Consider the following 72,089-nt stretch of genomic DNA (forward strand, 5'->3'; position numbering starts at 1 on the left):
TATCTCTTAAACAAAGCAAAGTTAGGACATGAGGCTTGTGCCAATATATCTTCAGACACTGCTGACACTCACACTGGAAGCAGTTTTCACAATTATCTTACCGTTGAGCAATGAATTACGTTTGTTTGAGGGGTGGAAATCTGTCCTCCTCTCAGTTTTCAAACTCCGAAAATGAAGTCGTTTCTTCTCTCGTCATATCTCCGCGACGGAGGTACAAAGAGCAATGAAAACCGCAGTCAAAGTACAGCAAAGTCCGCTGATTCACCCAGTACAAGAATTATGCTGCTAGCCCTCCTAGTTTTTGAGTTACACGACGTTTTGTAACTCCAAAAAACGGCGTTTTTCGCCTCTCACCGCGATCTATTTTTTGACTGCTCATGTCTCTGTTTTTCAGACCCCCGCCCCCTTTCCAGGTGGCGCAATCAGTAATGACACAGCTCTGCAGCTCAAAGGTCGCGGGTTCAATCCCACCTTGTTCCACATGTTTTTTTTCACTACAAATTTATACACTATCACAGACCTGTAATTTATATTGCTAATTTATTACAATTCTGCAAAGTTTTATGATTTTAGCAGCTTTTCTAATATGGACCTCAGATTCTTGTTAACGCTCCATGGCAGAAATACATACAAGTACACAGCCTGATGAAGCAGACAGAGGCAGTACCTCTGATTGGTGAATTTGAGCAGAACCAGGTTGTTCTGCCTCTTTTCAGCAGAAATTCTGCTCATTCACCTCTTTTCAGCGCAACGTTCTGCTTCTTTCCATCTTTTCTGCAGAAATTCTGCTGATTCACCTCCTTTCTGCAAAATTTTCAGCCTTTTCACCTCTTATCAGCACAATTCTCAGCAGCTTCTGCTGATTTCAGCAGAATTGTCAATCTGTCCACCTCTTCTTTGTGAGAATGAGTTTGGGTTAGTGAGATGAATAGCTGCCTTGAGCCAGGCCAGGTTCGAATCCAGCTCAGGGCGACATTTTTTTTTCACCACCATACAACTTTTTGCAACTTTTCATCTTTTTCAGCTTTTCAGCAGACAGCTTCAGCGTTAAGGCATCCACACAGCATTTTCGCAGGAAATGCAAATTTTTTCTAGTTTATAATTGCTTTCTTGCTTTTCTTAATATTCTGCTTTGGGTTAGGGTTACCTTACATCCTGCAGCAACCAGTAAAGTTAGTTTTCTTTTTCTTGTGTCTCAATTGTGCTATATGAATAACAGTTATTACAACAGAGATAAATACATCAAATTCAAATGACGATTGAGAAAAATTCAGTTGAACAAATGTATAAATTCACCAAGCAGTAATACATTTAAACTCAAAAATACCATAGTGCCTGGGATGATCTAAATTGAAACAAGACAATGAAACTTTGTGACATGCATTGTAGAAAATAATTTCAAAATTTTAAAAAAAGCAATCTGACAATAAAACTGAATCTGATCATTTTTCTTGTTAATTACTGGCAGCCTTTGAAATCCCTTTATGTGATCCTCAAGGGCCTGTCATATTTAGCCCATATTACATAGGGGCCTGATATTTATACTTCTTAAGTATAAGTTATTAATCCTCATTATGTTGTACTGAAGCTCTAACCAACTGCTCTGAGATCTTTAACCTGGGGAGGCATGACTTTTGTTTTCAAAGTTGTGAAACTTGGCCCAATTTTGTCCTGGGAAAGAATTCACCCAGAAGAGATTGGAAACACACTAATTCCAGTAGGGATGTCTCATCCATATAGCTGTAAAGTTCAGTTCACTCTACTGACATTCAGGTCATTCTGTTGCATCTTCAGCATCACTCAGCAATTTTGTGGATGGGCACTCATTTTTTCAGTGAAGAGCAAACAACTAAAACAAAAAATAAAAAAAATTAATAAAATTACAGTTGTGGGTACCTGAGTATTTGGAAAGTGAAACAAATTTTTACGTGGTCTCTATACACCACCACAGTTTATTTTTAAAAACTCCAAATCTAGTTATTTATTGTCATATATTGACTATAAGACTGTAGTGAAGAATAAATAAAGAAAAGAACATATATAGAGAAATGCTTGTCATTTATTATTTATTATGTTAATATAGGTTACATTGACGTCTGTCCTTAAACTTCTTTCAAGAGCTTGTGTGTTTCTCAACGTAAATTTTTACTACTTACAGGTAAAATATTTTAAACTGTCATTACATGATTTATTAGCAGAGATGGGCAGTAATGCATTACAAGTAACGCCTTACTATTACTTACTACTATTGCAAAAAAGTAATTAGATTACTGTTACTTTCCCGTAAGCACGCTGCGTTTCTGCGTTACTAAGACATTGTGATTTTGTTTGTGAGAGTGTCTCATGGCAATGACGTACAAGCGTGTGATGTCTGTGGCAGCAACAGATGTGTGTAGATTAACAGTGGATAATATGGAGTGCGGGAGAAAGTACTACCATGCAGCAGATTGGAAGTAATGACATTACTTTAAGTTTTATTCCGTAAAAAGTGACAAAAACATTAGCGTCCGCTTTACACTCTGCGTGGGAAGAGAAAAATTAAACTTTGAATCTGAGCAAGCACCTAGCATGCTGCCACGGAAATGTGAAATTCACAGAGAAACCCCCAAATCCCCCCACTGACATGACCACTGCGGTACTGAACAAATCACCACCGACCCCACTCCTGCTAAATAGGTGACAATAGATTTAAAAGCAACAAGACTTGGTGTAGTTAAATCTTTGATTTTATTTATTTTTTGGTGTGTTTTACTTGCATCTATTTGAAAGAGTGAGTGTAAACACAAAACATTATTTTATATGCTGGAATACGCAGAAAATAGGTTTAAATGTTAAACAATTTCTTCAAGTCAAAGACAGTTGCATATAATTTAATTTTTGTTTAATGCAAAGTGCATAATGTTAAAAGATTAAAACTAATAAAACAATTTTTGATTTGATTCAACTTTATATGATGGATTATGCATAAAAAAATAGAATTGGGCTGAAAGGTCTATTGCTTTATTACATATTCAGGTTGTGTATCATGTTTTTAAAAGTAACGAAGTAATAAGTAGCTAATTACTTATGGAAATAAGTCATCAGTAATGTAACAGGATTACTTTCTTGGAGAAGTAATCAGTATTTAGTAACTAATTACTTTTTTCAAGTAACTTGACCAACACTGTTTATTAGTTTATGTCATATTCTTGAGAATTTACCCTCATACATTTCTACCGATAAAATGTCTACTGAACAGATCTGCAGTTCCTTTTCAAAATGTTATACTGGTAACCATGCCCTTGTATGGCCCTTGTGTGACTGCACTCACACGTGTATGTGTGTGTGTGTATACTACTTTACTGTTAAATACCGAATTCAAACTTTTTTTTTTTTTTTTGTCAACTTGAAAGTTTATGCATATGGACTCAAATCCTTCCAAAACATGTATGTTTTTATTCTGTGTAATAACTAGAGTACAAGTGTGCAAAGACAGCAAGGCATGGAGGGAGGTTAGGATGCTTCTGCCCCTGTGATCTCCATGATCAGGCCAATGCAGTAATTGAGAAAATGGAAACATCTAAGGCTACGTCCACACGTACCCGGGTATTTTTGAAAACAGATTTTTTCTATGCGTTTGCACCTTTCGTCCACACGTAAACGGCGTTTTCGGTCACTGAAAACGGAGATTTTTAAAATGCCTGCCAGGGTGGATATTTTCGAAAACTCCGTTTTTGCATTTACGTGTGGACGAGAAAAACAGAGAAAAAGTAGCGTCAAAGGTGTGCGCCTTTTTTGACGTCACACTGTGCGCCACGTTATTGTTTCGGTGAAATGAATTTCTACAATACTGTTACTGTTAATTGTACTCTCTGCAGTGTTTAAATGCTTACATATGCACACACAGTTACTGTCCCTCCACACATACCACTCGGTTCTGCTTCTATGCCCCAGCTTTGTTTACTATTTCCCACCGAGGCTTCTAGACTTCTGATTGGCCAACATTTCTACACGGTTAGGAATATATCGCCACCTGTTGCTTTGGCATGTTCCTAGCAGCGTTTTCCTTCATTTCTGTGTTTACGTGTGGACGGGATTATTTTTTAAAACGAAAACGGAAAATCTCCATTTTCAAAAATAAACCGTGTACGTGTGGATGTAGCCTAAGTTTTTATTATTGTTAATTCTTATTATTATTATTATAATTTGCTGGTTGCCTGCATGCCATATCTTCATGTGACTGTGAACATTTGCTCATTTTATATTCACATCAGTATGATGACATTGACAGCAGCTTAACAGAAACCAGAGGATGAGGCTGCAGTTCCAAAGAGGAGGATGCTGCAGATAAAACTGCCCAAATAATTACTATAATATCATGGTTTGTGAACTAGCTTTCCAAAAACCCTTTTCATTCTTGCTTAGTGTAAAACTGCTGGCTTGCACAATTTATTAAAGTGACATTGATATGTCGTTTAGCGATAGGTTGCTTTTACATTAATGATACTGATGTAATTATCCCTAACATGCACATATTTCTATGTACAATATTAGTCTGCAGTGGTTTATAATGCCTCAGGTTTGATTTCCTTAATTTGGCAGCTGTATTTTGATAGTTACCTTGGTAATTGCATACTGTAGGAAATGGATTAGACAGTTTTTTAACTGTTGCTTATAAATGCCTTATCACTTGTCACTGCCATTTGCTGTTACATCCTGCTTGCTTTTGTCTCTGTTTGAGGGATAATTTATTAGAAATTATCTAGTAGCTATTGAATAGTTGCATTTGATTTGATTCTCAAGAAAAGTAATTACATGTTTATCGATTGTGCACAGGGGGTGACACGGGTTCCTTGCTGAGGGAATTTGTCATTGCTATTGCCGTTTGAATGCAGTTTGAGTGAACACACTGGGTGTATTCCTCTGTCAGCTGAAGCAGAAGTCACCCAAATGACTGTGTCTGTGGTAAATGGCTGTGGATAATTAATGGATCTTGACCACTCTCTGCACCACTTACTGGACATGCAATTTCTTTAACATCTGTTTCAGCTCACATGGGGACTTATACAGAAAATTTTTACTACATCATACCATAATACCTACTACATTCATTTTATAATTGAGCTCCTTATTTTATTATAGTAGGTTTTCCTTTATCAAGCTCCTCACTGGTTTGTATAGTTTCTATTTAGTTGACTACTGTGCCACAGTGTTTTCCCAACTGTTGAGATAAACAAGGTATTTCTTGTCCTTTGAACATCTTGTCATGTATGATAAGCATATGCAGCCATATCACTTAAAATCCAAATTGGAGTCTTATATTGATTCTAATTTGTTATTTATTGTATGGGAAATAAAATTGCCTGATGTAAAATGACTCTGTCCTTCACTGATTCGAATATAATGTTCCAGTGAAAAGACCTGAGCTTTTAGGTTGGACCCAACTAAAAATTCACAAATATGACTACATAGGCACAAATAAACACTCACAAAAGATTTTTTTAAATGGTATTACCTTAATTACCTTAATTAATTATATTAAAATAATTATCAATGTCTTCTGACAAAAACTAATTTTGTGACAAAGGCTCAAAGAGTGCCTGCATATTAGTGATGGGATTTCCGGCTCTTTTTAGAGAGCCGGCTCTTTCGGCTCGGCTCACTAAAAAGAGCCGGCTCTTTCGGCTCTGAACCGGCTCTTCAGGTTGTTTTGTTGCTTTAATCAATTTATTATTACAATAATATAAAATTATGCACAAAAGGAATTACTAATGTAAAAAAAAGTGGTTTTATTTATATATGTTTATATATAAATATATACAGTGGCCCCTAGAGACACGTACAAACTCTAAAACGCATTTCTAGCGTTAACTGAACTTCCAAAACAGAGCTACCTAGAGCACTTAAATTACACAATTGAAAGCATATGTATATTGTTTGTGTATTTATACACAAGCACTCATATATATTCAAATAATAAAAAAAAAAAGCTCATTTACCTCTTACTACCACACACCGGTCGTTGGTACTTGCTGGCTTGTGTAGCCTCTAGGTAACAAAAGCTCAACACTAGCATTCTGGAGCACTTCTGTTGTCTTTTGTACGTGTTTTGGAGTTTTTACGTGCTTCTGAGGCTACGTCCACACGTACACGGGTATTTTTGAAACAGAGATTTTCTGTTTTCCTTTTAAAAAATAATCCCGTCCACATGTAAATGCAGAAATGAAGGAAAACGCTGCTAGGAGCATGCCAAAGCAACAGGTGCCGATATATTCCTAAACGTGTAGAAATGTTGCCAACCAGAAGTCTAGAAGCCTCGGTGGGAAATAGAAAACAAAGATGGGGCATAGAAGCAGAACCGAGTGGTATGTGTGGAGGGACAGTAACTGTGTGTGTATATGTAAGCATTTAAACACTGCAGAGAGTACAATTAACAGTAACAGTATTGTAGAAATTCATTTCACCGAAACAAAATGTGGCGCACAGTGTGACTTCAAAAAAGGCGCACATGTTTGACGCTGCGTTTTCTCCGTTTTCCTCATCCACGCGTAAATGCAAAAACGGAGTTTTAGAAAATATCCATCCTGACAGGCATTTTTTTAGAAATCTCCGTTTTCAAAAATACCCGGGTACGTGTGGATGTAGCCTGAGTTTTTATGTGTTTTGGAGTTTTTACGTGATTCTGAGTTTTTACATGTTTTGGAGTATGTACGTGCTTCAGGGTTTGTACGTGTTTTGAAGTTTGTACGTGCTGCTTTGTCTCTAGGGGCCACCGTAAATATACTTTTATTTAGTCACTCCACATAAAATGTAATAAATAAATCATATAATACAAAAACCAACTAGTCACTGTTCAACATTTAACTATTTAAATTTTCAGCTTTTCCTTTTAAACAAATTTAAAATGAAACAACACAAGCCACTGCAAACCACAACACAATTAAATATAAATTAAAATATGAAAAAGAAGATGCATATTCTCTGTCATATGGGCCTGCATGAATAAACTTTCTGAATCCTTTATCATCTGCAACTGAAAATAGTTGTGGATGATTACTATACCTTTTTAATGTGACGTTGTTGTCCCTGGCTCTCTTTCTCTGTCTCTCCCTCCCGCTCTGTTCCTCTGCTACTGCGACTGTAACTACCGCCCCTCCCCCCTCTGCCCAGCGCAAAGCACAAGGCTCGCGTGCGGAGTGAAGCGGAAAAAAAGTGCAAGAGAGAGAGAGAGAGAGAGAGAGAGAGAAAAAAAAAACCCACGGCTCGCGATAAGGAGACGGCTCGCGTCGTTCACTTCAAAGAACCGGCTCTAAGAGCCATTTCGTTCGCGAACGACCCATCACTACTGCATATAACTGATCACCACTGATGGCTCCAAAAACAACCTTAAGGAGAACAATGAGAAACTGTAGTTGGTCCTCACCAACTGCACAACTAATACGTTAATCTGTTTAAATGTGATTGGCTATTGGATATAAAAGTAATGGTTTACTTAAAATTTTAAAAAAGAAAAAAATTAAAAGGTGCATGTGGCATGTAATTCATGTAGCATTTATGTGGCATACCAGCATAATAAGACTTATTAGACATGTACCTATATTAACTGAGCAGAATTTCTTTAATATATTAAACTTGAATTTGTTAGCGTTGGTCAAAAATCAAAGCCAATCAAGTTTAAGAGTGTTAATTTTAAAAGGAATTATGTAGCATGTAAGCTCACAAAGTCAGTAATGACAATCATCCTCATTATAGCAGGGCACATATGTACCTATAATAATTGAACATAATTCAGTTTTTCTTCGTTAATTATAAACTTGACTGTATTGTCAGAGATCACAGTTGATAGGTGCCACCACAAATAATGACATTAAGAGTCTTTATTACAGTTACAGTACTGTACATAGGTTTGCATTATGACTAAAAAAGAAAAAAAAATCTCCACAGTTTCAGCCATACAAGTTTAATGTCACAGTGAATTTACAGTATTGTACTTCACACTGAATGGTAGTAATGATATGTAAACATACGAAAGGTAACTTTTTTCAGATTCATGATTTATTTCAATCATCGGCATGTTTGAATATTTTAAGTATAATGGTCACAACCAAAAAATAAAATAAATAAATGCAGCCTAGAAACACCACCAAGAGGTAGCAAGCATGTTTACCCACAGCACAATGAATTAGAAGGTGACATCAAATCTAAATATTAATAAGATCTCAAATAGTTGCCAACAATTATATAGTGTGACTTTAAAGAATAATCTCTGCTATTCTTGTGAAAGGTTATTAATCTCTGAGATCCATAGCCAGTGAAGGTGTACTCCTCCACCTAAATGAGTGCAACCATATTTATTTACAGTTACAGTTCAGGAATGTTCCATGGTTTGTACTCATTGTACCCATGTTCCAGAACAAGAGGACTGTGAGGAATGAGTTCCACATTTGACAAAAATGGGAGTGGATTTGATTTGTGGGCTCTGATTTAACAAAGAAGCACAACATTAAGGAAAGACAGCACAACAGTCAGTTTTGCCGAATGGTACAGAAGGGAAAAGACAAATGACAGGGTTGCAGCAAACGTTTTTGAGTGAGAGAATAGTTATGCTGATGGGCATCCTCTAGGCCTGCTAATTAAAGTTACTATCACATTAAATATGGGCCAAATTTTCGAATATTTTTAGAGAGCCACCCCTCTTCATTTCCCAATTCATACAGTTACAGATTCTTATCATTAAGTGCTAGCATCATCTTCAGATCCTGAGGCATCCCTCTCTGACACCCTTCAGCTATATCTGCAGTTTAGCCTTTACATTACACACAATGCAGTACTGCAGATCAGCCAAGAATCTTTCTTTAATTCATTTGAACAACATATAAGTGCCACCGAAAGCAGCTAGAGAAAAACAATGATTTATCACCTGAAGAATAGCTAAAAATGGACATTTTCCATACCAGTAACATTGAAAGAAAAAAGTTCCTTCATTTCAGACCAAAGTATACCACAATGGCACACACAACCATCACCTTATGAAATGTCGTCTTTTTAAAGAGAATGCCAACACCGCCTTCGATTTAAAAAAGAAAAATACACACACACATACACAAGACACTTATTACTTGCTATGAAATTATCTTCACTGACAGCACACTTAACTAAACAAAAGGAAAACTGCCACAGGAAACCATAACTATTGTCTGTTGCTTCTACCATGACATAATATCCATTTAGGAGAGAAAACAATGTTGTTTTTGACTCACTAATTCATTGCCATAATGTCTTCTGCCATTTGCTGGTGTTCAAGGAAAAATATGCAAACAAACAAACACACACGCACACACACACAGAAGGAGAAAGAGAGAGAGCAAAAAATAAAATACAATGAAATACAAGTAACACAGTACTACAACAAATCATTACACCCTTTGATTTGATATCTTCATGTAATTATGTAGTGCAAATGTATGTATACCTGTTTTCCCATGAAGGCTCTAGGCTGGTGCTTGATACAAAAATAAAGGTCTTTGTCTAGAACGTCTGAACATCATGAACCCAACAGTGTGTCTGCATGTCAAATGACAATTCTGACTTTAAGGCTCTCCTTAACTTTTTCCAGATTCTCAAAAGACTGAACATGTGAAAATTACACATTTAGATAACCAAGACTGTTTTTTCCCTTCATGTAGTGCAAAGATTAACTTTATCTGGTGGAATCTTGTACAAAGCATGCTGCGCAGTTTGTGCTCTTTCATTTTGATCCATGCCATTCACTGTAATGTCAGCTTTTGAGTATGTGCAAGGAAACCAAAAGATGGAAGCTGCTCTGTTTCCATGTTTCCACTTGATCTAAAAACATGTGAATATAATGCAGTAAAAGACATTGTTAATATAAGAATGTAATTTGAAACATGAGGAACTTATCCCAGCCTTCATGTTGGTCACTGGTTAAGGGTCTTCCTCCACTGTTTTTGTTCCAGTCGTGCCAACAAGGCTGAGACGTACTTTCAGTGAAGCTGTTGCCATTCAGTAGTGTAGTTTCCAAATTTGATATAGCTCACCATATAACACAGATAAACACACAGACAGTGAGAGAGAGAGCGATAACTGGAGAGATAGAAATACACAGGGATGAATAGAATAACAAAGTTAAAGTTTGGAAAGGAACAAAATAGACTGTAATAGAAAAGAATAGATCAGAGCAGCTCTTGAAAGAGCCTTAGGATTTGCTTCTAAAGAGCAGCAACTCTGTAGTTTGTAATAAGGTTGTAAGCTGGGTGGGAGAAGAGCTGAAAGTAAAAATATTCCCCCCATCCATTCATCTATCCATCTTTTTCCACGTATCAAATTCACAGTTGTGGTGAGCTGAAGCCTAAAAGGTAAAGGGTTTAGAACTCCCGTGAAGAAGAGTTTCTTTGGATTTTGTGAATATTGGAACCCTGGACCACAACTCACAATCACTGTTGTTATTGTAATTGACCTTTGCTTCACTGTAAATAAATGCACTGTTATTACACCAGTTCTGAGTCCTGCTTCTTAAGTACACTTGAAAATTATAGACTACGACACAAAGCAAAAGAAAAATTTTGATAACTACTAGCGATCTTTGTTTCCTAGTCATAATTTATATTGATCCAGACTTACTTAAACAAAGGTCTAAGACAAATTAAAAACTAGATGTTGCAGTACTTGGCTCATTCTTCTCCTTAGTGGGCCTCACCACCAATATTGTAGGGCCGTACTTAGCTTGCAGCTACTTTTTCAAAATTTGAAGCAGAGCATCTTAGCAGCTGACCATTTAAGATTAACTTTGGACAAAATAATGCAAATGCTTACACACTGCCATCAAGCTGCCTGACCTGACTGACAAAACCACAGAACTGGATATCCACCTCTATGGATCCAAGAGGGTGTCAGGGGAAGGCAAAACATTGCAAATGTCCTTATTTTTTCTTTTGTGAACGTATCCAAATTTTAACACTTATGGGGCATTCATAAAAAATGAAATATCTTATTATTGAATAGCAAGTATGTTTATTGTATCACTGAAAAAGCAAGATTTATGTTTTCATTTGTCTTACATAGGCCAAGTTCAGAAGCATGTGGCCCTTTGTATTAAAAGTCCACCAAGTACATGGAGAAAGCAATGTTTTTGAAGCAATCATTCTCTTGTCATTCACTCAATCAATCATTCACTCAGGGAAAAATTATCTCTACCTTTCTCTTTGCTGTTAACATGCAGAGTGTGGAAAAAAACACAAATAAGTACCCTTAAACCAGTGTTTTGTATTTTGTCAGGCTAGATTTTGAATTCCATCACAGATTACTCTGCTTCTGCTCATCCTTGTTAGGAAGTAGAAAAAAAATGGAAATTTTTTACAAATGAAAGGTGACACCTGTCTATAATGAGATAGAGACAGAGATGAGTGATGAGTAATAAATGACTGCCACAGTATCCAATTTCCCAAACAAGCTTATATGGATGCATCATGAGAGAAGCAATGGCTGGGTTTTATTTCTAGCCAGTGCATGACTGATATGCATGGCTTACTTTTGTAATTGTCTAGGTGCATTGGACCCAAAGACGGACATAGCAATCTTTTCAGCCTAATAATGTAGTATTTGCTAAAATGGCTTCAGAAGTGAATTATCACTTTGGTCTCTGGCACAGGGATTCAGTCCTCTCTAGAGATGAACATTGTAGTCACTTTACTTCTAATGCATCATGGAAGGCACTAAATAGTACGGACATATAATACATTCTCAGAAAGTGAGACCGCATGATGAAGGGCAACCTCCTGTTTAGGCTGGCCGTCCTGTAAGTAGAAGGTCACTTTTACCTCTCTGGGGAAATGGGTACAGCTACATGTGTCTCTCTGGGACCTGTGATTGAACAAATTCCTAATTATTTCGTGCAGTAATGGCATTGAAAGCCCTCTAAAGTCCAGCATGGGTGTCATCACTAGTGTAGCGGTGGTGTTTTTGAACCACATAAAGAGCAACTTTGCTGGGGCACCTTATCACATCTATTCAAATGAATTAGGTTGTTCACTTAAAGTGAAACACTTGCCAATATGTGCCCTAAATGGTCTCACTGTTTGGAGATTCCATAGGCTGCCTCTCCAGTGTCTTTTAAATTTTGACACAATGAATTGTGCAAATGGGGATAAAGGGGCTGTGGACTTGTTTGTGGACATGAAAAATTACTTGTATGCAATCTCAAAACAGACTTGAGAGTAATGTTAAAAAAATGTTAAAATCTAATATTTAAAATTCCACAGCCAGAGTCATTATTGTTGCTGTTTATACCTCTGATGTCTACTTCATCAGAGTAATGCTCCACATGTCAAAAAGCAAAAGTGGGTGACAAAGTGGGTTTATGAGTGTAAGAGTGAGTTCAGTGGCCTTTGTTGTAGAGATGGGATTTCCAGCTCTTTTTAGTGAGCCGAGCCAAAGAGCCAGCTTTTTTGTCTCCCAACCGGCTCTTCAGGTTGTTTTGTTGCTTTAATTAATTTATTATTAACAACAATATAAAATTATGCACAAAAGGAATTACTAATGTAAAAAAAAAAGTGGTTTTATTTATATATGTTTATATATAAATATACACGGTGGCCCCTAGAGACAAAGCACGTACAAACTCCAAAAAGCACGTACAAATTCCAAAGCACGTAGAAAACTCCAAAGCACTTACAAACTCCAAAACACGTACAAATTCCAAAACACGTACAAACTCCAAAACACATTTCTAGCGTTAACTGAACTTCCAAAACAGAGCTACCTAGATCACATAAATTACACAATTGAAAGCATATGTGTATTGTTTGTACATTTATACACAAGCACTCATATATATTCAAATAATTTAAAAAAATGTTCATTAACCTGTTACTACCACACACCAAATCCGCATGTTGGTATTTCCTGGCTTGTGTAGCCACTAGGTAACAAAAGCTCAACACTGCGCCTAGCATCCTGGAGCACTTCTGTTGTGTTTTGTACGTGCTCCGGAGTTTGTACGTGCTATGGAGTTTTTACCTGTTATGGAGTTTGTACATGCTTCCAGGTTTGTACGTGCTTTGTCTCTAGCGGCCACTGTAAATATACTTTTATTTATTCACTCCACATAAAATGTAACTACCGCCCCTCCCCCCTCTTCCCAGCGCAAAGCACAAGGCTCGTGTGCGGAGTGAAGTGGAAAAATAGTGCGAGAGAGGGTGAGAGAAGGAAAAAAAAACAACCCACAGCTCCCAATAAGGTGCCGGCTCGCGTCATTCACTTCAAAGAGTCGACTGTAAGAGCCGTTTCGTTCGCAACCGACACATCACTACTTTGTTGACCTTCCCAAATCTGAATCAGTAGAACATGACATTGAATGTGTAATTGAAAAATCTACAGATGTATCATAATTTATCATGATTACAGTGGTCCCTCGCTATAATGCTGTTCACTTTTTGCAGCTTCGCTGATTTTTTTGCGCAATTTTCCTTTTTTTTTTCTTTATTTTTTACAGCGCATTGTTCTGCGTCCTGATTGGCTGTAGACCATTGTCAATCAATCTCGTGCCGTGTCTCCTGTACAGTACAGAATGCGTTCAGCTTGTCAAATTTACATAAATCTTTGATCGCTAGCAGTGTGACTCTGAAGTGCTGTACTGTATGTTTTTAAGTTTTATCCCCAACGAACACAACAAGGCGACCGCCTTCGTTTGGCTCTCAGCGAAGGCGGTCGCACTTTTCTCCTCTCCTCCTTTCCCCTATCTTCCCTGCTTAGCTGCTTATGTCCTTGTCTTGTCTCGTGTTTTTTTTTCACTTCCCTGGAACACTCTCTCACAGTCTGTGTCTAAAAACATAAAGAGAACTATGGATTTGATCAACTGGTCTCTGAATGCTATTGACACCCTCTTCTCAACGAGAAGTCTGGGCTCGGGAGAGCCCGAGTGCCCCGGATACACGATGGACGGGTGGCAGAAATGGAGGATCGCGTGCCTGAAATGGAGGATCGTGTGCCTGGCGGGACTGTCGATCGAGGACGCTGAAGATATCTACCTATTCGGAACCATGATAACAGGGTTCTTGCTGATCGGAGTTGGCTTGGCCCTGGCTTATCGGAGAATTAAGAAAGCGGAACCGGCTGTCCAAACCCCCACAAAGCTGCCCGCTGAGATTGAATTGACAGGACGAGTTGCGGGTTTTCAGAAAGGGCTCACAGACGGGGACATGGTCAAGAGCTTGGAGGCAATTGCGGCTGCAGTGAATACTCAGAATAACATCTCTGAGCGGATATTGGGACACATCAGGGAAGAATCCGCTCAAATCAACAACTATGGGCGGAAGCTGGAATACATCACGGATCAGTTGGCTGCGGTCGTGAGGTCTCAGAATCTGATCTGTGAGCAAAAGAGTGACAAGACCACGGAATTGAAGGTAAATAACATCATGGAAAAACTCGCAGCTATCCAACGGGAGATGGAGAGACCAGTGTCGGAGTGCTAAAAGAAACAGCTCGAAATTCTCATGAGTTGTTGGAAGAAAATCGCAATCATAATGTGGCTACACCTCCGGCGCCAGCTGTGGGCTCAAGGCTGGAGCCGATCAAAACAATCCCTGATAACGATTATGTTGAGACTGTTCCTTCCCATCCCATGCAAGGCCACCTGGGTTGGCTGGTAGACTGTTTACTTAGCCTGGCAGGGTGAAGGACACTGTCTCCGCTGAACTATGGACACGCACACACATACACTTATACTGATAAGCATACACTGATCCCCCTCCCTTTCCAAACGCCTTCGATGCTTGTTTCCTGCGGGGGAACACGGCGGGTCTATGTGCCACGCTGGAATGATAGCGCTGTGCAGGGCGGCTGCTGTGTTCACTTCGGATTACTCCTCACCCCCCACCCAACCCCGTGGCTTGTCATGTCCTTCATAATGTTGTGCTGTGGACATTCATGTGCTTTTTTGTGCAGAGGAGTTTTTTTGTTTCCTGTTCTCGTGCTGTCCTACCATGGAAGCACAGCATGAGTAGGGGTCTCTTTTTTTCCTCTTGTACTCTCTCATTGTAATGTACATTTCAATGTTTTTTTTCTCTGATGCTACCAATCTCCGACCTGTATCCCCATGTAATGTCTGTGTTGTATGTGTAAGGTCGGGGGGGTCCCATTTCACTGCAGGGCAACCTGCATGTGACGAATAAAGCTTTGATTGATTGATTGATTGATTGATTGATTGATTGATTGATGAACGTTTTGCACCTTCAAAGGCAACCGTGGTTTCATTGTATAATACTGGACTTATTTTTCTACCAAGGTTTGAACCTTGAGAGTGTTTGACTATGCATATTTTAATTAAAAATACTTATATTGTGGGCTGTCAGTAAATATTTCACATAGAGCATGTTTGAGTAATCCTTTTACTGGTGCATCTTTTTCTGGGCAGGGAACTTATGAAGTTCTAATAGCTGCTTATTGCTGACATGGATTAGCACTGAACAGAAGCTAATAGGATTTAGCACAATGTTTCTAGTTTTAGCTCAGTTGAATGTCAGGGATGATTTGAGGGGGATGACCATTATACCTTAATTAAGTCATTTTGCTCAAATAAATTTTGCACTGGTCACTCCTGGTATTTTGCATTTGATTTGCTGACTGGAATTTTCACTAAGCTGTGCCAGCACTGCTTAAACATTTTTCTTTCTTTCTTTTGTTTTTCATTTTGGATGAACATGACATCCCTTCCATGTTAAAGTTATGGATTACAGTAATGAACAGCACTCAGGCAGTAGTACATTAGTACAGTCAGACACTAACTGTGCCAACATTGTCTTAGGAGGAATCCTTAGGAGGAAGTAGTATTCAAGGATGGTTTGGTCAAGGGAAAAACATTGCAATGTCCTTATAATCATCCAACTAGTTTACAGTACTGACAAATAATTGGCAAAAAATTTGTTCAACATAGTTTAACTTGTTAAGCTCCATTGCCGCGGTACCGGGGTAACATAGCATTTTCAGTAGGAGAATTATTTCGTCACTCACTCACACTTCTTCACTCTCAACTGACTGCAGGTTTCCCCAACCTTATAAACACTACATTTGCACAATGACTGAAACCAGCCCACTGAATGAACAATGGGCTGTGAGGTCAGTTTCTTGGTCATTAATATGCAAATTGTCATGACCATTGGTCAATGAACATGAGTACCATTCACAGAGAGTTCGGGAATGGTTGCTATCACTCCCACACCCTCTATGTTCTTAAACACATACTTTATCAGCAATGAAAACAATAATGTGCTCACTATGCTCCCTTGTGGCATTCCATTTTCTATTGGCAAACTTCCCGAATAACTCCGTCTTCCTACCAATAGAGCTGGGCGATATAAGATTTTTTCATATCACGATATGTTTTTTTCATTTCAGGCTATAACGATATATATCACGATATAAGCCAAATAACTATATTTGCAAGATTTAAATGTGCCGTTGCTCACAAGTAAAATGTGAAATAATCAGCAGCTTGTTTTGATTTAAATATTTATTTCCCATAATAAGTTCAACAGGGCAGATGTACTTAAAGAACATGAGACTTCAGTTTCAGATAAATAAAGGCAAATATTGCAAACTACACAAAAGGTAGCCGCTAAAGCATTTAAGTTTCAAAATAGAACAAACAAAACAGACCACTAAATTGTCAATTCCACTTAGAAACAAAATATTAATTCTAAAAATAAATCTTAGTTTGTTTTACAGAAGAACAGACAAAATTGACTAACTTTTGTCAATATCAAATAAACTGAGAACTAAAAGGAAATTCTCAATCTCTCCTTATTGTATAGCTTAGCTATTATCTCAATTAGCTGCTTGAATCCTTCATTTTCGACCGTGTTTATTGGTAGGCATGTCTTTAGCAAGACAGTAGGCTATGGCATTCGTTATGTCGCTATGTCTCTTAGCTTTTTTGTCATATGGTAAGACGTTGGAGAAAGCCGACTCAATTGACTGTTGTTGCTTCGCAGGGATTCTCCTGGTTGTTTTCGATGACGAATTAGCGCTTTTAGTCTACGGAACTTCTCTGGCCCTTCCTTTCAACAATCTCTCCGGAACTGGAACCGTCATCTGTCTTCTCTTCGGTAACCTGGTCACCCAAGCTCTCGGTTGATTTTTCTCTAGCGGGCAAACTCATTTTCTCCATTAACCGGGCGGCTGGCTGCTTCCCAAACAAATACACATGTGCGGCTGGGCACTTGTGCTGTACGTAACAAGTCATGTGACGTGACGCTGTGGCTGTGATTGGTTCGGCTATGCGCTACTTAATTTGGATTGGCTGTTCTTTTTTTTTTAAGACAGGAAGAGAGAGAGACGAGGTCTATCGCAATAGTTTCATTTTTCTATCGAGAAAAAGTTATTTCGAAATACATATCGTTATCGTTCTATTGCCCAGCTCTACCTACCAAATAAATCCTTAATCCATCTGAACATTCGACCATTTATACCCATTTCCCTAATTTTAATTAATAGACCTTCTCACCACATCACATCATATGCTTATTCTGTCTTTGTAAACGGAATATTCAACGCATCATTTGTGTTGTCTACTTGCTGCAGTATCCCCCTATTTTCTGCAATTGTAATTTCTCTTCCCCTTTGAACTTCTTCACTAATATTATTTAAGCTATGAATTTCATTTATCACTATCCTGGGTCTCTGACCCAGCGTTTTCTGTTTACTTGTTGAGTTTTTAAGTTATCCTTTTAATTATGTTGTATAATAGGATTATCTTTTGGTTGCCTTAAGTTTACTTTAGTTTAGCTATGTTTCACTTAGGTCTTCTGTGTTAGTCTATCGTGTTTCTTGTCTTCTTGTGCATGTTGTCAAGTTCACATTGTCATGTCTGTGTTCCATGCTGTTTCCTGTTTTATTGTGAAAGTCCCTGTCCTATGTGCAGTGTGTCTAGTTTTTCTTCTCCTTGTCTTGTTAGGTCTGATTTGTCCCAGCTGTGTTCCCACCTGTTCCCCATCCCCTCATTATCCCTCTGTGTACTTAAGTCCTCTGTCCTCCTTTGTTCAGTGTCAGGTTGTCTGTTGTCCTTTGTGCCAGGTTCCAGGTTCCAGGTGTCTTTGTATCCACGTCAGGTTTCATGTTTTGGTTTTTTTATGTTTATCTTTAGTTTCCCCAGTTTAGATCATTGTTTAGCTTCTGGCTTGTGCTTTTTAATGTTTTACCAGCCTTAATAAACGGCTCATTTTTGTTTAATATTCAAGTTTTCTTCCTCGTTCCATCGTGTCTGCATTTTGGGTCCTCTTTGTCACTTCATACAGTCTGCCTCTGCCAGACTGTGATATCACTGCAATAACTTCGACATCATTTAATACTGGATACCCATATTTATCCAGTATTATACCCAAAACACCATTTCTGCACACCCCTTGTACCATGTCTCTCTATTTTCAGTTGTGTCTCAGTCTGTGCCAGATAGTGGTCACTCCCCACCATTATCTCTTTGACTACTGCCATGAACAAACAAATCTGACACTAATGTGAGATCAATTGATGATTCTGATCCCTAGTATTGATTCTCATACTGCTTCCATCATTTAGGCATACCAAATTTTTAACTTCCATTAACTCTTCAATTACTGCTTCATTTTGGTTGTTGTAATCTCCCCATAATGTGCTATGAGCATTAAAGTCCCACACCAAATTACTTTCCCCCCTAAGTGTACCCCAAGTTCTTCCATTAACTCCAATGACAGTCTTCTACACGGGTTGTAAAAATCTACTACCTTGATGCTTCCATTTTCTGTCCAAGTTTCAACTACAGTATACTCCAACTGTGTTCCTTCTCCCAAAACTCTATACTTAACTTTTTGTTTCATAATTATAACACAACCTCCTCCTCTACCCTCCGTTCTACCCCTCCGAACACTTTCATACCCTTTAATAACAAAATCCAAACTCGACAAAATTCATGCACCCTATCTTAACTCTACCTGGAAGAAACGGTTCTTGGAATTCCAGGATTACAGACAGACTATCAACACTTTCCCTACTGACTGTTCTCAACAGTCTTTTAATTCTGCTGACATCACTGCCAGAAATACTTTGTGTGATTTCTTTTTTCTAGATCTCCCTCTACTGGTACCTTTGATTACTCCGCACACCACCTTAAACTCCCCCAATATTTTCCTTTCTTTGACACACTTTTTGCAAGTACTCTCAGGATTTAACACTTTATTTTTCTGTTCTTCCGTCTTAATGGCTATGAACAAACTTCCATCTCTTAGTACTTTAGCTAGTGTTACATCTCCAAACTTCTTTTTCAGCTCTCTCGACAAAACTATCGGGCTTAATTGCATTCCCTCATCCTCCGGCCTAAATTTCTATATTATTTTAAGCACTTAAGCCCCACGCCCCTGGTACCTGGGGCAAAAAGGAGGAGATCACGTTTAATCGGTTATAACACGGGGTGATAAATATAATTTCTTCTTCTAAATTCTTCAGACCTCATGTAACCAGCTAAAGAAAGGCTTCAGAGCTATCAGTGATAGCTCTCTTCCAGAGCTATCACTGATTCCAAACACCAAGTTTCACTACGCTCTGACCAAAATTCACTGAATGAGCCACAAAAGAAGACCACAAAAACACAAAGTGGCGTACATGCGCTAAGACAGAAATCGTCTTAACCGTCCCGATTTCCTTCGTTATTTTCGCTGGTAGCCTGTAGCCACGTGATTATCAGCAGTTACCACGCCTAACTAGCCGCGTCAGAGCCATTTTCTTCTTCTTCTTCTTTATAGGGTTTATTGGCGGTTGGCAAACAGCAAAATGGTGCATTACCGCCACCAACTGGTGTGAAGTGTGGACCGAAATGACAAAAAAAAAAAAAAGTCAAATCCTCCCAAAAAAATGGGTCTGCTTTAAAAACCAAGATACAGTCTGATGACTTTCACTTATAGAGTCCGTGCGAAATAAATCAATCAAGTCCAGTTTCACTCTCATATCGTCCAGCTTTTTGATCAGTTGTCTTCTTTCATAATCATACTTCTGACAATGCAATAAAACATGTTCTATGGTTTCCTGTTCCCTATTCAGAGCCATTTCTGTCAACCTCAATTTTAGACCCACCTACAGACACATGACTGGACAGACGCCATATGCAGTGAATTTGGGCTCACGTGGGTTTTCTTACGACTTCTGTTTGGTTGAAGTGACGTGAACGTGACATTGTTACTATGATCCTATTGGCTCAAACGATTAAAAAGAGGTGTCAATCATGCAAATTGACCAAAAACCAGAAACCAAAGTTACAGCCCCCCAGAGTTTAAAGGGCCAGAGGCCAATTAAACGCTCCATGCGCATGGCAGAAAAGGGCCATTGCCATGTGAATGTGTGGTTAATTCTTCAAAAATATATTTAAAAAAAACATTTTTAGGTATGTTAATAAAATTAATTAATTTCTGCTTTTTAATACCTAAAAAATTCAACTGCATGGTGTGCCAAAATTGGACCTTTTTGTACAACGTCTGGATATTCATGTATTGACAGTGCTGTTATTTTTCACTGTTTCACTTTAGAAACATAAATATTTGCACAGATGATGTTCATATGTTGGTTTCTGAATTTCTGGAATGAAATTTGAACCGAACCACATTTTCAAAAGTTTTATATGCTAAGAAATAAATAAAAAAATTAGGCGAGGATAAAATCTGCTTACTTTTTCTGTGTTCCACTCTCAGTAACTTTGACACAGTAATATCTGCTGCAATATTTACATCTCTGATGAAATTTCACTAGTGTTAGCTTTATTTTGATACCAAGATTATAAGCACAGAGTTTGTAATTACAAAAAAATAATCAATTAATTTTGGACATTTCATCTTCGAGCAGGAAGCTCAGAAACCCCCTTGGGGCTTAAGAGGTTAAACTCTTCTCTGACAATCTTTTTCCGAATTACACCCCTGTCATCTGAGATATTCCCCTATAAACTTTGTTTGCTGCTCTGAGTTCCTAACATACTTCCATCCTCTCTTACTCTTCTTCCTCTACCTGACCCTGTCCTATAACCGGCTTCCAGTCTCCTAAATCCATGTCATCATCGTCCTCTACCTGTGTTGCCATTCCAGTCCAGTCGCACACCAACTTATGCCAATCGCCAAAATCTGTGATCCAAATCTGTATTCCAAAGCCAAAACTAAACAATCCACTCAAACTGTCTCCCGATAATCCACAAAACCTCCAAATGCTGCTTCCACCCGACAACTGCCAACCGCCTCACAGCAGGCCTAGCTTGCTAGGGAGCTTGCCCTTTTGTAATGATCCCTGGTAGGGGATTGGCCTACAGTGTCGAGATCAGCCAATACACATGTGCCAATTAACTGTGAATGGGCCAATAGGTGGAGGCTTGACACCTGAAAGACAAGAGCAACAGAAAAACAACAATGCCACTTATCTTGGCATGTAACACCATAAAATGTTAATACCACGAAGTACTTATGTGGGTACAATTTCCTTTTGCTTTTTCCCCTATAATATACACCACCTTGTATGTGTTATATTTCTTTATGAAGGATGTAGACATTAAATGCCAGGGCACTTAGAAATAATAAACAATCCACTATTCCTTTGGATTCCTTGGTACAGCAGCCATTCAGCTCTCATCAGCTTAAGTTTTGTTTGTATGAAATTATTTCAGGAACATTACTGCTTAGTTTCTTTTATCACTTTCCACTAGTCTGGCTGTGTCCTCAGGGGTAAGAGCTGGCAGAAAAAGCCTACTCTAGATTGTGTTTGTCCTTTAAAATTGATAAGTGAATCAAAAGAGTATTACATATTAATAATTAATTTCACAATGTGAGGTAGAAAAAAAGGGTGCTGGATCCAACTTGCTTAAATGAAACAGAATGCCTCAGCAAAAATGCTGCAGTGCAGCTCTGGCATGGTAATGGAATGATTTAAGAAATCACTAACTGCAAATGAAGTGATCCTCGCTGAACTCCACCCTGCTCACTTGTCACCTAATGGCCCAATACATCAGTTAATAAGGACTATCACAGCTGCATAGAGACTTATCCAACAAGCACTACAAAAAAAACCCAAAAACATGTCAGGGCCGAAGTCAGAATGTGAGGACCCAACAGATTCAAAATGGAAGCTCAAAATTATGTGAACACGAACTTTATTTACAATGATGCTGTGACAATAATATTTACAAGTGTTAAAGCTAGGAATGAGGCTAAGGCAAATGAACATAAACTATGAAATATCAGATTACATGAGTTTGATCCTATGAACATGAACTATGAAATTACTGTAAACTTTGAACATGAACTATGACAGGCTCAACAGGAGGGAACAGTGGTACGAGAGCTGGTATTGGCACTGAAACAGAGGGAGAGCTGAGTCAGAGTTGGCTTGGGGAAATGACAACGTAGATCCGTAGAGGGGGGTGGAAAAGAGGCCTGGGTGAGTCCAATGGAGTAATGATCCGAGATTCCAGACAGAGAAGGCCGGCATGTGAGACTGGAGAGAACAGACTGAGAGATTTCCGGCTGCAGAGAAGCAAGAGGAGACCGGTCCAGGTGAGTGAGACTATTGTGATGCCGAATGAGTTTTCAAGGATCTACTGAGAACACAAGAGAGCACAGGTAAGTACAAGAACTACAGTGGCTTGCAAAAGTATTCGGCCCCCTTGAACTTTTCCACATTTTGTCACATTACAGCCACAAACATGAATCAATTTTATTGGAATTCCACGTGAAAGACCAATACAAAGTGCTGTACACGTGAGAAGTGGAACGAAAATCATACATGATTCCAAACATTTTTTACAAATAAATAACTGCAAAGTGGGGCCGAATACGTTTGCAACCCACTGTATGAGTAACATGATTGTCATGAAGCCATACACTAACGTAGGTTAGCAGATGATCTGGCGAAGGCTGGTTGTGAGCGCAGGTCTTAAATACAGCTGGCTTGATTAGTCTCAGGTGTTGATCTTGGGAGGAGTGATGAAGACTCTGCCCAGAGGAGAGCAGACACTGCAGAAAATTATTGTGACTCACCCAGACCATTACCTTCATCAGGTGGGATGTCAGAGCCACTGGCCTGTAGCTGTTGAGGTCCTTGGGACGTGAAGTCTTTGGCACTGGTACAACACAGGTTTTCCAGAGCTGTGGGACTCTCCCCAGCCTCATGCTCAGGTTGAAAATGTGCTCCATCACCCCACACAGTTGGTCTGCACAGGACCTGACAACCCTTGAGCTGATGCCATCTGGACCCGCTGCCTTCTTGGCTTTAATCCTCCTCAGTTCCCTCCAAACCTGGGTGGTTGAGAGAGACAGGCTGGAGCCTTGTGTCGAATGTGTATTGCATGCTGTTGTTGGGGGTGGGGAATAGTGAGCAAGGTGAGTAGAGGAGGTGTGAAGTGTCTGAGATGTCAGAGGTGGTACAGCAGCAGTGGGGGTGGGTGAGTCTTCAGCCGATGTTGAAGACTGCCTCACGGATAAATCAAATTTGTTAAAGAAATGATTCAGTTCATTTGCCCACCTCACATCACCCCTGGGTAGAGAGTTCTGATCTTTGTGGCCGGAGATGGTTCTGGGGCCTCTCCAGACTTCGCCAAAGTGGCTTTGTTGAAGCTGGTTCTCTTCTGCCTGTAGCTGTCCTTCCATTCCTTATCAGTCCTCTCAGCTCTCTCTGCACCCTTTTAAACTCCTCCTTGTCTCTGGGTTGGCCCTCCTCTTCTGCTTGAGGACTGCTTTAATTGCTGGGGTAGTCCAAGATTTGTTGTTGGAGAAACACTGCACAGTCCTGGTGGGTGCGGTGTTATCCACACAGAAGTTAATATAGTCCGTAATGCATGTCACAAGGCTGTCGATGTCCTCTCCATGGTCGTCACAGATCACCTCCCACACAGTAGACTCAAAACAGTCCTTAAGGACCTCCTCGCTCTCCTCCGACCATCTCTGCACTGTGCGGGTGGCTGGTGGCTCCCTGCGCACTAAGGGCTCATCACTGACTGTAGAAAACATGGACGACGCGACAGCGCCTCCTGCGATTGTGCAAAAATGAAGCCAAAATACCCCGCTTGTGGAGGCTGCTATCTTGCATTTTTGGAGCCAGAGTCTACGCAGTAGTGACTTGAGGTGGAGCGACTGTGTAACGCTCCCGCCCACACACCTGCTGGACGTGACCGCAAACACGCCCCCTTACACTTTTTACGTAGCCCAGCTGCTCGAGTTTTTTGCTGGTTTACCGCGACTGACGACTCGTTTAATTAAGGTAAATACAACCATGTCACTGTTATAAAAAAAGACACACAGCTTATCATCTTATAGTTCTAAAATCACTCTGTTGTTAATTCGTTTGCTAGCCCTCATGTCATCCTTTAAAAACTTACGTTCATCACCCTAGGGGCCGAAAACGGCCACGCCCCAAAAAGTGCTATAAAATATTATATATTCATATTTTTTTCCACTTTAAATTAGTCAGTCTTTTAAAACTACTTCTCCCTGAAATATTCATATAAAGTTTTAATTATATTTTCGTTGTTTTAACCCTTTAAATTCCAGTTTCATTACATGAGCGCACTGGATTTTTAGCAGAAAAAAACAAAAACCTTAAATATTTTCCATAGAATACATTTGAAGTAATATTTGATTGTTATTATAATTAGGCCTTTGGATGGTCCAATGATTACCACTAACATTCATTTTGATCCGCCGTTATTTTTTTTTGCAGGAGCAAATTAAAGAAAAACTTACGTTCATCACCCTTGAGGCCGAAAACGGCCACGCCCCAAAAAGTGCTATAAAAATGTTATATATTCATATTTTTTTCTACTTTAAATTAGTCAGTCTTTTAAAACTACTTCTCCCTGAAATATTCATATAAAGTTTTAATTATATTTTCGTTGTTTTAACCCTTTAAATTCCAGTTTCATTACATGAGCGCACTGGATTTTTAGCAGAAAAAAACAAAAACCTTAAATATTTTCCATAGAATACATTTGAAGTAATATTTGATTGTTATTATAATTAGGCCTTTGGATGGTCCAATGATTACCACTAACATTCATTTTGATCCGCCGTTATTTTTTTTGCAGGAGCAAATTAAAGAAAAAACTTACGTTCATCACCCTTGAGGCCGAAAACGGCCACGCCCCAAAAAGTGCTATAAAAATGTTATATATTCATATTTTTTTCTACTTTAAATTAGTCTTTTAAAACTACTTCTCCCTGAAATATTCATATAAAGTTTTAATTATATTTTCGTTGTTTTAACCCTTTAAATTCCAGTTTCATTACATGAGCGCACTGGATTTTTAGCAGAAAAAAACAAAAAACTTAAATATTTTCCATAAAATACATTTGAAGTAATATTTGATTGTTATTATAATTAGGCCTTTGGATGGTCCAATGATTACTACTAACATTCATTTTGATCCATCATTATTTTTTTGCAGGTGCACAGTAATTCAATATAATGGTATATTATGTGATACACTTTTACCCCGCTTATTACCTTGTTGTGTTCTGAAATAAAATGAAAAATTATGTAAATAAAAATACAAGATCAGTTTGAACCAGAAAAAACTTTTATTTAGAACAATGAACATGAACATTTATGTTTTGGGAACGGGGGAAGGTATGAGAAAGAAAGAGCGAGTGAGAGGGTGGGAGAGAGGAGAGAAGAGCGAATGTGGCGGTGTGGAGCGATTGTTGAGGTGTGTCTGATTCCTGCTCAGTTCAAACAGAGTCTGCAAACGGGCATAATGTGATCCTTACATGTTGACTTTCCGCATTTGCAGCAGGTACTGCAGATGCGCCTCCTTTTTTCAGGGCAGAACTCCTGCCCGGTTTAGGGATTGGGGCGGGGCCTGCAGCAGCACCCTACACACTCGTCACAAAGTCTGCAGCACCTGACGTGCGGGGAAGGCGCCCTCGCTTGAATATGTGTGGGTTTACCAAAGCTTCTCCCACTTCTTCGACATACAGCCTCCTCCAATTGCTGTCCACAGCACGTACGAATTGTACAGTGAGACGTCCAGCAGGTTGTGAAAGAGAGCCACTGGCCAGCGGTTTGTTTTCCTCCTGCAGGAGTAGGTGCCAACAACCTAACGAAAAAACACAAAAAACCCGAAATCGTAAAACCTATGTATATTTTACACAAGAATATATGAGCAAGAATGAATAAATCTGTGCGTAACTGATGCGTAATGACACCTACCTTGTCAAGGTTGTCGACACCTCCTTTGCACCTATTATAATCCTGTATGAACACTGGCTTTCGCTTCTCTTCCTCGCTTACATCGGGAGTGCGGTGTTTCGTGCTCAACAATAGCACATTCTTCCCACGTCGGGGGACGTACGAAACGACGGTGTGGGTGAGCGTGAAGGCGAAGGCGGAGGAAAAGATTGCTCTCTCTCTTGTCCGGAGCAACTGAGGCGGAAGCTCGGGCTTGTTTTTTTGGATTGTGCCAACCAGGGCCATTTTCTTCTTCAGTAGCTCTTCTGCCAGAGCAAATGAAGTAAAAAAATTGTCACACGTGATGAAGTTTCCCTTGAGCCCCTCAGTTAGTTCCATTACCACGCTCATCCCCTGGTTGACCTCCGCACGATCGCCAGCTTTGCCGGTGTATAGCTGCACTCTCCAGGCATAGGACGTTTTCACGTCACACACAGTCCATATTTTTAGCCCGTATTTCGCAGGCTTGGTTGGTATGTACTGTTTGAACTTACACCTTCCTCGGAATGGGACCAGCTGTTCATCGATACAAATGTCTCTGTCTGGGTTAAACAGCAGCTCCAGACAATGCGTCCACAAATCCCACACCTTGCGGAAGGCAGACAGCTTGTCCTGATGGCGTCGGGGTCGGGAAAGCTTATCGTCGAAACGCAGCGCCCCACCGATTTGGTGGAATCTCTTGTGGGACATGGTGGCCCGGAAAATGTCCCGTCCGGATTTTTCAGCCCAGAGGCTGCGAGTGGGTTCGTTTCTTGATCGGTATACGCTGGCCAAAATGAGGAGCCCCACCCCACATATGCCATAAATTCATCAGTCCATTTCTCTCCAATCGGCGACTGCGCGTCTCCTGTGCAGATTTGTCATTGCTACGGTGTGCTGCACAATTTCATCCGTGAGGAAGAGCGCAAAACTGGATGTCGGGTCCCTGATTCGGGCGGCGGCATAGTGTGTCGGTCCTTGGGTGACACCAGTGGCTACTGGAACATATCAGAGCGTCTCCGTATTTGTGGATGACCAAATGATTTTCCCATTTTTGGAAGTCCACATCGATGCTGCTTCCTCCATCTCAATCTCCTCTTCGCTCTCATTTTCAGAGGTTTCTTCACAAAAACTGGAATCCGGCTGCTCTGTTTCCACAGAATTATCCGTTTCATCTCCGGAATCCTCGGAGGAGGATGACGAGGAGCTATCCTGGCGCTCAGAGTCCAGGACCATTTCCAATACTTGCTCGGTGCGATAGTATCGTGCCATCCTGAAAATGACTACTCCCGCGCTACTGCTCATTCATATAACTTCTGCTGCAGTGCACCTGCATAAACAACCCGAGCTTGCAGACAAAATAAAGTCTAATTTGGTTTTGGCCCCTGCTTTTATATTTATTTTGTTTATATTGCAGTGAGCGCTTCTAAGAGAAAAGACTTTTGAAGTTAGGCACAGACACACTTTTGTTTTCTTTCTGTCTTTCTTTTTTGGGGGGCATAAAGACCTTTATATTTTTTTAAAAACACACACATAGAAACACTGATAGTGAGACAAAATTATCATTTATTTGAGCTGAAAGACTATGGAAAAAATATGGAATTTTACTCCATTTCGCTCTATGCTCCAAAAGTGAAAAAATGGCGCCACCTAGTGGACAAATTTTAAGGCCATGAGTTCACATTGAAATTCTAACATAAAGTAATGCACTAATTTATGTTATTATAATTGGGGGATGAAAAATTGCGTTTATAATGGTTGACAATGGGGCGAAAACGGCCACTAGGGGGATGAGTGTAAGTTTTTTTGCTGCTCAGCTATTTTAGGCTAATTTAAGAAACTCATACCAAAATTTTAAAGTTAAAACAAAAAAAAATCCTTTGGCAAGTTTGGCTATATTCCACTAAACACAGTGGAAATGGCTTGAATTTAAAACGAGCAAGTGGCTGAAAATGGTCCCAGGGGGACATAAGGGCTAGATTAGCCGCTAGCATACGCACTGTGTTGGAGGCTTGTTGCTAGCCAGTTAGCGATGCTACACACCTGTTACTCTAATAGTCTGTATTAATGAATGATTCAGCACTTCTTAGGGTTTTTTTATCCATTTTTAGACAGCGATGAGATCATCTGCACACTCTACAGAGGCCCAGAGTTACTATTAATATCAAAAATATAATGCTGTCCTTTGAGATTTTAACATAAGACTGTGAGTGTAATGGATCTAAAACTGTTTAAATCTTCAGAGCCCTCTACAGCCTGGTAACATGGAAACTTTAAAAACATCAGCAGAACATTTCAGTAGTCTAATTTGTTCTTTTCATTTAATAATATCAACAGCTACATTCACCCTGGCGAGAAACTAGTGAGGGAGACCATCAGGACCAAGCTGGGTTTCCTGGGTCCAGAGGTTTGGAGAAACTTCTACCCTTTCTTTCATCACAGCTGTCCTGTGCCAGAAGTTCTGTTGACCCACTGAAAGAGGCATCATTTAAGTGTAACAGGGCGGCCCTTAGCGGCTGGAAACACAGTGAGATGGACGAAGGCAAGTGTAGTGGAACAAAAGTATTTATTTGCTATACAGCTCTCCTTACAACAGTTAACTCATTGAGCTTCTTTACAGCACAATCCACCCTCTCTAATGACAACTGGCAGCCTTAAATATGTTCAGCTGTCACAGACTAAACCATTATTCCACTCTCAGGTAAATTCTTAAATCCCAACCTTCCACCACAGTATACAATATATCAATTAGAATACATAAATACATTTCACATTTTCATATTAATAAATAGTTCACACTTTAATGTTACACCAAACCCAATATTATAAAAACCCAGAAACCCAAGCACAAAAAGATTCACCACACTCTTTACCAATGGTCTCTCCCGGAACCTTTAAATGGTGTCTGGACCCCCAGGGAAACATTTGCCCAAACACCTTGAAGAGGACACAGGCAAGAAAGGTGAGTAATCATTATCTTACAAACACTTATTTGCAACACTTTTATTCCCAGATTTCACACACACTTGCATTAGTTTTCCTTACTGGTCAGCCTTAATCACAATCTCAATCACCATTCTTCTCTCCTGACAGACAACCAGCACATTCCTTGATGAGGAGCAGCTGTGCAGGATCTGAAACAAGGCTACCAACTGATTTTAAAAATATCCAATAAATAGTCAATAAATATTTAAACTTTTTGTGTGCAAATCCATGCTTAAAGTGCAATGCTAAATAAAGTGCTTGAGAAGGTGCTTTTAATAAAGTGAAAGGTGTGCTCTAAAGTGCTATACAGATAATATAATATAAATAAATGTAGTTAGGGAGTCCTCTTCCTTACATTTAGAAACACCAGGAAGACTGAAGCTCATCTCATTGATCAAGCAGGACTCATGATTTTCACCAGCAGCTCCCTCACAGGGAAATCGTCAGCACTCCTCTGTAGGCCCACCCCAGGAGATGGATAAACCCAGCATTTCATGAACACTGTGATGGAGACCTTTGGTTTGTGTAATGTTATAAATACTCGGATACTCCCCAGAGGCTCCAGACTTTTACATAAAGATATTATATTCAATCCTGTAGAAAGTTATATATTTAAAAATATATGATCCTCTCTGGTTACTCTGGAATGAATAACTCTGAATTACTTTATGGTAAATAACACACTATCTGCAAAAAACTGTGAAAGAATTCCAGATCACAGGTTTGTAGTTCAACATACAAGTGATGACCTTTGACCTTCATCAGGTTTTATTTAATTGTGTTAGAGAAAATCTCATGTGCTCTTCATGCAGCTGAGTACATCAAGTGTTTGAAACGGAAGCTGTGCAGGTCTGAGATCAGCCGCTTTGTGAAACACCAAACTGAGGTCCTGTTAATGCTGATACATAGTGACACAGTTACATGGGTGATTAATCCTTTTGATTTTTTGTCTTTAACTTTATCAATACAACAGCTGCAGCTTTCACTACAGCACATGTGGTACTTTAACCTTTGTACTGTTTTCATCAATTCATTTTGCAGTGAACATGTTAGATGATCTGTCTGCTGTCATTGGGTGGTGCTGAGGTCTGAATCTGAGGGCAGCTCCTGTAATCACAAAGAGAACAGTACCATCAAACTCAAATATAAATTTTATCCCTCAAAATTGAAATAAAGCTGATCCTTCTATGTCCTCACACACTCAGGATTTGAAGTTCTTCTCTTACATTTTTTTCAGTATTACAGTACAGTACAGTACTTTAATCCATAGTTACTGATTAATGAGGAGTAGGGATGGGTATCGTTTAGGTTTTATCCGATACCGGTACCAAACCGGTACTTTTGAAACGGTGCCGGTGCTCAAACCGGTGCTTAAAGAATGGAGAACACAAAATTGGTCCAAAAACCTCTCATGTTCAGCTGTTTTTTTTGTAAAAAGATAACAATGTTAGCCTTTTCTGCAGCTATAGGGCATATATGGTATCACTCTTGGCTGGAAGCAGTGCTTAAACAATGGAAAAAACACAAACTTTGTCCAAAAACCTCTCATGTTTAACTGTTTTCCACTTTTTCTTTGGTCATTTTAGCCATTTTGGCCAGGGTGAAGGGAGTATCTGCCATCAAACAAGAAGCCAGCCGCATGTAACTACGACGGTGTTTGCTAGTTCACCTTACATGCATTAATGTAATAATGTGGTTAGCGTACTCAACGTTAATTACACACGAACAACATGAAGCTACTCACGCAGAGAAGAACGGCTGCTGCTGCCATCATCATCCGTCATCATTTCTGCTACGCTGACAGGGCTCCCCTAGCCCTGTCAGCGTAGCAGAAATGGACTCTCCTCTTCAGGTTTTTGGGGGATGTTGCTAACTCCGGGTCCGATAACAGGCACCACACCCGCAGTAGATGTGCACGGTGTGAGGTCTCGCAGCAAGCTATCAAACACGGCGCATTTCTCGGCTTTAAAAAAACCCGCTATGCATCGCCAGGTGTTTCATCAGATTTGAGGTGTTACCTCCTTTGACAGTATCACAGTATCAGCTTAAAGCACTTGTTGCAGGCTGCTGAGTTTGCATCTTTTGCTGTGAAGTACAGCCAGACTTTTGATCGCTTCGCCTTGGGCGTTTTTAATCTGTAGCTCTCCTCTAAGAGAACGTATGTACCTGGCCCTGCCTACTATCCTCGGAAACGTAAAATGATTGGCTAGAATTGGCTCAGGAAAAAAAAAGCACCGAAATAAAGCACCGAAATGTGCGCTGCTTTTCGGTCTGGTTACTACCGTTTATGTCAGAATGGCACCGGACACCGGTACCCATCCCTAATGAGGAGTTACTGAATTACACGCTTTTTTTTTCTTTTTTTTTAAATGGTTTTACTGTCTTTACAGATGTGGCAAGAGACTGAAAACACGCTGTTTGCACATATTTAAGAATCAGCTCTGCACAGGAGCTTTAGCAGAGTGCAGCCTGTTGCCTTTACAGTATAATACTTGCAATAAAAGTACAGTAACAGTAATTAGTGACTGAGTAGCCTGGGGCGTTTCTCTTGATTTCTTTAGTCAGGGTAAATTCATTCACCTGCACAGATTAGCTAAACGAACCCTGACAGCCGAGTGCTCATCTTAGCTAGCTAGGTCTCAGGACCTAGCTAAGGACGGTAGTTACGGATTAGCTTACAAACACGTTTAACTTACCGAAAAAGTGCAGCGGGGCCTTGGGTCCTTCTGTCGGGTAGTCCAGTTTACTGAAGAACACCTCAGGCTGCCAGGTTAAAACAGTCCGTCGTGTTTTCGTAACGTAAATGCTGGCCCTCCTCTCAGAGCCTACGCTCTATCTGCTATTCCCGAACAGAGATACGCAAGTTTCTCTGTGACTGCAGCTGCCAGTCAAAGCTGTTATGATGACGTTTCACCCCAATTTAACATCACCACGGTAGGAATTAGAATCAAACTTATGGGAGAGGAGACCCCTTGGACATAAATCAGCGTGATGAGAACTATTGAAAACAAAAGAAAGAATCTTTGGAAAAAAATTATCTGAGGAGAATTAATTTATTTTAGTCTGACCCCAGTCCCATCCGCTAACATGGAGGAGGCGGGGTTTATGACCTATACTGCAGCCAGACACCAGGGGGCGAAAGAGACGTTTTGGCTTCATTTTTGGGGCGCTGTCGCGTCGTCCATGTTTTCTATAGTCATTGGGGCTCATACACAGGGACAAGGTGCATCAGGTTGTGATCAGATCTGCCCAGGCGAGGGAGAGGTGAACTATATGCCTCTTCTGCGTTGGCGTACAGTAAGTCCAATGTTCTATTGTCTCGGGTTGGGCATGTCACATACTGGGTGAAGGTGGGCAGTGTGGAGTCCAGTGAGACATGATTGAAGTCCCCTGATATTAGGAGAAGGGATCTCGGAGATTGCGTTTGCAGTCTGCTGACCACAGAGTGGAGAGAGTCAACGGCTGCATCCGCGTTGGCCGAGGGGAGGACATACGCTGTTATTGTGATAACATGCGAGAATTCCCTGGGGAGGTAGTACGGCCGCATGCTAACGGCTAACAGCTCAATGTCTCTGTCGTTCACAAACACTGCCAGTCCCCCTCATTTCCTCTTACTGCTCTCTCTTCCTGTCCACCCGCAGCAGCTGGAATCCAGGTAGCGTCATGCTCGTGTCTGAAGTTAGGGGTGTTAGCCAGGACTCCATTAGCATCATGATGGTATATTGCTGGTACTCCTTCTGTGACCAGGTTAGAGACGTGAGCTCATCCATCTTATTGGGCAGCGATCTTACATTTCCAGTGACTACAGAAGGAAGAGATGGTCTATAACATCTCCTTCTTGGGCAATGGCGCTCCCTCCCAGCTCGACACCCCCGTCTTTTCCTCCTCAGCACGCTGGGAATGTCGTGCCTGTTCGCCTGCCGCACTGCTGCGGGACAAAGCATATTGTTCCCAGGTCCAGTTTATAGTGCATTTGATTCAAGATTCAAAGTGTTTATTGTCATGTGTACAGAAGAAAAAGCATGAAATTCTTCCCTTGCTTTCCATACACAAATGCCAAGTTAGGTAGGGTTAAAGGAATAAGATAAATAAGGATAAAAAAAAGACAAGATATTAGGATAATTAAGGTAAAAATAAGGATACAAAATACTGAAAGATAAATAAATAAGTACAAAATAAGTAAATGACGACAAGTGAGGTATGCAGTTGTCAATGTAAAAGGATGTACAAAGGAGCTTAATGTGCAAAAAAACTTGATGTGCAAATTGTCCTGATGCGCAAATTGCAGTTGAGGTAGGTCAGCTGCTGAGGAGTCTGATAGCAGTGAACAGCTGACCTACCTCAACTGCAATTTGTGGAAGTCTGTGTTGTTTTTGAGTCTTTTGGTGAGTATTGTAAGGTGTTTGTAAAAGTGTGTGTTTATCAGTCCTTTGTCTGATTTCCGGGCTCTGACTGCTTGGGGGGGAAAAGCTCTTGCAGTGTCTGGCCATTACAGTTTTGATGTTGCGAAACCGTCTGCCAGATGGAAGGAGGGAGAACAGTGCATGTGAGGGGTGGAAAGTGTCCTTCACTATACTGTTCACATGTTGGATGATGTGTTTGTCGTAGAGTTGGGAGAGGGCCTCCAATGATCCTCTCTGCTGTTCTCACTATTCGCTGCAGAGACTTCTTTTCAGCAAAAGTGCAGTTCCCATACCAGATAGTGATGTAGCAGCAGAGGACACTCTCAGTGGTTCCCAGGTAAAATGATGGGAGGAGGGAGACTGGCCTTCTTCAGTTTCCCAACAAAGTGAAGACGTTGTTGGACTTTCTTCATGATGGTGGTGTTCAGGTTCCAGGAGAGGTCATCTGATATGTGCACACCCAGGAACTTCATACTGTTGACGATCTCAGCAGCAGCTTCATTGATGTGCAGTGGGGTGTGGGTCGTTGAGCTCTTCCTGAAGTTAACCATCTCTTTAGTCTTCTGAACATTTAGAGACAGGTTGTTATTCTGACACCAGTCCACCAGGTGTTGTACCTCCTCTCTGTATTCAGACTCATCGTTGTTGGTGATGAGACCCACCACTGTTGTGTTATCTGCAAACTTGATGATGTGATTTGAGCTGTACTGTGCAGTACAGGCATGTGTTAGCAGGGTGAACAGCAGTGAACTAAGCACACAGCCCTGCGGTGAGCCTGTACTCAGTCTAAGGACTTTGGAAGTCTTATTTCCTTTGAAAACAGACTGGGGACTGTCAGTTAGGAAGTCCAAGATCCAATTACAGAGAGTGGTGTTTATTCCTAGTATTCCTAGAATGGCTGTGTTGAATGCTGAGCTGAAGTCAGTAAATGGCATTCTGACATAAGTGTCCTTCTTGTTGAGATGGGAGAAAGAAAGGTGAAGAGCAGATGAGATGGCATCATCTCTGGAGCAGTTTAGGTGGTAAGCAAACTGTAGCATGTCCAGATTATGTGGAAGCTGAGTTTTCATCTGCCTCAATACCATTGATGATTGGCGTAAGTGCCACCGGCCGGTAGTCATTGAGGCAGCACACATTATTATTATTTGGCACTTATTGTGGTTTTGAGGCATGTAGGTACCACAGCTGAGCTCAGTGATGTATTAACAATGTCCATGAAGATGTCTGCAAACTAGTCAGCACACTCCCAAAGCACCCGGCCAGGTATGTTGTCAGGTCCTGCAGCTTTTCGCGGGTTTACTCTGCGTAGTGTCATCCTGAGATCTGCTGTGGACAGACAGAGTACTTGGTTGTTGGGGGCATCTTCCTTGCTGGCTCTTTGTTCTCTGCTTCAAAACCTACAAAGAAGTCATTCAGTTTGTCAGGCAAGGATGGACCACTGCTGCATGCCGGAGGTGTTGGCTTGTAGCCTGTGATTGTTTGAATACCCTGCCACATTCGCCGATTGTCCTTTAAACTTGTGAAGTGTGTGTTGATCTTTTCTGCATACTCCCGCTTTGCCTCTTTGATGGCCCGTGATAGGTCTATTCTGGCTGTAGTGTAAGCTTCTCTGTTGTTGGACTTAAAGGCAGAGGCTCTGATTTTCACCAGGTTGCATAGGTTTGCAGAGAACCAGGGTTTATGGCTTGCACAGGTGATGACGGTCTTGGAGACAGTGACATCCTCAATGCATTTGCTGATGTAGCTGGTCACTGAGGTTGTGTACTCCTCCAGGTCCACGGTGTCTGTGTATGCAGCAGCTTCTCTAAAAATATCCCAGTCTGTGCAATCCCCAGTGACGATGAAGAAGCCATCAGGATGGCCTGTTTGCAGATCACTTATAATATTGTAGAGCACTAGGTGGGATGATCACCACAGTAAATTCTCTTGATTTAAAACAGCCTGCATCTGACTGCTAAGAACCCCACAAGTTCTGAACAATGCACAGAAACAGTCGCTTTCATCCACACACAATTCCATAAAAAAGTGTCATACTTATGTATTACAATTAAAATACTTCATGTTCTATACTGTATGGTGACTTCAGGTATTGATAAATATATTTTATACACTGCTGTACTTTACCTAAGCCTAACTATAACATTAACTCTTAACATTTTGAAAACAGTAAGGCAATAAACAAGACATTTGCTATGGTAATCTGTATTTCCTCAATTTTAGATAGTTCCAAAGTATAAAAATAAAAATATTGACTTAACCAGATTGAAATGTAATATGCACAAACTAGAGGTGGGCGGATCAATTCAAATATTGACGGTATCAGTACAGTGACTAGCATTAGTATCCTACCGATACTAGCGCAACAAGATCAATACTTTGCTTCTATCCTCTAAGTTTAATATATAGCCAAATGAATTGCGTTAAATTAAATATATTTAATTAAAAATATATATCTCAGTCATACACTATGAAAAATGTCAGAAACATTATAGCCTATAGCATATTTAAAGAAAAGAAGGTGACCCTCCCTCCGTTAGAGGGAGGCACATTTATATTCCATTTCTCCCAAAAATCTGTTTCAAAATACATAAAACGCTGAAAGATGTGTTTTGCTGTATTAACTAATTATTGTGGAAAGTAAAAAGCCCAGATTTTGTTGTCATGAAAATTTGTTAAGAATTGCTGCAATTTCAAATTGACGATGATTCAACTCATAAATCATGAAACATTCTCTTCCCTACGTAAGCTGCCTTTATAGGTTAAAGATATCTGTACCATTATTGGTATCTGCAATAGTGGCCTGTGTTTACTTGATATTAGATTGATAGAACACAAAGTGCAACACTGCACAGCACTAACCCAGCTGAAAAACATACTGCTGGACCTTTAATGCACAGTCTCTAATGTGTCTTTATATAAATAAAGTACATAAAATACAATTACATACATTTCAGTGTAATATTACTCAACTGTTACCACAGTTACTACCATGATATTACTTGGATATTAACGGTTATTACTTTGATAACTGAGTAGTAATAACTACAATAATTAAATTCTTGTTTCCACGTTCTTACCCTACTATTACTACTTTATTACCGAGCTGTAATAGAAAGTGCAACCAAATAATTAATTTTTTATTTTTAAAGCCATTACGAAGATACGATAGTGTGGCAAAAAAGTGAAGTTAGTGTTTGAAGTTAGTGTTAAGGCTTTGAACCTCACTCATAAATTCTGCAACAGATCCAGGAAGTCTGTCCTTTACAGTCAGCCTTTGACAGCTGATGTTTCCCAAAATCACTCTGCAGAAACATCACTGAAAATTTCAATCTCTCAAAACATTGAAAAAGATTTGTTGTTAAAAAGACTGTCACATAGTTTAAGGACAGCAATTATTTTTCAGTATATTTTTATCTACATTAACTGACAAAAAAGAGTATATTATTGCTTATACTTAGCATTTTTAAAAACAACAAATATTGGATTGGAATGTAAACATAAATAAAGTTTGAATACTGACGAGTACCATAGAACCTTGGCAATGACACTGTGGTCCCTGTGGAAAACCTGTTAAAATTTCGTCTATACTTGTGAGAAGTGAATGACTCTCCTGTGAGTGTGTGTGTGTCAGTATGGATCAACAAGCCCACATTTCAGTATAGCAGCTTTCCAAATTTTGTTTTTTTTTTTGGTCTAACATTGGATGGTTGTCTGTAGTTTTCCTCCTCAGGTGTGACCGGGTGGGATGAAATAGGCTCTCCTTATTGTTCCCTGTGCTCCATTTCTGCCAAGGAGTAATTCCTGTTTCTTTTGTTTCTCTCACTGCCTTGTCAAAGGATTTTGAGCAGGGAATTCCATGAGACAAGGCAGGTGAGTGAACAAAGTCAGGCAGGACTCTCTCTGAACACACACCTGTCTGCCCCTCATCATCAACTAGGCTTTTTGGGTACTCACCTGGCTGCCAAAAAAACAACTCTACACTGTACATTTCAAACAATCCAAAGGTCACTGTTCTGTCCTCACTAGATGTGGGCTTGACTTAGATTATCCAGTTAGACAGAGAGTAAACAGAATGAGAAGAAGAGAATGCTTTTCCCTCAGATTCTTCTTTACTGTGGTCTGCATCTGCAGTTTACAATGCCGTGTTACTTTGAGTTTTTATCTATTCTTTATCCATTTTCCTCTTTGTCTCTCCTTTCTCTTCTTTTTTTTTTGTAAAACTAAATAAACACAAAAACAGATCAACAAACAGCAACAACATAAATATCAAAGTTGCCTAAATTAAACAAACCTTCAGTGAACTAGTATTATTCCTCATAATAAGTTGGCAAACGCATGTTAATATATATTCGCTAGCATACAAATGGATGTACAAAGCTAAAATAGTAACTCAGTATTCTCATATTAGACATGCATCACAAATCAAATAGTAAGGTTATAATATGCCACCGAAACTCATAGACATATGTGGGCAAAGGTTTCACCTCTACTGCACACTTGCGCCAAACTAGCTGGGCATAACAAGTTTCCCGAGTACAAACTGAGGCCACAAGAGGGTGCCAAATCTTACAAAACAAAAGCATATTAACACATTCAAGCTATAACAACACAGTCACAAATTGTTAACATCTAAAATCACTGTCTCTCTCGTTCACACTACTACTACTACTCCCACAACTTCCCCATCTTTCTAAGCAACCGTATACCACATGTTGCCAAATCACTTTTTGATTGAATGACATCCTGCATTTTCCACCAATAGCAAATGGTGTGTCATGTTTTTTTTTTTTTTTTTGCTCACAAAAACTTACAACTTTCTTCTTACAACCATTGTTCTTAGAAAATCAGGTTTTTTCTGTTTCCTCCTGAACTAAAACATGATGACACCATTCAGGATAAGGCATTGAGTAAATTATTTATCGTAACTCTGGTTTTACTTGCCTATCAATACAATGTAAAAACTGGTTTATAGTTTGAAATCCATACTTTCAACACAAGTTGAAAAGGAGACTCAACCAGGCTGCGTCTTGCTGCTACGTCATCTCAAATCGGTCATGTGACTACTTCCTGATCTGGAGGATTTGGTGCTGGGGCCCTTGATGTCACTTACACAATCCAATGACAGGGTCAGCTGGTTAATACAGTTGCTATTTTCCCCCTTTACCAGCTCGAAAGATCTGGTTAAACATCTTTGGGGAGCTCTCTGATCTAGCTGTGAGTTACTCTAGATCTCCACCTTCGTGGTGAAGCTAATGAAGGAACAGGCAGTGGCAACCAGCAGGATGATGGACTCTTTCGCCCACCTCTAGCTGTCTCAGTCCTGGCTTCAGGGAGAAGACCATGCCTGCTTTCTCAAACTACTTGTGGTCCTATCATGTGTGACCTAGACTCAAGCTTAAATCTATGGCAGACTTTGGAAGTCCATTGTTGTGCTCAGGAAATGTCAGCCATGCTCTAGCAAGGCAAGGCCATGGGGAGTGTGTCCCAGTAATGCAACAGGGTAGACCATCACAACTGGGTAATGTTGGCTCCATGCAACCTCAGGGTCCAAGACAAGGCTAAAAACAGCCAACAGAAAGCTACGTATCAGGGTTCAGGACCCCAGAAGGCCCAGAAACCCTATTTCATAAAGCACAATTGTTCCTTGCTACCTCTCAGGGTAACTGGGGTCTCAGGGGATTCCCAGAGCACTCTCTTCAGTCTGTCTCTAGGCACTGGTATGGGATTGAGCTATCCTGGGAGGCTTTTATCATTTCCAGTTCCTATATCAATTATCAGTGATAGGGTCAGGCACCCCTTTGGTGGTAACATATATTTAATACAGGGAGTTTCCTACAGGAGAGATCTCTATTCTCCTTTGCAATGAAGGCAATCAGGGAGATGATAGGCCATAGGCAGCTGGGTCCTACACACCTTATTTGCTCATTCCAAAGCAGTTGTTTTGGACTTAAGGGGGCTCAACAGATATCTAAGACCTCTGCCATGCAAAATCTTGATTGTAGTGAGAAACTGCACGAGAAGATACACACATCCATCCACATCATCTATGTAGGTTCTCAGTCATCCATTGTAATCTAATATATATGTGGAACCCCACCCTCAGAAGTGTGGATAAACAGATGCCCCCCAGAACCAGCAGCAACCCTGGGATGCAGTGGGCCCAGCTCTGAACTACCAGCAACCCCAGCCCCAGGTAGGGTACAGGAAAAAATCAGTACAGAATGTCTGGATATCTACTGTATACCTTCCCTTCCTTTGTTCTCCTTCAGTCTCTCCTGCAGATGGTCCAAGTGGCTCCGAACTGCCCCCATACCATTTTGTTATTAGAAATTTCTTCAGTCACCCTTGGGAGTAACTGGAGCACTTGAATTCAGTGATTTGGATGGGCGAGTGCATACTTTTGACAAATATAGTGTACCTTCTTTTGACCCAGGCCCACAGGACAACAGACCAGCTGTTTGTCTACTATAGAGCTAATTGCTCGGGTAGCCAGTCACTAAGACAACACTCTCTCATGGGCAGGCAGGTCAGCCCTTGCAAGGGTGTATGTGGTCTCTCCACCTTATTGGCTTCAAGGCGAAGTGCTTCTCTATCAGAATTCTGTGCAGTAGCCTCCTTGACTAAACAAGTCTATTTCATCAGGTTCTACTGCATGAACCTGGCATCCAATAGTTCATTTGGTGAATGTATGATGGTCTTAGTGCAGCAGGACACCCTGAGGACCATGCCTTTGAGGTCATTTGCAGTTCAGATTGTTTGGAGAGATTTCATCTTTTAATATTAGACTTCTAACTCATTGGGCTCTGGAGCTCTCATGCTCTGGGGGGCCTCTAGATGTGTGGTGCCTGGATCTCCTCCATGCCTGCTTCATGTCCTGGGGGGCAGGGCTATGGCTCCCCACACCTGCTATTAGACACTTACATGGAGAAACCTTGTGAATACAAGCGCGCTTACACACACTTACAAGCACACGGGTGTTCACACCTGAGTACCTGTTTGTATACAGGTGTGTACAAACAGGTACTCACAGACACACACTATCTTGGTTGGCTGCTGCTTCGAAACATATCATGCCTTATTAGTACTGCTTTCTGCTCAGTAGCATTCAATACTTATTATTTACTGTTACTTATGCTTATGTTGGTTGTTGCTGCGGTTTTCCTATTGTGTTGTTCTCTTTCTGCTTGATTTTTTTTCTTTTCCAGCAGGTGATTTTGTCTCTGTCTCTTTTCTCCTCTGTTTTTCTTTCCGTCTCCTTCTGTTGAGCCTCTTCCCAACTTCTCTTTCCTTCGTCTTTCTCTTTCCTATCTGCCGGTCCTGTCCGTTTCGATTGTAATAATTTAAAAGTAAAAAAATAAATAAATAATAAAGATCGAACAAACTATGACAATCAAGTGGACCTGTATGGTAAAAGCCATAACGATCCGCTTGGGAAAGGACAGGACAGGCAAAAAATAAAAAACAATTGCAATTAGTGTGCTGCCATCTAATGTGTGGAATATGTAGGGTGGACAGTCAACCAAGCATTTATTCTGGTTTAAATGTTTATAATAATACAGCATTTGCCAGCGTAATTCAGTGAATTCATATTTGGAAGTTTACTGTAATGTTAAAAAATTGACTTAATTTATGTGCACCAGAATATTATTTTTTAATCACTTATGTTTATGGAACAGCATATTAGGTGTTTGATTAAATCAAGTTAGAGGGTCATAGTTGAGGTAAGTGCATCCATAAAATGTTTTTTTTGTTTGTTTTTTTGCATAAAAGAAATTCTTGCAGTTTGATATTGACCCTTATCCAGAAAAAAAACATCTGAATTTGATGTGTGGCTATTTTACCTGGCATCCTTTTTGTAGAGACTGTTGCCTCTTAGCACATACTAACTTCCTTTGACTTGAAGTTGACTCATATTGAGAAGGGAAGCTTATTTATACCAGTGTACTTTCTATTTATTTATTTTTTATTTACCAGTGACATTTGCAATGAAATAAAAAAGGAGAACTGACTCCACTAGCAAAACATGTTGCTCCTATTTGAAATTGTACTTTTTTGTGCTATGCAACCCCTCAGAACTATTTGTATGTGACAAAACAGTCTTATCTGACACCCTAGAAATCAGAACAGATTGGTATTTCCAGTGACAGACAAATGTTATAGGAATTCTTTCTTAAAAGCAGAAATAAAATTCCGTTGCTGAGGTTTACTGTTTTTCTTTCCCCTCTCTGCCCACACAAGTGAAGATACATCTCAATTTCTCAGCAAGGCAATGATTCATCATACTTCAGTCATTCTCTGAGACTGGGATGCAAGAAGTCATGCACATGCAGTGTGTTGGAAGAGTAGGTGGCGAGAGAGAGAAAGTGAGAGAGCAGGGTCAGCTGGAGGTTATGGCTGCTGTTGAATGAAACTCTTAGCACAGTGGGTAAGGCTTTACCACGGAGCAGCATGAGGTACAAGTAGTTATATGGGTTTCTATTCCTTGGGGGCTGTTTATGTCTCATGCACCAGCTTTTCAGTGTGTAACTACAATAAATTAAAGGAGTGCTTGGCAGCCAAGTAGCTGAACAGTTAAACAGTCATGTTTCATGTCATAGATAAAGAGTGTAAAGAAATTCTGTCTTTTTCCATAAATGTCTCAGGGGTGAAAATTTTGTCATTAGATGGAAAAAAAGCAATGCTAGTTCTTAAAACTAGTTCTCCTTTTGCGTAGCATGTATTTATGCTTGTCTACAAAAATAAATGCTTTCTCCCTTCTTTCTTCAAAAAGTGACAAATTAACAAAGGAATTTCAGTGTTACTAAAAGATAAAGCCTAAAATTCCTTCAAATGCTTTGATACACAGGCTTACATCTAGTATTGGGGCTTTTACTCTGATCAAACAAATAAATCTGAATATAAGTGTTGCATCTTCAAAAAAACAAAAGTAGGAATCAATGATCCACACACAGGGAATATAGTTGCTTCTTGTTTACTGAACCTTGTGTCACATGTTACAGGTACAACCTTTTACATCAACTTGCCAAGAGGAAACGGCGACTATGTCACCAGCGCTTCTCACCAGCAACACGGTCTGGAGTACCTCTGGGGGGTGCGGACGCTTAGCCTCCGGAGCTAACTACAGAGGAAATTTGTTCACAGACGATTTATGAAGTTGCAGACTCTGTTTGTATGACTCGGGCAGCTAATTCTGAGACTGATTATGGTGCTGAGTCGCCTTGCTTTAAGGTAAAATATTATTCCTCTGCTCACTCAAATGTGGTTTGTGTTCCTGAATTTCCTGATTTTGAGACTGAGAGATTTGATACTGGTTTGTGTCTGTCTGTGGCAGAGAATATAGTTTCAGAGACGTTGGTGTGGTCTTCCCAGAGACTGAAACTCTGACCGGGGCCTCTCCAAAGATTAAGCACAAGGGCTAAGTTTATTCTGGACCCCCGGTGGACCCTGAATCTAGGCAGCATTCAGCCATATCAGCTGGAGGCTCTGGAGAGCTCGTCCAACATCCAGCCAAATCAGCTGGAGGCTCAGGAGAGCTCATCCAGCATCCAGCCACGTCAGCTGGAGGCTCAGGGGAGCCAGTCCACCATCCTGCGTCGCCTCAGCCAGAGGTCTCTGCACTTGCTGACTCTGTGCCTGTTCCTGCTGGAGGCTTAGGAGAGCCCATTCGCCAGATCAACCACTTGGTCAACCACCAGATCAAATACTTGCTCAACAGCCTGGGGCTTCACCACCACCGTCAGGTCCTGCTACGTAACAGGCTGAGTCTGAGTTCAGCCTGCCGGTGAGACTGACTCAGTCCAAGTGGGAGGTAAGCGCGCCAGTAGGACCTGCTCAACCCGAGCTGAAGGTCAGTGCGGTGTCTGGACCTGCTACGCTGACACACTAAAGGTCTGTGCACCGTCAGGTCCTGCTCTGTCCAAGCCAGAGGTCTGCGTGCCGTTGGGGCCTGCATGTCTAAATCCTGCCAAGCTACTTCCAGCACGATTGGCAAGGCCTGTGCGTCCACATTTGGCCAGGCCATGCCCTGTATGTCCACATCCTGATTGGCCTGCAAGTCAACGTCCTGCCAAGTCACAGCCTGCATGGCCCCCGGATCCGCGGTCGGCCACCAGAAGTGTTTCGCCGTTGTCGCCTCCCGCTTGGTTGGCTGCCTGAACTGTTTTGCTGCCACTGCTGGAACCATGGTTGGCCTCCTGAACTGCATGTAGGCATACTCTGCTGTCATGTGTTTTGTCTTGGCTCCTCTCCCAGTCCTCTGTTTCCCTGTTTATCTGTATAGTTGTTGGGACGTGTGTATGTGTTTCCGGAAGGACTGGTTTAGAAATGTCATCAGGCCGAGGAGAGTTCCCGTGCTGGAGGCAGCCACACCTGCCGCTCATCAGCCATCACCAAGTTGCAGCTGATACTTTTGTTACCAGCCTCTCTATTTAACTGTATGGCTGAGCTTCAGTCGACGCTGGATTGTTGAGTTCACTTGTCAGCCCCAGTTAGCTGGTGAAAACTTTGCATGTGTGTTGCTTGCCAGTTCGACTGATGTGTTTTTTCCCACTAGGTGTTGAGAACAGAGTTTGTCACGGGAGCAGAGCCACTGTACGGATTTGAAGTTGGAGTTGTCATGATTGATGCAACCCACCTCTCTTGACACCTGTGTCTGAGAGGTGAGAGGAATTTAGGACTTGAAACTGACATTTGACAATAGAAAAGAAATTGTGAATTTTGTATTTTGCTCAAGTTAGCGGTTTAGGTTGGGAAAAAAAAGAGAAAGGGGAAAGTAGATGGAGATACTGTATGTTTTGGGATTTGGGGGGTGGGGGTCTCCAAGTGAAAAGGTCTACATGAACAATGATTTGTTTCAGGAAGTTTTTCAGCCTCTATTTGATTTCAACTGAAAAATAATTAAGTAGGGGGTTAAGCTTTGCTGATGAACTGTCCCTATGTCATGTAACCCAAACTCAGCTTAAAACTAAAATGTCCATGTGGTGAATTGTACAAACTCTAAAAAAAGGAACTCCAAACAATGTGGTAAATGGTTCATGGAGTGGTTCTTATATAGTACTTTTGTACTACTACTAAGTGCTATATCCCTACCTCTGTCTACTGAGCTACATTTGACACAGAGAATTTTATTTTTTTAGGTCTAAGAGGGACCCACACTATACATTCAATTCAAGAGTATTTTTAAATCTATAAATAAAAGTAGATTTAAAAATACTAAATAAAAGTATTTTCCCTCAAATTCCTGCCCCCAAATCCAGATCCAGGTTCCCTCCAAAAATTAAACACTTTTGAAGTTGGCCTCCTCCACCTGTGGTAAAAATTTCCATACAAACCTTTTTGAGTAACCCTTTCCTTAGAGGCTCATTTGGTAAGCTCTCTTGGAAATGAATTTCTTTAACATGTATTTAATTTCCATACAAACATCCATCTATCGACTCAGCCATCCATGAATCCATGAGTCTGTAACAAATTTACTAAAATGGTGGAATGTGTATTTTTATTAATCTATAAGGTAAACAGCGCAGGTAGTAAAGACGTTTTTCCAATTTTCCAAATATGTTAACAGCCATTTTACTGTCTTTCATGTTATACTACACTTCTCAGTCAACCTAGAGTCAGGGTTTGAATCAACTTGCTTGTGAACAATAGAGTCTGCAAATGCATATAGGCAGCACTTGGTGCCTGGAGTTTTTAATCAGTATTTCATGTGTTATGCTTCTCATCTCATCAATTAATTAGGACACCACTCCAGCTGTGGTGTTTCTATTTTCTTAAAACAAGAAAGAATTTTCAGTGAATGCTTGACTTTTAAGCTGTGATAGTGCTAATGAAAACTGAATGCACATATATTTGATGAGAGAGACAATACTAAAGTCAGATTTTTTTTTTAAATAAGTGTATGAGTGTAAAAAGTTTTCTGTTTTTGACAATGAGATTTCTTACTATCGGCCGCATGCATACACCAGACAGTGTGTGTATCTGGGCTCAAGGACAAATACCTTCTCTGACAGATTTACCTCTTTAATACTTTTCTATTTGTCATTCAGTACAGCACTTTTTCATTTGAGGCTGCTTGTTAAATCAGTGTCATCTTCAGATGGGGTCTTTCATCAGTAATTGTAGCACAGGCCTGCCTGAGGAAGAAGCTGCAAAATTTTTTTCTGGTGACAATACATCTACAAAGAGACTGGCTTCACTGATCTCCAACTCAAGCACAGCTGCTATTTGCGTCGTCAGCCACGGCGGACGTGCTGATGATGGTGTTTTTCCAAATTTCTTTGCACAACTGTGTGTGTGTGTGTGTGTGTGCGTGCGTGTGTTTGTGCACGTGCCCAGGTTCTTCCCACTGTTGACAATAAAAGATAATAAGCAATAGGTTTACATGACATGCTAAATTAGATCTGTTTGAATCTAGGCTGTTCAAGGAACACACAATTGCTTAATTAAAAATATTTGGCTGCACTTTGTTGGTTTGACAAAGAATAATGAATGAGGAAGATGTGTTTACACATTGGACTTGTAAATGGGCTGGTTCTTATATAGCGCTTTTCTACTCTCCCAGAGTACTCAAAGCACTCTATACAACATGCCCATTCAAACAAGCACTGTCTTCTAAGATTTTAGTGCTTCCTAGCTAACATTCATACTACAATGGATGCATCGGAGAGCAACTTGGGGTTAGTTGGCATGCAGGCTGGAGGAGCCAGGAAGCGAACCACTAATCTTCCGTAGATTAGTAGATGCCCACTTACCTGTCCTGATGCAAAGCATTTTCTTGTTGTGAGTTTTAATTCATGAAGAGTGTAATATTCTTGACCACAGGTCTCTATTTTCCATATTTCTATGTCAATAGTTTTTCACCTTTGTATGTGAGATGTGAGAAGATTTAAAATTGAATCCTGTGTTTAAGATCAAATTGGAAAAATATGAGCAACATATACATACATTGTATAATAATATTACTGCAAAGTCCTAAATTACCAGGCCCCATCCTATCTTAGAGTCCTCATAGTATCATATGATCCCAACACTTTGCTCTCAGAATACAGGCTTACTTATGTTTCTTAAGATTTCCCAAAGTAGACTCAGAGGCAAACAATTTAGCTTTCAGACCTTTTCCTTGTGGTACCAGCTCCCAGTTTGGGTTCAAAAAACAGTCACCCTCTCGTTTAAGGTTAGATTTCAAACCATAGATTGTATAAAAGATGGATGTACTACTGTAAAAGTCAAGCCAATGCCTAAAAGCCTTAAATGGCCAGTAGAGAGCAACTCTGGTTGAAAAACAATTCTAATTGTATGGGTAAAAGGCCCTGTTTCTCCTTAGTGTAAGTCTTCAGTAAACACTAATGATTGTATAAGCTTAACTACAATCAATATAAAGCTTAGTTAAAATGTTTTATATGATCTATTGTGAATAGAATGCAGGTTTATGAAATTTGCAAATCATTGCATTGTTTTATTTCCATTTTACAAAGCTTCTTAACCTTTTTGGTACTGAGTAGAAAGCCAGGCATACTAACATTGGTATTACTATTTTTCTGTTACTTTTTTAATGTTCCACAAGTTGGTGATGGCAAAATAAGAACTAATTCAGGCTTTCTCACCACAGTTCCAAATGCTAATCTTATTTCTTATCTTTTTGATGTCCAGGAAAAACAAAAATGTTATTTGTTAGCCATGCTCAATGAATGAATGATAAACTGAATGATAAACTTAAACCACAGCTGGGAACTCTTTTCGTAAGAACTTAACTTTACTAAAGCAAACTAAGAACCTCGAACATGAACTAGAAACTAAACTTGACTCAAGAATCTAAAACTAGGAAAACTAAACCAGAAACTAGGAACTAGGATTTTGCCAGGAACACGAGGGAGAAACACAGCACGAAGAGATTGTGTACATTAACAACGCAACAACAAACAGGGGAACACTGAGGACTAAAATACACAGGTAGGATCATGTGAGGATGGGGAACAGGACGAACACAGCTGGGACAAATCAGATATAATAAGACGAGGGAGGACAAAACTAGATACACCGATGTGGGACACAGACTATCAAAATAAAACAGGAAATATGACACGTACACACAGACGCGGACTCAGATAATGAACAGAGGGAACACAGAGTTACAGGGACATGAGACACAACTGACCGGGGGAACAAGAGAATAAACACGAGGGCAGAACTAAACCTAAGAACTAGAAATCACAAACACAGAAGAACCAGAGAGCTAGAAATGCAAAACAGAAACCAAAACACTAGCAATCATAAACCGAGATGAAACCAAAGACCAATAATAATGATACAAAAATCAAAACACCGTGACAATGTTGTTAGGCCGTCATACATCAATGTGTAATTTTTAGTCAAGAAAGATAAAAAAATCAGTCAGCAGCCTTTAGTTTCAGTTTATTTTATTTCATTTAAATTCAGATGATGTATGTTTAGATCACAGAAATGTATTTGCATTATTAAAAACACATCAAAATAACTTTGGAGAGATCAAGTGACTAATTTAAATTAAGTCACATGAAGCACTTTGAGTGACGCACTCAAGGTTGCCTGGTAAATGTGTTACAGAGCTATGTGTACCATAATAAAGTGATTGACACAGGTGCAGAGCAGCTATTTGGTCAAACAGGAGAACAATCAATAGCAACTCTTTGTTTTGCTCAACAAACTGTATCCCAGAGTGGCCCTGCAAAATTTGGTATAATATTTGAGATGCTAATATTGTTTCAAGTGATCATCATTTCCCACTAGGAGCGCATAAGTAGGTAAACAAATATGAATTATGTGTATGGTATAAACATTTTGGAGAGCACTCAGGAGGCTCCAGTGACAGTTTATGCATGTGTATGCTGACCGCTCAGCTACTCAGTCTCTTTGGATTTTGTACTGACTTGTCAAAGCTGACTCTCTTGCGACATTTTATAATGATTGACAAACCTTAGCTCTGTGCTGTCCTTTGAATAGGGAAACACACAATATTCCTCATTTATGTGCTATTATTCATCCATATCAATCTACAAAGTGATATTTTCTTGGCATGTGTATTCTAATAGAATATCAAACTTATTTAATGCTGGCACACAACAGTTTAGTATTGAAAGAGCTCCAATGGGTTTTACGAATTCAGAAGAAATTTGCACGTGAAAGCCATTTACATCACAAGTTTGTGCCACTGTAGAGAATATTTGAATAGCAAAATTACACAAATAAAATGTAAAAAAAAAAAAAATCACTTTTGTCTGCCTTCATAAATTTAAACTATACTGCAAAAGACAATTGCTAAAGAAACTACATTAGCCACACGTATTGCATCAAGTTGAGATACTGTGCAAATGAATGAGCACAGCATATATGTATCAAGCTTAACTTTTCTGACCCAAATAAATACGCCAGACCAGTCAGACTATTTGGCAACAAGTGTCATTGAATCTCTGTTTCTTTTTTTTCTTGTTTAGAAACATCAAGACCAGGTCATCATCACATGATGTTGATTTCATTTTTTTCACCGTGTGTTTTTTGAAGATGACTTTTCTGCAAAAACACAAAGCATTACATGACAAGCTTGGATCCGGAAAATTCTGAAATAATATGTTTTAATTTTTTTTTTTTTTTTTTTTTTTTTGCATGGCCTTTAATATATAAATAATAAAAAAAACTACATGCAACTGATTAATTTATTTTAATAAGCAAGTTAATGATAAATACATGTAAATTACAACCTTACTAATAATTAGTAAATATTATCAGTGGTCATTGACAAAAAACTGCACTAAAGTTTACTGAATAAGTTTAGAATTTACAAGCAATGGTTAACAGAATGCATGCAAGACACTGAAATGTAGTATCTTCTAGTCTTTGAAATGGTGCCTATTTAAAAAGCTGGTAAAATAAAACTTAACCCTAATTTTTCCTGTGACCTAGTGGATGAAGTTAATAAAAGTTCAATTCTCAAAAACCATCATTTAGCCATACAGCATGTGTAAGGCTGAAATGGAATGTCAGTATTTTAGCAGTGGACTGCAGTGGAGTCCAGTTGCTAGAGGGTTGAATGCCCCATCTGGTGGATCGCTTCAAACCCTGGCCTGGCCTCTGTGTGGATATCAGAGTGATGAAAGCTGAAGTAGACTTAGTCATCTAGAACTAATGGACAGGTGGGGAGCATGGGGAGTTGCAGATCCCCTCCTTCCCGAAAGAAACGCTGCTCATCACATCAGCTCAGACACTGCACACACACACACACACACACACACACACACACACACACACACACACACACACACACACACACACACACACCAATTTATATAGGGCCAAGAGAAAAGAAGTAGGAATAAGAGGTGAGCCAGTAATCAGAGAACACTTCAGCTGCTTAATCAGCATCGCTTGTCTGATGAGGAAGAACACTTCTGTTTTTTGTGGGTAGAAGCCTTCATTAATCATCCTCAAAAGAAACACCACTCCATAACAACTTGAGTTAAGGGGCTATTTCTTTTTCTGCTGCAGTCTGTGTGGAGCAAAGACATTCCAAAAAATTCTGGAAGAAGGAGAGCATAAAAAAAGATTTCATACTCTTTTCTAATCAGTCCAGTCAGCTTTGGTCAGCTTCTATGGCGAATGCTTTTATGTTTCAAGTGAACACCAGAGATCCACTTGTGCTGGTTTGATTGTTTTGTTCACATTCTCTTGCCGTATTTCTAAAGACAACCCTTTAAATTACAATCGTGTCAGTAAAAAATGCATTACTTTTTTACCCTCAGCCTTTTTAAAACAAAATAAACACAAAAAATAACTCACAACATGCACTTTGACTTATTTGTATCACATCATCAAGGGTGAAATCTGTGAATGGAATTTATTTTGTTTTTTTTCCTGTGAATAAGTTTCTAAAAGAAATTACATGTTCTGTGATAGTGGTCTTTGTAGAATAAACACATTCAGAAGAATGTGGGTGTTTGAAATTTGAGATTTCATCTTAGACCCTGCAGCCTGAGAAACATTATCTTTCCAGACCATTCACGCATAGAGAGATGCAGTCATCTGATTCAACCAGGAACTAATTAATAACACAGTGTTTTTAATTAAAACCTACACACGAGTAAAACATTCTCACTGACTGTGATTTGCAAAGGACCATGCAGCCCAACTGGAATAGACCCCAACAATAAGATTGAGTGTCTTTGAATATGAATGAATAATAACCTTTTATATTTTTTCCTCTGAAAAAACTGTATAAATTCACTCTTGCCCAACATGATGGACTTTGTCAGTTGTCAGTCTGACATTTTATGTTTTTGCTAAGTACGGTAGTATGGTAGCTGTTTCACACAAACATTTTCAATATCTCCAAACTCACCTGCTGTTTTGGCTGAAGATTGCAATGATTAATAAGTTCACTCAGAGCTGCAACACTTGTGTGGCTTCACAGAAAAAGCAATCAGATCAGCACTCCACAATGGGAAGAGGCTTCTCCAGGAAATTACATCGTCTTCTGAATAGTGTAGAGAGGCATGGCCTCAAATCTGCAGCCACAGGCAGATGATCCAGATTTTTATTTACATAATATGAATCTGTTTACACGTGAATCTGTTCAGTTTTATCTATTTTATTTCTACTGTATCATCTTTCATTCTTTGAAAAAGAATGTTGAATAAGAATTATTCCTTGATCACACATCCAGATAAACAACAGAAAACTGAATCATAAGGATCTCTTTGGAGCTGATCTTTAGCTATGTTATTTTGGGTGGTGAGTGGTGCGGCTGTTCTTGGGGCGCAAAAGATGCAGTTTTGTTCTTGGCCACTCAATTATACACAATGTGTTTTTTTTGGACATTATGTTTCTGAGAGTAGTGAGGAAGGGACATTTATAGCTTATAATTTTAAAGACAAAGGGTTGAAGATTTTTTTACTGTCAGATTTAACTGGTGATTTTGGCGCTTTTTTATGGTGCAGGTTAACAAGTCAGACTCAACTTGTAAAAATTATTATTATAGCCTATGAGACAAAATAAACTGATGATTTGTTTTGTACTCTCTACAATCAAAGTCAACTGTGATCATGGTTCTGAACAAGAAAAGGATAAGGCAGGAAAGTGTAGGAAACAACACAGATCTCTTAAATGCTACTGTGCAGAGGTGGTGAAAGTACACTTAAGTTAAGTACAGATATTGTTAAAAAAAATCTTAATTAAAAGAAAAAAAAAGGCTGTGAAATATAGTCAAAGTAAAAAGTAGTTCTTTGGAGGACACTTCTAACAGCTAGTTTCATACAAAAGAAAACTGAAACTCACATGATTTAAAAAATGTTTTATATCAGTCTGAATTCAAATTTTATTGTTTTTTAAATGTTGAACTTCTATTATATAGAATTCAGTTTTAAATGTTATCGATACAGCGCCAAGTCACAAGAACATTCAAGGCGCTTTAATATTGTAAGGTAGACCCTACAATAACACATACGTATTGAAAAAAAAAGTTCTATTTTACTGTATCTAGCCTACATTACTGATTGGCAATGTAAATACCACACCTGGAATGTGTGGACTTATTTAGATACATTTTTTTAAGAGTATAACCAGGAGGTGAAATAGGACTTGTCAGGGGAGGGGATATGGAATAGTTTTTCTGTAGTGTGATAAAAAAAAAAAAATCATCTGAGTAAATAGTTTCAATTCATGGGCGCAGTATATGCACCAACCCAGAAGCCACATTCACAAAGAAGCCATCAGGCACAAGAGTGTCTGCTTTGGTTGCGCTGCTAGTGTGAAGTGTGCATTGGGGCCTAGCAATTACTGTATATCTTTGGCCAAAATGGAGACATTTAAACCTGTCAACAAAAAGCTGCTCAATCTGCAGAAAACACATGAAACATACTGTCAAAGTGAAGCCAGTGATAAATGAGTACACCCAGTGCACAGCAGAAATATCACATGTAGTTAAATTGGAAAACTGTTGGAAAAAGTCTGCACATCCTCAAGAAAGCAAGTTACTGATGTGTAACCAAGATCAACTCCGTCATAGAGACTTTTGAATCATTCATTAAAAAATAAAAAATATATATAAAAAGGCAAATATTTTACAATAAACTCTGTATAAGCACCGTTTCTATGTAGTAGAATTAGATTATTCTAAAATATGAATCAACTAATAAATTGTGGTGTGATTTAGCTATGAATATATATAGGGAATTTGAAGTAAATTTTCTTATTAGACAAATGAGTTGCTTACCATTGGCAGATTGTGTTATAAAAAGACAGCCTGTCACATCTGCTCCTGTCCACTCCACAGACTGTCTATTCATAGAACCTGTAACATGTACCTGAACCTGAACCCACAGTGAGTGAAGCGCTGCAGCCAGATGTGTACTGCTGTGTTTCACTGAGTGTCCATCTGGCAGCAGCATAACCATGTTTTATATTTGTTCACATTTTATAAAGTTTACTCAGTTGACTAAGAAACAATTTTTCTGTTTTCTCCTCAGTGCTGTTAATCATAAATATTATGTATTATTATAAAACAGACTAATACTGAATAAATCTTTAAAACTAGAAGATTCTAAGACAAGTTCTGAAGACTATGCACTGCACTGCAGTAATCCGGTGACAGTGTCAGTATTGCCACTGCTACACAGCAAACAATGACTGTTGATAATTATTTCAGTAAACATTTTCCAAATTGTAAATGAGTAAGGTTTAAAACAACACTCATGTTATGGCCATGGTGTAACTCTGTTTAACGCGGGAACCTGCACTGTCCAAAATATCTAATCACACTGGGATGTTGTCTTCCTTTGGGCTCCGCCTCTAAACAGTCAAACATCAGTTGCTTTGAGCCAGCAGTACTGGCAACCTGCTAGAGTGTCACGACTTCATTGTGCAAGTGGCTGTTGCTGCTCATTTACAAACAAATCACAGTATCATCTGCAGCACAATGAAAATGTATGCGTTTTTGTGTGCATTTTTTAATAATATTGCTTAAGAGGAACATGTATAATGTAAAAAGTATTAGTCCAAACAGAACCCTGTGGAAATACATTGCTAATTTTGTGTGTGATAGATACTATTCAAACCATTGCAGCACAACTCCAATAATGCCATTGGTGCGTTCTGATCTCTGTAGTAAAATACTGTGATCAACATTATTGAATTGCACTAAAGTCTAACAGCCCAACCAGAGAAATGAATCCACTGAAGATTGTTTGTAACCTTCATTCGTGTTGCGCAAGGATTCACTCTAAATCCTGACTGAAGCTCATGAAAATAAGCAATTTCTCTGGAAATATGTATGACAAGAAATTTTTCAAGACTTTTTGAATATGTTATGACAGATGATTTAGAAGCTAAATTATTAATATTTTAAATTTAAGCATTAATTAATGGTGAGAAGTCTTTGAACAGTCTTATAGGAATGGGATCGAAAAGATATGTTGGTGGTTTAGTGGAAGAAATGTAAAAGTTGAGTCAAAAAGATAGATAGGAAAGGAAGAGTAAGTAAATAGCAAAACTTAGTAAAGTTTTACTTGAAATAAGCCAGGAGGGAAGCTGTCGGTAATTTCCTTTTTCTTTTTTTTCTAATGGTTAAACTTTTATCTGTGTAAAAATTAGCAAATTCATTGCTCAGTCTGATTCTTTGTCACCCTGGTCACAGTGCTGAAAAAGAACCGTGGGTTGTTCCTGTTTTCATGAATAGTAATATATCCTAGCTCTATGGAAGGCTTTTTTTTTATAGAGTAACCATTTGCCTGAAAGCTGAAGGCTTTGTCAACCATTCTACTTTTAAAAACTCCTACTAGGAACTACAAGTAAGCCAGCAGTCTGATCTTGGGGCGATATAGGAATTAGTAACTCACACAAGTTCCACTGTTTAGGATAACAGCATGAAATTGGCATTAACAACTCTCCACCGCACTCCCTAAGCCTCAACTAACAAGCTGAGAACACATATTGTTAATCTAATATGAATATATAAGAGTAATTAAGAAGAAGTGTTTACAGAAAGTCTTAAATTGTTTTCAACAAAAATATATTTGGTTGATTGCTGAAAGTGTTTAATTACTTGCATTCGAGACATTCAGAGGCTGCACTGTACACTGAAAATGTACCAAAAGTACTGCATATTAACTGTCATGAACTGATGGATACACAAGAACTGGACCCAAGAGCAGAGTCAATACACAAGTTGAACAATTTGTCAGAAAAAGAAAGTACAGAATTTTCCATCATGGGACAAGAAAGTGAAACAAAATCTAGAACGTGTTATTCAAGACAGAAACTTCTTTTAATTCCAAGAATTTATATCAAAATATGGAATGAGCAACAGTGATTATCAGTGACTATCAGCAATTGATGTCCATCATATAGAAAAATTTTTATCCTGAAACTGAAACAAACACATGGCTAGAAACCAAAAACGTAAACAGGGGACCTAGAGCCGAGAATGGTAGAGGGCGGAGAAACATTTGACAGGGGGAGCACATGGAGAGCAAAGGAATGGGGAGCTCTATAACAAAGGAGAGAGAGGTTACTGGAGAATCTGGTAGGAAGTGAGAACAGAAAGCAGCTTTAGATATGGGAAGAAGGAGCATGGAGCAGAACAAGGAAGCCAAGTTACCACCAGGGGCGGCCACCAGGGGTAGCAGGACGAACTGACGGTGAGAAGCAGGCTTGTTATCAAGTGATACCTGTTGTTCACCCAACCCCACTCTCAGGACTACTTTTTAGTTAGCAGATGTATTATGATGGGTATCACAGACATTTAGATTCATCCTATCACGTAGTGATCATGAACCAGTATCTATCTCTCTGACACAGAAAAGAGTTACACCACCAATTTCAAACTGGAGAGTGGATAAATCATTAGTTAAAGAACAAGACTGCATTAATTATTTCAAAAGCTATTGGGTAATGTACTTAGAAGATAATAAACTTCCAGGAATATCAACATGTGATCCTTGGAAACCAAAAAAAGGGAGCAAAGCTGGGCAAAATATCTTACTGTTAGCAAAAAAACAAAAAACCCAACATGTGTTGTTAAAATGAAAACAAAAAAATTACATCATTAGAAACTGCCCGTACTGCCTCGCCACAAGAACATAAGCTGGAATGAAATGAAACAGCCGATAAAAAGTCTGTGTGTGGAAATCTTTGAACATGGCGATAAAGCCTGAAAATATCTTGCTAACCAGTTAAAGCCAAGATTTGACAGGAAAAATTACTCATGATATACTGTATAAAAAAATAAATAAATCGTGTATTCAATTCCCTGCTCAAGTCTGCATGCCAAACATCACTGGGCTAGATGCTAAGCCAAAAGGTGCCCTCAGGTGCACTGGAGTATGAATGTGTGTGAATATTACATTGAAAGCACTTACAATGAAAGAGTAAGTGACAAGAAAAAAGTGCTAGTGTAAAGGAGGCAAGTAAAGTGGTTCAAGTGCTCAGAGAGAGTGCTCTGTCCTTATTATTCCTTGCTCCTTATTCTTATCTTTTCTTCTTTTTGCACCTCCTTTCTGTTTTTCCTTTTGCCTGTGAGCTCTAGCATTGCTATATTTGTAGTTTAGTGGTTTGAATCATGTTGTATCTATCTAATAGACTCCAATTTTTTCATGTAAATGGGGAGTCTTCTTCACACACACACGCTCATTATGGAGTTCCACAGGGTTCTGTGATATGGACAATTCTTTTTATATTACACATGCTTTCCTTTGGCAGTGTCATTCAAAGGCATAGAATACATTTTCATTGCTATTCAAAAGTTACCTAGCTCTATCTATTCATGAAGCCAGATAACACACTCCAATAGGTTAAACTTCAGGATTGTTGTGAAGACATAAAGATCTGGATGACCTCTTCCCACTGCGCAAAGTAACGTAGAAGTGATGTCTTTTAGAAGTCATCTTTGGACGTACAATTTTGGGCCACTGAATGGGTTGTTTTGTAACACCAGGTAATGTCTTTTTGTCTAAGTCTACTGAACTTCTAGTGTTGAGTCTGTAGAATCTTAGTGTATGGGCTATTTATAATCCAGATGTGGTTGTTGTTGACGTCTTTTCAATGCCAAACTTGGACTGCTTTTAGACATATTTTTTATAATTGTGGCGGAGGTGTGGAAGGGGTGGTGGAGCATGCTCGAGGGCCAGTGCCAGGGTGGCCGGCACACCAGCTGCAGCTCATCAAGCGATCACGCTCTTCCTTTTTACATTGCCTCCAGTTCCAGGGTGAAGGAGTGTGGTCTCGTGTGGTGAAGTTTGGTGTGGAGACAGCTGGGAAGCTGTCTGGAATAAACAACAACAACAATAAAAGCTACTCACAAGCACGCTGACTGTTGTAAGTGGTGACTTGGGTTTACAATAATGCTTCTACATGTATAGGGTCTGTAGTCTCATTTTTCCAGAGGGCAGAGTGCATGTTCTGTACAGAAACCATTATGCGTGAAGGAATACAGAGTGATCACGGACATCTCCAAAATGGCGTAGCTCGGTGGCTTTTGAGCTGAAATGTCCTCAGTTCCTCACAGGCAGTTTCCAAAATGTGTGCATCAGCAAAGACTGTCAAACTGATTGTGCAAGTGTTTATATATGAACTGGAATAACTTCTCCTACTTTCCATCACAACATAGTCCTGCTACCGATCACAACCATATTTACTTTCTTACAAAGCTCTTCACAATAAAACAGGATATCAACCTCGCCAAGATAAAAATGAACCATATAAAATGCAAATGCTCTTTTAAATTCATTAAACACATTGTACTCCTTTTAAAAGGAGTGCTTCTTGTTAAATATAGAAATTAAAACAAAACAAAATTGTGAATAATCAGGCCGCATCTGAAAGAAACTCATAGCACCTCTTTTGTGGAACCAGCTCCCAGTGTGAAATCGGGAGACAGAAACCTTGGGCAGGACCAGGCTAAGGGAGGGGATGCCTATCTGCCATGACGGGCAGACCTGAAGGCTTCCTTCTTTTTATTGAGTTGTTTATATTTAAATCACTTGTGGCTGATTTTTGGTTTGTTTTTTGGTGATCTGGGAGCTGACACAATCTCTAAGGGGATGGGATTTTGGGAGAATAATGGGAGGAAAGAAGATGTGTAAAACTGCAACTCTGCTCCCTGGTCCCAACTCTGGATAGTCATGTTTTGTTTTTTGGGTCTTAAAGGCATTTCAGCCTCATCTTCACTCAAATATTGACATCATCTCCAAGATCCAATTGTGACACACTTTTTTCGATCAGTTTGTAACCTATAGTAACTTTTTGCAGTGCAAGGAAACTGACTGACACGCCTCTGTTTATGCCATGGCGACATTTGCTCATGTGTTTTGGCTCCATTCATTCTCTTCAGTGGTAAGTGATGTGCTATTTCGTTTGCAGTAATACAAACTGCATTCACCCATACATACAGCACTTTATTCTATGCACTTTAGATACTTTTTTTCTCATCATGTATCTGTGTTGATCCATCCATCAGAGTATGAATATGTGTGGAGGTTAGATAGAAAGCACTTAGGTGTAGAAAAAAAATGGCCTGAATGAATGAGTGAATGAGGCATGTTATATAAAGCGCGTTGAGTGCTCAAGTAGAGCAGAAAGGTGCTATATAAGAATCAGTCCATTTACGATTTAACTTGTCAGGGGCAGTTTGGTAGTTGTCTCATACAAGATGGCAGTAGTCTCATTTTTAGGACATGATGGCACAATGAATGGTATAATGAGGACCAAAATGTTGTAAATCATACCTTACGGTCTTTACAATCACTAGCTATCAACCCAACCGAACAGAAATGGAAGATTTAGCAAGACACTACTTTCCCCCACCATAATCACGTCACCAAATGAGGGATTTCTTTTTTTTTTTTAGAAAAAAATTATACTCTATCCTTTCAGTTCAGTGATAGTGAGAGCTGGACTCAGAGAAGGTGGTGGCTACCACATATGTTTTTATGGTCCTATATCAAAAAAACATGTTCAACAAACTCTGAGCTTAATATAAATTCTGTGTTGAATAACTCTGAGACTGGAAACTCTGAGTTTCCCACTCCAGATCTAAGTTATGTCATGTGGTGGGGTGTGCTTTGTAGCTCAGCTGCAGAGAAGGGATGGGGCAGTGGGTTCAGGGGCCAGTGCCAGGAGAGGCTGGCCGACACAACTGGCAGTCATCACTCTAATCAATCCTTCCCTATCTAAGCAGCATGCTGGGACCCAGAAGTGGTGTGAAAATTTGGAGACCAGAGCAGTGGCTGCAGCATGGAGGAAAGCGCACAACTCAAGCAAGCGCAAAATGTGTGTGTAAAAAACAAAATTAAAATGAGTTTGCCAGTACAAGCTCGGGAGTTATCACAGTTACTACAGTTCAATCAACTCTCTGTATGTTCACTTGGAGTTAAGCACGTACAAGAGTAGAGAATCATCTATGAAGCCCTGAGATTATGATTCACAATGGCAGCAGGAAAAAAAAGAGCAGGGCCTCCATTTTAATCCAATGCACCAAGGAACATGAATAGGCATGTGTTAATGCTGACCCTGATATTTATCTTTAAAAACAAGAGGCAAGAAAAGAGTTATTTTAATCAGTTTGGGAATAAAGTCTGATATAAATTATATACTGTATATGTATTTATAATGTCCGCTGACATGATTTAGGCCTCCCAACTTTAATTATCATTAGACGAAGCTGGAATCTTAATTTTACATTTGATTTTCAATATAATTATTCTACTATACCCTGAGGGGGACACTACTTCCTGATAGTTTTCATAGTAGTAGTTCCTGATGTCAGTCACTGTTACACATTTACAGTGTCTTGCAAAAGTATTCGGCCCCCTTGAACTTTTCCACATTTTGTCACATTACAGCCACAAACATGAATCAATTTTATTGGAATTCCACGTGAAAGACCAATACAAAGTGGTGTACACGTGAGAAGTGGAACGAAAATCATACATGATTCCAAACAGTTTTTACAAATAACTGAAAAGTGGGGTGTGCGTAATTATTCAGCCCTCTGAGTCAATACTTTGTAGAACCACCTTTTGCTGCAATTACAGCTGCCAATCTTTTAGGGTATGTCTCTACCAGCTTTGCACATCTAGAGACTGAAATTCTTGCCCATTCTTCTTTGCAAAACAGCTCCAGCTCAGTCAGATTAGATGGACAGCGTTTGTGAACAGCAGTTTTCAGATCTTGCCACAGATTCTCGATTGGATTTAGATCTGGACGTTGACTGGGCCATTCTAACACATGGATATGTTTTGTTTTAAACCATTCCATTGTTGCCCTGGCTTTATGTTTAGGGTCGTTGTCCTGCTGGAAGGTGAACCTCCGCCCCAGTCTCAAGTCTTTTGCAGACTCCAAGAGGTTTTCTTCCAAGATTGCCCTGTATTTGGCTCCATCCATCTTCCCATCAACTCTGACCAGCTTCCCTGTCCCTGCTGAAGAGAAGCACCCCCAGAGCATGATGCTGCCACCACCATATTTGACAGTGGGGATGGTGTGTTCAGTGTAATGTGCAGTGTTAGTTTTCCGCCACACATAGCGTTTTGCATTTGGGCCAAAAAGTTCTATTTTGGTCTCATCTGACCAGAGCACCTTCTTCCACATGTTTGCTGTGTCCCCCACATGGCTTGTGGCAAACTGCAAACGGGACTTCTTATGGTTTTCTGTTAACAATGGCTTTCTTCTTGCCAGTCTTCCACAAAGGCCAACTTTGTGCAGTGCACGACTAATAGTTGTCCTATGGACAGATTCCCTCACCTGAGTTGTAGATCTCTGCAGCTCGTGCAGAGTCACCATGGGCCTCTTGGCTGCATTTCTGATCAGCGCTCTCCTTGTTCGGCCTGTGAGTTTAGGTGGACAGCCTTGTCTTGGTAGGTTTACAGTTGTGCCATACTCCTTCCATTTCTGAATGATCGCTTGTACAGTGCTCCGTGGGATGTTCAAGGCTTGGGAAATCTTTTTGTAGCCTAAGCCTGCTTTAGATTTCTCAATAATTTTATCCCTGACCTGTCTGGTGTGTTCTTTGGACTTCATGGTGTTGTTGCTCCCAATATTCTCTTAGACAACCTCTGAGGCCATCACAGAGCAGCTGTATTTGTACTGACATTAGATTACACACAGGTGCACTCTATTTAGTCATTAGCACTCATCAGGCAATGTCTATGGGCAACTGACTGCACTCAGACCTTAGTTAACAGGCTATGACCCCCTTTCAAGGGGGCCGAATACTTTTGCAAGCCACTGTAGCTTAAAAAACAACTTTCTTTGAATTTAAAATTTTATCACAAAAGGCAAACATATTAAAATTTCTCACTATAGGTATTTAGAAGGATGAGACATTTTAAAAAAGGAACACAGATCACTAATGTGAAATAAGTCACGTCATGAGCTGGGAAATGATCGGGCTGAAATGAATATGTGCCTGATCCAGACTGAATTCGTAATCCTTTTAAATCTGTGATCCATTTTAGATCCGTCCTGCAAATGGACATTCATAACTGATCCATTACCAAGTCTATTTCTTTAGAGGAATCAAGTGGGTTGACCCACTGAGAATGATTTAAGTGATTTCCAGTGAAAAATATGCTGACTCGGAATTTCAGAAAGTGTACTTTTCAACATGCTGCATTTAATGACTGTATCTCAATATGTGAACATGAAATGGTCAATGGACTGATATAGCACTTTTCTACTCTCCCAGAGCATTCAAAGCGCTTTACACAACATGCACACAAGCACTTTATTCTGTGCTTTTTAACTAACATTCACACTGTGGTGAATGCACTGGAGAGCAACTTGGGGTTAGTATGTTACCCAAGAACATTTGGCATGTAGACTGCGGGATTCAACCACCAACCTTCCAATCAGTAGATCACCTGCTCTACCTCTTGAGCTACGGCCACCCCAAAGTTGTCAGAACTGCATTTAAAATGTTACTTTAAATACATTTTGCTCAGTGCTAAATTCATTTCAACGTCATCTTCACTCATTTATTTACATCATCTCAAAGATCCAACTGTGACAGACATTTTGCCATTGGTGTGACTGCTTATAATAGGACAAATGATTGATCCCTCCTCTATCCATACCCACTTTATGAAGTGGAGTATCAGTGAGCTGGTTCAGGTGCAGCAGGAGAGGAGCAATCAAAAATAATCTCGGCGTTTGTTAAATCAAACAGGGTTAGTTCACAGAATCTGTTACCTTTTATCATTTAATTTTTCGGGCAGCTTCTCTGTAGCTTGTTTCCATTATGTAACAAAATTCATGTTTTCTGTGAAAGTACCGTCATTCTTCTTTGGCTGTACCGGGTCCTGTGAGGAGTAGTTAAAATGGTAATCTCCTATTAAGCAAATGCATGAATACGCCTGAATAAAATACAGCCTTCAGCTACACTTTTCTCAGCCTCTGGACGACACAGGGGACGAGTAAATATTGATCCACAAAATAACACATCCACTAATTCAGCTCATGTGTTCACTTATAAGGCGCCAACACACATCTATGCTGTGGTTTGATTTTTTTATAGTTCCATAGACACTTATCTATTTTCTGGAGAGATTTTCAATGAGGCAAAATTTAATTAAAAATATGATTAAAATTACACCTCTACATAACACTGAACCTTATAAAGGGAGAAGCAGTACAGCCATATTGATTGTAACACTCTCTGATGCCCCATAAAAGACTTTACCCTCTCATGTTGGGAAGCTGAACCTGAGAAGGAACCTCTTGGGGCTGAGGTTGAACCATTAAGGTAAGCTCCTTGCCCCCGTCATTTAAGCATTTTCTCTCTCGGTTTTATCAGAGCAATGTCCATAGAATACTTGTGCAATCAGCAAGCTCCCACTGGTCCTGCGTTCAGCTACTGCTACTTGGACCCATCCCATATATCTCACATTTATCTGCTTCATATTAATGACACCAACAATCCTCAGCACATAAATAAAGTTCTGGAATAATTGCTAGAAAAACGTCAACCCATGTGACCTCTCTAAATGGCTCAGTTTGTTTGTGAACACTTTTTATGCAAAAATAGGGATGGATATTTCGTGCCAGGGAGCATTTTTCCTTAACAAATGCAAGAACAACTAAGATTTTACATACCTGAATGTGATAAATTATAGTTCTGTGTTCCAGGTACTGGTCCCAAGCCCAGAAAAAGCTTTTCCTTCATTGATCATCAGATCATTCAACTATCTACAAGTTATAATGTTAGGTTCCAAATCTAAACTTCTACATTTATTACCTTGCATGTGATTCAGCATCACGTCTTCTCCCTCTGGAATTCTTAATTGCGGTACCATGTTTAACTGGATTCTCATACTGTGGAGTACCTCTGCTTGGACTCGCCACTTGGACACACAATTTTGTGTTATGTTGATCAAAATGCTATGCCATATTTGCTTCTCTTCATTTGCTCCCTGTTGAATCATGAGGACTGACTATTTCTTCTTCCATGAAGTTAGTGGAAATCATCCTGTAGTTACATGCAACCTTTTGCAAACATTTTTAAAACATGAATGTTTGTAGTAGAGCTGTTCTTACACTGCTTGGGGAAATAGTAGTGCTAGTTTCTTTCTGAAGGTGTGCACTGAGGCAATGATGTAATCAGACAGACGCCACAGATTTTAACTCTCTTAGAAATTCAAATAATTAAAGGTTCTGACATCATTGCCACTGTGAGAGAAGTAGTAGTCAAAGTGTATTGTAATAGAAGTGTATTGTCATCACTATGACAATACAGGTGACTTGTATGACATTGATTAAAGCAGTTTCAGATTTTGTGACTTTGCAGAATGATAAACTGCACTCTCAGCAGAGTGTGCTGCTTCCTTGTCTGTAAAAAGGGAAAAAAAAGACAAATATGCATTTTATTGAGAGGTATTGTACCTGTCACACTATAGGGTATGAACATATGCTTGCACCTTCTATCTGTTACTTAAAAATACATTTCCTACTGAAGCAGCAAAAACAAATTAGAGAACACTTGATATTCTTTCATGGAGTGTATGAATTTATCTGCACCCTGTTTCAATATTCCAAACTGCTGTCAGATTAACAAATATATTCTCCATCCTTGTGAGAAGAAATAACAGCTTCCAATTTGGTTCCAACGCTAAGGCATTCACAGGCCAGCAGAGAGATGCAATCTCTCTTTACTGTGTCCTCTGGGTACCTCTGGGCCTCCTCCTGTTGGGACATGCCTGGAACACCTCACCCAGGAGGCACTACCTAGTCACATGCATGAAACATCTTAATTGGCTCTTTTGGATGCGGTTGAGTAATGACTCTACTCTCCTAGTTCCCCATGAATGACTGAACTCCTCACCCTATCTCTAATAAAGAAATCAGCTACCCTCTGAAAAAAGCTCATTTCAGTTGTTTGTATATGTCACTTGTATCAAGTGCTTGTATCTGTTTCTTTCAGTGATTACAGGATGTAGATTGCAATCAGCAGCTTCACATTTACTCTCAGCTCTCTCCTCACTACAACATACCCGTACAACAAGCAAGTGACTACCCAGAGCTCTGGAGAAACCTGTGGATATTCACCAAAAGAATAGATGCATGCTGGAGATAGAAATTGCAGAAATGAGCTTTCTCTAAAGGACACCTAACCTGTGCTGTTGAGATAGGTTGTGAAGTTCAGTCTTTGGACTTGGGAGAGTCCACAGACGTGGCCCTACTCCTTCTGTTAATGCGCTTTCACCTGTGAACAAGAACCAAGATACTTGAACTCAGGCTACTTGAACACACTTGGAGGAACAATTTTCCCCTGACCTGGAATGGGCTCATCACCCTTTTTCGGGAGGGAACCATGACCTCAGATTTGGAGGTGCTAATTCTAATTCCTAAACCTTCACACTTGGCTGCAAAGTGCTCCAATGGAAGCTGGAGGCCACTACCTGATAAAGCCAACAGAACCACATCATCTGCAAAAACTAGAGATGAGAAACTGATGGCCACCAAACTGGAAGCCTTCTGCCAATTTGCACCACCTAGAAATTCTTTCCATAAAAAAAAAAAATCAGTGGAAGTGGCCACAGAAAGCAGCTCTGGCAGAGTTCAGTGGCCAACTGAGAATGAGTCCAAGTTATTGCAATTTAGACCAAGCTCTCACTACAATTGTACAGTGAACAAATGGCTCATAACAATGAAAGAGTAAAGAGCTGGTCCAGCATTCACAGTAGTTCAAGCACACCCTCCCCCTTCTTGAAGATGGAAACCACCACCCAATTCTGCCACTTCAAAGGCAATATGCCAGATCTCTATGTGACTTTACACTAACAGGCTATGACAGTCCTACTGTAACCAGGGCCTTAGGGAACTCTAGGTGAATCTCATCTACCCAAGGCCTCTCCTGCCAAGAAGTTGTGTAATTAACTCAGTGACCTCAGCCCTAGTGATGGGCAAGTCATCCCCCAGACCCTGCTAAAGGGTCTGGGGGAGGTGTGTTAGTGATATTGACAAGATCCTCAAAATATTCTTTCCACTTCATCTGAGCATTGGATGAACTCAGCAGCACTCTTTCCACCTTACATGGTTCAAGGAGATATAATAATAATAATGATGATAATAATAATAATAATACTAATAATAATAATAATAATATTTGTTTGATATGAGTTATTTTTGCATGTTAAACGGTAAAATCTAACTATAAATGTAAATGAATAATAAAAAAAAATTAAAAATAGTGAGTTATTGTTAAGAAAGCTTTTATTATTGATTTCCAGTTGCATGAATGCTGGGTCTAATGGCTGCCGCAGCTCTCCACATACTTATTGTAATTTGATTAATTGTAATACTTAAGTTACTGTCTTATCATCTGTTTGAGTGAGGTTGTTATACTGTCATTGTCTCCCAGAGATTTTTTTTTGTCAGCCTTTATGCTGTAACTGCCTTGCTCAGTTGGAAACTTATTACTTAAAATATTTCCTGAAATTTGTCAGAGTCTTCCCATGGAGCTTGGACCCCAGGATTTGATCGTTTCCCAGTGACTCTGGTATTTCAGTACACGGCAGCCAAACTTCTTCAGCTTTAACGTCATTCTTCTTAGCCACCACTGGAACTGTATGGTCACTGTTCCTTTTATGTCTATGTTAATGTTGTTTTGCTGGGAGATCTTAATATACATATGGACACTGTAACTAATATTCCTATGAGAAACTTTTCGTGATGTCTATAATAATTTTCATCTACAGCAATTTATTGATTTTTCCAACTTCCTCTAAGAGCCATATTCTTGATCTTATCTTTTAGTCTGGTGTTATTTCTCAAAACTGTATATTATTTGACCTTCCCATATCTGGTCTGGTATCTTTTAATGTCAATTTAATATTATGTAAGTCAAACTGTTTTTGCTCTGTTTCATATCAAAACATCAAGAACATTGACATAACTGCCTTTTTCAGTGGAGTTGACAGACAATGTATTTACTCACGATGAAGTCGAAGTCTGTAGTTCATCGGAGTCAGAAGGTTCTGATGCACTACAGAATCTTAAGGATACTTTTATTCCTTTAAAAACTGCTGTTTATAAGGACATGTATGATGAACACGTGCCACCATAAGAATGCGTTGTTGGCAGGTAAATCTGAAAATTATGCAATGCTAATAAAGCCTGTTAAAGGGAATTCTAGGTCTTTTTTTGATCTTCGGTGCCTGATAATTTTCCATCTCCATTTTACTGCACTGAGCAGTATAATACTTTTATGGACTTCAATATTCAATATAAAGATTAGTAATAATCATTAGAAGGTCTAGGTGATTCTACGTATATACAGAGTGATTTCCCTTGTTCTTTCCTTTTACTATTTTTATACTCTCGACTGCTAAGAAAATGTCAGGCTTTATTAAGAAATCCGTACAGACAGGAAGTGCCTGTTGGTCACTTCAGATTCCTAGATCATAATTCCACCTTTTCATGGGATTTGAAGTGGTCCTCCGGAAGAAGGCTCAGCAAAGGTCTTACTTCCTTTAGCAATTCAGGCCAGTGGAGCTGCAGGTCATCTTCCACATTGCCATCATCCAGTATGTCCTGTTTATTAATCATTGCCATGTTCGTCTCAGCCAGGAAGCAGGACAGCGCCAAACTGCAATGGACAATCAGGACAATCACATCATTGGTGCTGATCTTCCCTCCATCGAGAACCTCTACATGTCAAGGGAAATGGGCAGAATACATCTGTGCAGATCCCTCACATCCCAGACATAATCTGTTCAAACTGCTGCCTTGAGGCAGGAGCTACAGAGGGCTGTTTGCTAAAACCAGCCGCCACAGAGACAGTTTCTTCCCCCAGGCTGTCACTCTGATGAACACTGAAATAATCCACTGTTATATCATTCAGGTGATATGTACATATGCACATTGCAGTACTCAGTTATGCATTTATAGTTTGCATAGTTTCTTCAGACTTTCTTTAATTGTTTCTCTTACTTTTTACTCTACCCTAAAAGAGTATCAGATGTTCTCCTTTCTGTTTATAACATAAAATCAAGATGGCAGTGCCTATATTGGCTTAGTATTCTGTGAAATGGTTATATTATTTGACTTGTTAGTGAGTACCACATATGCTTATATGAGCATAAAATACAGTCATCAGGGACTAATAGACAGATCAGTTTAAGGTCTATTTGTTTTTTTGACCACCGTGACCTGGGATGAGATCGTCAGACTACCAGGATCTCAGTGGATTACTGTCCAGTGGGGAGGCGACAGAGGCAGTGCAGAAACAGGAAACAATAGCAAGACTGTGTACGTAACTTATGCAGGCCTTCAATTAGTAAGTTAACACTCACCTTTTCTGCTCAGAAGAATTTTTGAGACTGCCGCATCATGGTGTTTATGGAGACATGGCTCAACTCAATGATAGCAGAGCCAGGTAACAGAGCAGACAGAGCAGGACAAAAGATGCCGGTGAGAGTGGATTTTGCACATGATACAAATGTGATGGGCCTTATGAAAAGAGGAAATGAGACAGCATACAGGGAGGAGGTGCAGTGGTTGACAGGCTGGTGTGCAGTAAACACCCTGAATTTAAACACCAATAAAACAAAGAAATTCATTGTTGATTTTAGAAGAAAAATGGTGAATCACCAGCATCTGGTTATAAATACAGGGAGTGCAGAATTATTAGGTGTTACGACCCGGCTCATAGCCGCAACATAAAAGAAGATGAATACCAGATTGTGGGATGAGAAGAGGCTTTATCTTAAAATGGACAACCAGGTTGGCTAAAAATGGCTGGTGCCACTAAGGCAAACACAACAAAAGAGATGGACAAAATGGTAAACGGAGAACTAAACTATACTGGGAAAACTAAACTACTGACCCTGAACAGAAACACAAACCTGAACACGAATAACAGCGAGTAGAAAACAGATGACGGTTGGCAGCAGGGAAACACACGGATGAGACATGGTGGATACACAGACGGACCAGCCAAACTACAAAGACAGAGGACGCGACTTAAATACACACAGGGAAACACAGGGAGATTACACACAGGTGGGGAACACAGCTGGGAATAATCAACAAGACGATACAGAGGTAAAACTGAACACACTCACATGAGACGCAGACCTTCACAATAAAACAGGAAACGAGAACAAATCCTTAAACATAACATAAAACAAAACACTGACAACATTAAATCATAACATTTCCCCCCACCCAAAAATCAAACATTTAACCCCAAATGAAAATGTTTGATTCATGACCTAGAGAGCCATGAATGCTGTAGTCCTGGAGGACCAGCGCACAAGGCACTGGCCGCTATTCTGCAGGCAGACGGAATGCTGAAGCGGTCCCTCGGACCCTCCAGCGAAGACGGACGAGGGCTGGACAGGCCCCTCGGACCCTCCAGCGGAGACGGACGAAGGCTGGACAGGCCCCTCGGACCCTCCAGCGGAGACGGACGAAGGCTGGACAGGCCCCTCGGAACCTCCAGCGGAGACGGACGAAGGCTGGACAGGCCCCTCGGACCCTCCAGTGGAGACGAACGAAGGCTGGACAGGCCCCTTGGACCCCTCCAGCGGAGACGAATGAAGGCTGGACAGGCCCCTCGGACCCTCCAGCTGAAACAGAATGCTGAAGCGGTCCCTCGGACCCTCCAGCGAAGACGGAAAGGCTGGACAGGCCCCTTGGACCCTCCAGCTGAAAATGAATGCTGGACAGGTCCCTCGGACCCTCCAGTGAAAGAATGCTGAAGCGGTCCCTCGAACCCTCCAGCGGAGACGGAAGGCTGGACAGGTCCCTCGGACCCTCCAGCGGAGACGAATGAAGGCTGGACAGGCCCCTTGGACCCTCCAGCGGAGACGGAAGGCTGAAGCGGTCCCTCAGACCCTCCAGCGAAGACGGAATGCTGAAGCGGTCCTCCGGACCCTCCAGCTGAAACGAATGAAGGCTGGACAGGCCCCTTGGACGATCCAGTGAAGACGGAAGGCTGAAGCGGTCCCTCGGACCCTCCAGCGAAGACGAATGAATGCTGGACAGGCCCCTTGGACCCTCCAGCGGAGACAAATGCTGAAGCGGTCCCTCGGACCCTCCAGCGAAGACAGACGAATGCTGAAGCGGTCCCTCGGACCCTCCAACGACGACGGAATGCTGAAGCGGTCCCTCGGACCCTCCAGCGGAGACGGAATGCTGAAGCGATCCCTCGGACCCTCCAGTGAAGGCGGAAGGCTGAAGCGGTCCCTCGGACCCTCCAGCGAAGACAGAATGCTGAAGCGGTCCCTCGGACCCTCCAGCGAAGACGGAATGCTGAAGCGGTCCCTCGGACCCTCCAGCGACGGCGGAAGGCTGAAGCGGTCCCTCGGACCCTCCAGCGAAGGCGGAAGGCTGAAGCGGTCCCTCGGACCCTCCAGTGGAGATGGAATGCTGAAGCGGTCCCTCGGACCCTCCAGCGAAGACAGATGGATCCCGGACGAGCCCCAATTCTGTTACGACCCGGCTCATAGCCGCAACATAAAAGAAGATGAATACCAGATTGTGGGATGAGAAGAGGCTTTATCTTAAAATGGACAACCAGGTTGGCTAAAAATGGCTGGTGCCACTAAGGCAAACACAACAAAAGAGATGGACAAAATGGTAAACGGAGAACTAAACTATACTGGGAAAACTAAACTACTGACCCTGAACAGAAACACAAACCTGAACACGAATAACAGCGAGCAGAAAACAGATGACGGTTGGCAGCAGGGAAACACACGGATGAGACATGGTGGATACACCGACGGACCAGCCAAACTACAAAGACAGAGGACGCGACTTAAATACACACAGGGAAACACAGGGAGATTACACACAGGTGGGGAACACAGCTGGGAATAATCAACAAGACAATACAGAGGTAAAACTGAACACACTCACATGAGACGCAGACCTTCACAATAAAACAGGAAACGAGAACAAATCCTTAAACATAACATAAAACAAAACACTGACAACATTAAATCATAACATAGGCAAATGAGTATTTGGTCCACATCATCCTCTTCATGCATGTTGTCTTACTCCAAGCTGTATAGGCTCGAAAGCCTACTACCAATTAAGCATATTAGGTGATGTGCATCTCTGTAATGAGAAGGGGTGTGGTCTAATGACATCAACACCCTATATCAGGTGTGCATAATTATTAGGCAACTTCCTTTCCTTTGGCAAAATGGGTCAAAAGAAGGACTTGACAGGCTCAGAAAAGTCAAAAATAGTGAGATATCTTGCAGAGGGATGCAGCAGTCTTAAAATTGCAAAGCTTCTGAAGCGTGATCATCGAACAATCAATCGTTTCATTCAAAATAGTCAACAGGGTCGCAAGAAGCGTGTGGAAAAACCAAGGTGCAAAATAACTGCCCATGAACTGAGAAAAGTCAAGCATGCAGCTGCCAAGATGCCACTTGCCACCAGTTTGGCCATATTTCAGAGCTGCAACACCACTGGAGTGCCCAAAAGCACAAGGTGTGCAATATTCAGAGACATGGCCAAGATAAGAAAGGCTGAAAGACGACCACCACTGAACAAGACACACAAGCTGAAACGCCAAGATTGGGCCAAGAAATATCTCAAGACTGATTTTTCTAAGGTTTTATGGACTGATGAAATGAGAGTGAGTCTTGATGGGCCAGATGGATGGGCCCGTGGCTGGATTGGTAAAGGGCAGAGAGCTCCAGTCCGACTCAGATGCCAGCAAGGTGGAGGTGGAGTACTGGTTTGGGCTGGTATCATCAAAGATGAGCTTGTGGGGCCTTTTCGGGTTGAGGATGGAGTCAAGCTCAACTCCCAGTCCTACTGCCAGTTTCTGGAAGACACCTTCTTCAAGCAGTGGTACAGGAAGAAGTCTGCATCCTTCAAGAAAAACATGATTTTCATGCAGGACAATGCTCCATCACACGCGTCCAAGTACTCCACAGCGTGGCTGGCAAGAAAGGGTATAAAAGAAGGAAAACTAATGACATGGCCTCCTTGTTCACCTGATCTGAACCCCATTGAGAACCTGTGGTCCATCATCAAATGTGAGATTTACAAGGAGGGAAAACAGTACACCTCTCTGAACAGTGTCTGGGAGGCTGTGGTTGCTGCTGCACGCAATGTTGATGGTGAACAGATCAAAACACTGACAGAATCCATGGATGGCAGGCTTTTGAGTGTCCTTGCAAAGAAAGGTGGCTATATTGGTCGCTGATTTGTTTTTGTTTTGTTTTTGAATGTCAGAAATGTATATTTGTGAATGTGGAGATGTTATATTGGTTTCACTGGTAAAATAAATAATTGAAATGGGTATATATTTGTTTTTGTTAAGTTGCCTAATAATTATGCACAGTAATAGTCACCTGCACACACAGATATCCCCTAAAATAGCTAAAACTAAAACAAACTAAAACTACTTCCAAAAACATTCAGCTTTGATATTAATGAGTTTTTTGGGTTCATTGAGAACATGGTTGTTGTTCAATAATAAAATTATTCCTCAAAAATACAACTTGCCTAATAATTCTGCACTCCCAGTAGGGCAGGTGTAGAGAGGGTGTCAACAAGTTCCGGGGCAAATTCATTCATGTAAAAAAATGTTAACACCCTATAAAAATCCTGTATGTTTACTAATATATTTGGAAATATATTTAATATCAATTTTAACATTAGTGGGAGATTCCAGTAATATTACTAAATGTTTAAAACGGAAATTCTTTAAAAATGCAAGTTAATGGTGAAGATTAAATTAGGACACCCCCATATTTATTACCACTTAAAATGCCTGAATTAACACATAGGTGCACATCAGGTCCACATGATTAGAACATTGTTACTAGCATTTACTAGCAGTGCTTACTAGCAGGAGGCTTGCCCGATTAAAACCTCAGACATGGTTATGACTTAACGTGCCACATCATCTACTGGTGTCACTGCTCCATTGAAAGCCTCCTGACCTATGGCATCTTAGTGTGGTATAGCAGCAGCTCTGCAGCCTTTCAGGCCCTGGGGAGATTGCTAAAACTGCAAATAAAA

The 72,089-nt window shown here is 40.1% G+C and overlaps 1 protein-coding gene across 1 annotated transcript; it reads right to left on the reverse strand.

The window, feature by feature from the left end:
- Positions 1 to 19,370: 19,370 nt before the first annotated feature.
- On the reverse strand, positions 19,371 to 26,907 carry LOC120433010 (piggyBac transposable element-derived protein 4-like). The gene is made up of 4 exons (XM_039598452.1): positions 26,533 to 26,907; positions 26,200 to 26,427; positions 25,938 to 26,086; positions 19,371 to 19,392 (listed from the first exon to the last, which is right to left on the reverse strand). Exons 1-4 carry the CDS (start codon positions 26,905 to 26,907, stop codon positions 19,371 to 19,373), a joined length of 774 nt encoding a protein of 257 aa, XP_039454386.1.
- Positions 26,908 to 72,089: the final 45,182 nt, after the last annotated feature.

Source organism: Oreochromis aureus, linkage group 15, assembly GCF_013358895.1.
Source record: "Oreochromis aureus strain Israel breed Guangdong linkage group 15, ZZ_aureus, whole genome shotgun sequence".
Taxonomy (NCBI): domain Eukaryota; kingdom Metazoa; phylum Chordata; class Actinopteri; order Cichliformes; family Cichlidae; genus Oreochromis; species Oreochromis aureus.

What these genes read in the sequence shown, in the direction of transcription:
- LOC120433010 (XM_039598452.1), bottom strand. Translation starts at nt 26,907, where the DNA reads ATGTCCCACAAGAGATTCCACCAAATCGGTGGGGCGCTGCGTTTCGAC. An exon ending in AACTAACTGAGGGGCTCAAG is followed by an intron (nt 26,428 to 26,532) that starts GGAAACTTCATC and finishes AAAAACAAGCCC; the next exon opens with GAGCTTCCGCCTCAGTTGCT. An exon ending in AAGAAGTGGGAGAAGCTTTG is followed by an intron (nt 19,393 to 25,937) that starts GTAAACCCACAC and finishes TTTTTGCCCCAG; the next exon opens with GTACCAGGGGCGTGGGGCTT.